General features: G+C 44.9%; 2 protein-coding genes and 3 non-coding genes across 7 annotated transcripts in view; 4 read left to right on the top strand and 1 right to left on the bottom strand.

Moving 5' to 3' along the window:
* The window catches only part of LOC136505099 (protein STICHEL-like), a 6956-nt gene extending 2191 nt beyond the window's left edge, over positions 1 to 4765 (top strand). For all 3 annotated transcript variants that reach the window (XM_066500199.1, XM_066500198.1, XM_066500200.1), the window contains exons 2-7: positions 1 to 597; positions 1168 to 1390; positions 1837 to 2400; positions 2750 to 3440; positions 3755 to 3830; positions 3908 to 4765. The exon at positions 1 to 597 is cut by the window's left edge and continues 1383 nt beyond it. In XM_066500199.1, the coding sequence (XP_066356296.1) occupies positions 1 to 597; positions 1168 to 1390; positions 1837 to 2400; positions 2750 to 3440; positions 3755 to 3830; positions 3908 to 3940 (2184 nt within the window). In that variant the 3' untranslated portion in view covers positions 3941 to 4765. The remainder of the gene's footprint in view (positions 598 to 1167; positions 1391 to 1836; positions 2401 to 2749; positions 3441 to 3754; positions 3831 to 3907) is intronic.
* Positions 4766 to 44167: 39402 nt separating this feature from the next.
* On the bottom strand, positions 44168 to 45137 carry LOC136503312 (uncharacterized). The gene is given in 2 exon segments (XM_066498436.1): positions 44168 to 44759; positions 44761 to 45137. Coding segments are annotated over 2 exon segments (969 nt in total).
* A 6290-nt stretch (positions 45138 to 51427) lies between these two features.
* On the top strand, positions 51428 to 51534 carry LOC136506255 (small nucleolar RNA R71). The gene has a single exon (XR_010771479.1). It is a non-coding gene; the product is annotated as a small nucleolar RNA R71 (small nucleolar RNA).
* A 3998-nt stretch (positions 51535 to 55532) lies between these two features.
* LOC136506363 (small nucleolar RNA R71) lies at positions 55533 to 55639 on the top strand. The gene has a single exon (XR_010771572.1). It is a non-coding gene; the product is annotated as a small nucleolar RNA R71 (small nucleolar RNA).
* A 6947-nt stretch (positions 55640 to 62586) lies between these two features.
* On the top strand, positions 62587 to 62695 carry LOC136506370 (small nucleolar RNA R71). Its single transcript, XR_010771579.1, has one exon. It is a non-coding gene; the product is annotated as a small nucleolar RNA R71 (small nucleolar RNA).
* Positions 62696 to 72089: the final 9394 nt, after the last annotated feature.

Raw genomic sequence — 72089 nt, 5'->3', positions numbered from 1 at the left:
TATCTTTTTCAAGGTCCTCGTGGAACCGGAAAAACATCTACTGCAAGGATATTTTCAGCAGCTCTAAATTGCCTTACTACTGGAGATAACAAACCCTGTGGGGTATGTAATCAGTGCACTGACTTCTTCAGTGGAAAAGGTACCAATCTAAAAGAAGTTGATGCAAGTAACAGAAAGAGTATAAGCATAATTAAGCACTTACTGGAAAATTTGCTGCTATCTGCACCTTTGTCCCGGTATAAGGTGTTTGTTGTTGATGAATGCCACATGATACCTTCCAAATTGTGGTCAGCATTTATGAAGTTTCTTGATGAACCATTTCCTCGTGTTGTGTTCATATTTATTACAATTGACCCTGACAACCTACCTCGAGCAGTTGTATCACGTTGCCAGAAGTATGTGTTCTCTAAGATAAAAGATATTGACACTGTGTGCCGCTTGAGGAAAATTTGTGTCAAGGAAAATCTTGATGTTGAGCTGGCAGCTTTGGATTTGATAGCTCTGAATTCAGATGGCTCGCTACGAGATGCAGAAACAATGTTAGATCAACTGAGTTTGTTAGGGAAAAAGATAACTCCTTCACTTGTCAACGATCTGGTAAATTTCTTGCTATGATCAATTAATTCTTTTAATGACAAATATTGCTTTGCATTGAAAGTTGTTGTCCGATCTGTATTGCATTTTTTCCTTCAATCTCTGACTTAGTTGACTTTTTATGTATTTTATATCCATGGATTCTGGTTTCCCCAGTGAATTCAGCACGGTTTGGTGTTCTTTTTTTTTTTTCCAAAAATCATGTACGTGCACATAAAGTGAAGTAAGCCTGTAAAAATTCAGTGTCAAAGTTATCCTAGATGTTATAAGAAAGAAAAATAGATAAGTACTCAATCTGAGGTTAATATTGTCACTGACCATGTATTTGCGCCTTTGTCATCTTAACCTTGTCTCTCAATGAAAACATGTGCTTCTGAAATTGTACACGATAAAACTAAGACGTGATGCTAAGTCGTCCTTTGGGGGAGTTGAAATGCTGTTCAGTTTCTGCATGACTGCACAAGTAACGGGCACGCGACACGCTAAATTTCTTTGTTTCTTTATTTTAGAATGACTTTTGAGCGAGATATCAGTTATTATATCCAGATAATGACTGCAAATTTCATTTTAAAGGTTGGTGTTGTCTCGGAAGAGGAATTGCTTGATCTTCTGGAGATAGCTATGTCAGGAGACACGGCTGAGACAGTGAAAAGATCCAGAGAGCTGATGGATTCTGGCACTGATCCAATGGCATTAATGTCTCAGTTAGCTGGGCTCATCATGGACATCATTGCTGGCACCTACAAATTGGCTGATGTTGCTTGTTGTAATAGCTCAGCAGTTGGTGGTCGAAGTTGTGAGTACACTCAACCATACCTTATTGTTCTGTTGGTGTTTTAAGCTCATTCATTCTTTCTTTCTTCCTCTCCATCTTTATCTTTTCTCATCATAAATATCATTGCTTCCATGCTTTATTTCGTATCACAAAAATTACTGTCGTATTAGGCTATGAGCAGTCATACTAGGTGATTGATGGAAGTAATTTCAAAACATTTTGTTTAGACTAACAAAATTTACTCTTGGTTCATTCATCAGTATCACAAAATCACATAAGTGTGTTTTAGTATTTTTCATGTAGTCATGCAGCATGCCTGTGAAGCAGGCAAAGTCACTGACAAATTGCACATTTGAAGGCAGCCTTTGCCTTGTTTTTTAAGCAATGAGCCAATGAGGCTGATTTGAACCTTGCCCTTCATTAGTCTACATGATCTATCTGCTAACGACTTTGTTTATGCTCTGTAGTAACGGAAGCAGAGTTAGAAAGATTACAACAAGCATTGAAGATTCTTTTTGATGCTGAAAAGCAGATAAGGCTTTCAAGTGAGCGTCCCGCATGGTTTACTGCTGCTCTACTACAACTTGGATGTGGTCATAGTTCAGATATGAACCAACAAAAAAGCAGTACTCAAGAACACCATAAAGTAGCCAATGATGCTATGTCTGAGATAGCAAGAGAATCATCCAGCAGAATTGTTTCTCATTCATTATCTGCCTTTGGCATTTCTAAGAGAACACTTGACGCCAAAACAATTAGTGTGCACTCGAGTCCTCAGGTCCTTGCCTCACATTCATCTCGGTTGAGACTCAATGACAACTTGGTTTATGGAGAGTGTAGATCTGTTGACAGAATTCCACTCAATTCTAATCAACTGTATGACAGCTGTTCCCAGCAAAGGGCTCTGGTAAATGGAATCTCAGATAACCTTGCCCAGGTTTGGATAAGATGCATTGAGAACTGCCACTCGAAGACATTACAGCAGCTACTTCTTGACCATGGGAAACTAGTATCAATCAGGCAATTTGAGGGTAAGCATGTCTTGTGTTTTTCTTGCTATCAACATGGTATATCTTTAAGTGGATTACTTATCATTTATCACTTGTTGTCACTAAGATGCTAATACTTCTTTCACTGAAAGCAAAATACGTGGTCCTCATTGATTAGTCCTTTTTGTTTGTTTTTTAATACACTTAAGATTTCACCTTCAGACGTGATTCAAGTCTGACAGAAGTATGTCAGTGGTATCCACATAGGTTGAAGTAAATGCATGTCTCAAAGTTGAAATTGAATTAAATTCTCCATTTGGCCCAGTATTTTAAATGAATGGCTACCTATTCTGTGTTATTGAGTTATAATCTTCATTTTCATATTTGTCAGGCCATGCGATTGCTTTCATTGCATTTGAGGACTGTGGTATAAAATCTAGAGCTCAAAGATTTTTGAGTAGCATTACCAATTCAATTGAGACAGTACTGAAATGCAATGTGGAAGTCAAAATTGGTCCACTAGCAGAATTGATGGACGGAGAAATAACATTAGAGGCTGGTCCTAATGTAAGAAGATACGAGTCTGATGTCTTGAGTTGCTCATCAAACAGTGACCGACTAAAGGGAACTTTGGATTCAAGGAGAAGCTTTGATCATCCTGATGAAGTAAAGAAAGATCTGGAGACATACAAAAATACTGCATCTGCTGATGAAAGGTTGCGTTCGGAAGTTCCCATCCAGACTTCAAAAGAATCAACAAATGATGATCAACGACTAGAAAGCGCATGGCTCCAGGTTTCTGAAAAGCACACACCAGGTCTGATGAATCAGGAAAGACACGATCAACATCAGGTTCTGTCTCAATTTGTTGGCAACCAATACCAAAGGAAGTCCTCAATGTCCCTAGTTGTGCCCTCAAGCCATGCAGATGAGGATCTTGCTCATGAGATAGAAGCTCTGAAGATAGTTGACAGTTATGGTTCTCAGAAGCACCAGAGTGGAAGAAGTGAAAATGGCTTTGCCATTTCACCAAGCAGAATGCACAAAAAGGATGACATGGTTGATTGTGACAAAGAGAGCGTGTAAGTCCTAATCCTAACCTATGTGCTTTGATTACATGCTCTCATTTGAGCCTTTATCCTGACCTTCAAATTTTAAAATACATATATAATCATTCAATACAGCTAGGACACTGATTAACATGCAAATTTGTCATTCTAGTCAAATTAATTGGAGACAACTTGATTTGTTGTTATGACATGGTGCATCTGATTGTTGAAACTGAGCCATACTAATCTTTAGAATTTATGACATGTCCTCGACACATTACATTGATTCTGTTTGCAGTTCTGTATGGCCTCTGAAATTCACCATGCTTACCATGTCTAATTCACAGATGCTCTGAGCTTGGAAAATGGGGATGCCATGGCCTTTTCCCTTGTTGGAAAACTGAAAAACCAAAGGGAGTAAAGGTAAATCTCAAATGCTCTTATCTCTTGCAGTGGCATCAAACATCAGGCATGCAACCTGACACCTGTGTGTACTGCAGACGAAGAGGCAGATGCGGGTGAAATCTTCTTAGTCTGGCAGAGCTGTTTAACATGCCGATGATGATGTAGCAAACCCTGGGAGTAAAATGTGATTGAAATGGTTCTTGTTTTGCACAATGACACGTTGTTGTTTCAGAACACAAGGACATTTGAAACTACTACCAGATTCATTTCAGTATCCTACTTCCAGCCTTGAAATTTAACTCTGATGGCCGCATATTTTAGGCCTTCATGGGGCAGGATTTTGGATTTTTGTGCAATAACCATCTATGACAGCTTCAGGGACAGAGGACAATTTCTCCAGCATTCAGCTGCACATGTAGTCTTGATTTTGTATTTATATGTGGTCCTAGCAAAGTTATTATGTGTTCCTTGTTATCATAGGAAAAAAAAGAAATAGAATATATCTTGTCCTGACATTTGGATTATAATGTTTTTACTTTGTAGACAATGTCAAACGAGGAACATCACATGAATGAAACTGATGGATATAGATTTAAGTTACCGAATCTGTCTGCTCTTCTGTACAAATGAATAAACGATCTTGTGTTCGTGTTACCTGACATGCTTCATTTTTGTGGGTGTTTTGCTCCAAGTTTCTTTCTTTTTATTCAGTTCTGACAAATCTGACCCTATCCGATGATATGCTTAGCGCTTAGTGTTCAACAACCTAGAGGTACCGCCGTGCGCGCGCACGGGCCAGTGCCTTATGTCCTCTTGTGGCTGCAGACTACGGACTACTTCACGCCCCCATCCATGAATATCACGCAGGCGGGCAAGTGTCTTATCTCCTCTGGTGCGGACTGCTTCACAGCCCCACGGTCGTCTTCCTCGGTTCTTCCGTCTTTCTCCACCTCCTCGCCTCTCTCTCCCCTCAAATCCATGGCGACCAAAGATCCAAGGCCTCCTCCTGGTGGCCCCCAGCCATCCTCTGACGACAAGTCAAGTGGATCCGACGACCCGTGAGGTTCCGAAGGAGACGTTTGGATGGGATAGGGAGTGAGACAGGGATAAGAGATATTCAGCGTGTTCGCTTTTTGTTTCTCTACCTCTCTCACAACAAATCAGCACCAGCCAGGCTTATCAGCCTAGAAATCAACCAGCGAACAGGCTGATTGTATTCTAACCCTCTATTCTTTATATTTCATTTAATCCAAGCTTTTTCATTCATTTCTCTTTTTCTATCCCACCCCTATATCTCAGTGTCCAAACAACACATTAGGGATTCGACATGTGGGCCCCACGTGTCTAGCCCTTTCCATCTAGGCAAAAAAAAAAATTATCAAGAACCAAACCAAAAAATATTGAAGCCGAATTTTTTGGTATCCTGTTCAGTTCATAATTCTCAGGATCTTTATCTGGATAAACCGAATTTTCCGAACTATATAAAGTATGCTTAGTGTGAGTATTGTTATATTATTGATTATACTATTCTACACTATTATATTATGTGTTTGTGGTACTCTATTCTTATAGTCTTATGGACTTTTAAATGTATCTATTTGGCACTATTATTCTCTATAAATTCATTAGATCATATCAAAATTGGCTTTTGAATCTGCTATTACATAACTCTGTGATCAGTTCGGTATTTTGCAGTAAATACCAAAACCGAACCAAAAATATCGAAATCGAATTTTCTTAGTACTGATTTTTTAGATGAACCGATGGGTATTTCCGTGGGAACCGAAGCATGAAACCGATACCGAATGCCCAGACCTACACGTGTCATAGTTTCATCCTATTTGTCAGTAATCTCAAACCAAACACTGGACATGGATGCATCTCAGGCTGGACGAAAAACTCGAAGCTCGTTAGTTCGCTCGGCTCGTGGCTGGCTCGACTCGGCTCGGCTCGTTACGATAACGAGCCGAGCCGAGCCAAGATTTTAGCTCGTTAGCTATAACGAGCCAACTCGAGCCAGCTCGTGAGCCGCTCGCGAGCTAAACGAGCCAAGCTTCCAGGAAAAAAAGTATCAAAACTTGTATTAGTTTTTGTATTACTTCATGTCTTGCACTTTACAATTGACTGGTAACTGGTCTAGACCCTATAAATTAACTGGTAACTGGTCTAGATGTATTTTTTTTATATTATTATTATTCTCAAACTTTAGATAAATGCAAATATTATATTTTGTGTATTTTTTATACCTGGCTCGCGAGCTTAACGAGCCGGCTCGAGCTTTTAACGAGCCGAGCCGAGCTGGCTTTCTGGCTCGTTAGGATAACGAGCCGAGCCGAGCTAGCTCGTTATCTTAACGAGCCAGAACGAGCCGAGCCCAAACGAGCCGAGCCGGCTCGTTATCTAGGGCTAGATGCATCTATGAATTGCATTTTACGAAAAGGACAAGTTTGACTTCATGTGCCATATTTACTTAACATGCGCTTTAATATAGAGATGCCTCTACAGATACTTCCCAAACGAGCTGTCCCTATAAATTTATTTGTAGGAATGGTCGGTGTTATCAGCTGTCCCTACAAATAACTCTATTTGTAAGGGCGGAATCCGATTTGTAGGGGCGGCTCTATATTAAGCCGTCCCTACAAATAGACGTCAAATAGTAAAAATTTAGTGCTAAAATTTGATTTTTTAAGGGACCTCGGATGGAGAAATGATCAAAATAAAAGTTGTAGATGTTGAAAAATTATAGAACTTTGCTGTTTACAACTTTTTCATTTAAAATTATTTATTGTTTAAAAATGCTGTTAGAAATTTAATTTCTAAATTGTTGAAGAACTCTTATTTCTCCTTTTAATCTCTAGCTAAAACTTGTAACTAGTCTTTGTCCCTCATACTAACTTCAAATTTTATGATTTTTTTTCTAAAATGTTCTAAAATTATGCTCTATCAATGTATTGTGTTCTTACAACTATTATTTTGATCATCTTTTCATGTGACTGTGTTTTATTTTTTTGAAATTTGAATTTCAAAAAATGATAACTTCAAACGTCGTTTTGAAATATCAAATGATTTCAGTTGAAAAAAATCATGAACATAAAAGTTATAGAACTGATTAAGATCTACAACTTTTATTTTGATCATTTCTTCACCCAATAAAGTGGTAGCAACATTGTTCACAAATTTTATATATCACTCTTATAGTTATAGAATTGATTAAGATCTACAACTTTTTATTTGAAATCATCTTGTCAAGGAAAACTACGGTTGAATTTCTCGAGTTTAAAATTTGAATTTTTTAACGACCACAGATGGACAAACAACAAAAAGAAAGTTATAGACCTCGAAAATTTATGCAACTTTGTAGTTGACAACTTTTTGATTTGAAATGATCTTGTCAAGAAAACTACGTTTGAATTTCTAAATTTTGAAATTCAAAAATTTTAAACGACCTCGGATGGACAAATAGCAAAAACAAAAGTTATAGATCTTAAAAAGGTATACAACTTTGTAGTTGACAATTTTTTGATTTGAATTCGTTTAGAGTCTCAAACACTCAATTTAAATTTAGTTGAGGATAATATGAGGAGAAAAAATCCAATACAGACACAAGTGAGTGTGAGGTGTAGTGGTTAGAGGAGTATCGCGCGAGGCGGCGAGGGAAGGTCGCGGGTTTAAATCCCACCGGCTGCGAAGTGCGCGCGAAAAATGCCGCGACTTACGACGGAGTGGGCGGGTGGATGACTGGTGAGGCCTCCTTGGATTTAAAAAGTTTTTTTTGCTATTTTGTTTGGTATTTTTTAGGTCCGGATTGGTTATTTCTGGAAAATGAGCCGCCCCACAAATCACAAATGGCCAACCTCCCCTACAAATCATCGATTTATAGCAACGGTCCATAAGGACTACTGACAAAACCGTCTCTACAAATGCTTATGAGCCGCTCATACAAATCCAGGCTGTAGTAGCGTAAGATAAGAAGAAAGAGATGGACATGCATGTAAAATTTGAAAAACATTTGGTCAAAGGCGGCTAGATTTAGAGCTATCTCCTGAAGATAAGGCCATTAATTTGTAGCAGCGGTTGAAATAATATACCAGCCGTCTCTACAATCGTATTTGTAGAGACAACTCGTGTCGGAAACTATCTTTTGAGATGGTTATAGATTAAGTCATGTCTATTGATACAAAGAAGACGTCTCTGCAAATGGTTTTTTAAGCAGTGGATTATAATCCTCTAGAATATCAAATGAATATTTGTCTCGGTCAGGATATTAACGGAGCTAAAAACATTTAGTGGGTAAGCTAAACAATAGTGTTTAATGGCGCTAAAATGTTTTTAGCTGCAACAGTAGGATATTAGCAATATCGTTGCGGTAGATCCTGGAAAAAGTACAGTGAAGCTAACGGGGACTATTTAGAACCATGGATCATATACAATATATTTATCTATGTGCTGCTAAGGCTTACTACTTTTTCTATAAGTAGCTTACTACAAGTGGCACGTGCACCATAATTTTCAAAACCTAGTAGCTACTAAGTAGAGAGTCGCACGCAAAACGGTACATGCATGCTGTGGTGGCAGAACATATCCACATTACGTTTCGTGCTCGACTCGGACCAAGTCTTGATTATTCATTTCGCAACTTGTACATATTTTGGCTGAGCCGACAGACTCTCATCTTCAATTATACCCATTTTATTGTACAATTTGACACATTGTTATATATGCAAAATAAACATTTGCAACTATATATTTATTCACCAGAAAAATAGTTTATATATTATTCCTTCATACACATAACCTTTTTAAAAAACCATTAAGATACGTAGTGTTTGGAACCAATAACCACCGAACGTTAAAAACTTCTGGACGCATAAGAGCGTCATTTCATCCCCTGTTCGAAAGACAGGAGTTTGGTTCCGCCTCGCCCGACGCCTTTTGAGGTGGCTCTGCCTCGCCCGAGGGCTCAGGGTTAATCTCCGTCTCGCCCGACGCCCTTTGGGGCGGGCTCGGTCCTGCCCGAGGGCCGAGGGATAAACCCCGTCTCGCCCGACGCCTTTGAGGTGGCTCTGCCTCGCCCGAGGGCTCAGGGCTAATCTCCGTCTCGCCCGACGCCTTTAGGGCGGGCTCGGTCTCGTCCGAGGGCTGAGGGATAGATTCCGCCTCGCCCGACCCCGGAGGGGCAGGGTCGGTCTCGCCCAGGAGATAGGGATTGGTCTCCGTTTTGCCCAACGGCAAGGAACGAGCCTCACCCTGCTCCATATCTAAAGACTGGATTCATCTTACCTGACAACTTCTCCCCGTTCCCTTAAGAAGATAGGTACAGGGCAAGACAAGACGTTCGGGTCAACCATGGCTCCAAGGACCATACCCTGCGCCCCGGCAGGAAAAGTACCGCCAGAGGATGACGGGACAGGTGCTTTAGACCCTTCCGGGCGCCGCAGAGCCCGAAAGGTTGTACAGGTGCGTGCTCCTCGCCCTGTAGTGTTGTAGGCGCCGCCTTCAGCCCTGGGACACGGAACCCGACGAAGATATACGACAACCGCTACGCTCCAGAAAAGGATTTGCTACCTCCACGAACGACGGATATTCCGTCACCACGCTATGGGCCTGAGGGAGCGGCGCCCGCTTCCCGACCCCTCAGGTCCGCCAAGTCAGAAGGCCTTGACCACGGCGTTACGTCGGGCCCCGACCCCTCGTCCCTCCGACGAAGACTCACAGGAACCAGGAGGCGTGCGGAGCAAGGCTGGGAGAGGCTAATAAGTCAAAACCACTGTACTACAGCCCATGCCCTGCGCAAGGCAGCGTTCTGTAATCAACCTGACACTCTACAGAGACATCGACAGTATTGTAGACACTTATCTTCCTTCGCACTCATCAGGATGAAGAATGAGGCCGGGTAGACGTAAGCCACAAGATTAGGTAAAGCCCTCATCCTTGTAAAGCCACCCCTTCATCTATAAAAGGGGAGGCGCTTCTCCCATCAAAGGGGGACTCAAGGACCGAACAATACAAGAACACACACATACACACAGTCAAGCTGCTACGAAGCTCTTGACCTCCTTTCAACCCTTCCATCAGAGACTTGGGACCAGTCCCTCTCTCGATCGTTTGTACCCCTTACTACAAACCGTTCACGGTGCTAATAACACGAGCAGCAACAAACTGGACGTAGGGACATTCGGCCCGAACCAGTATAAATCTTGTGTCCTTTAGCGCACCATCCGAGCCTAACGCGCATTACTATAAATTTACTTGCCAGTGCTCGTACGAAACACCGACAGTTGGCGCGCCAGGTAGGGGTCTTTGCGCGTTCCAGAAAAGGCCTTGGATGGCCACCCACGCAATCAGCTGGGCCCCGGGTGCACACATGTGTTTCGGCGACCTAGATTTCATCGTCACACTAGAAGGAGAGCTGGCGCTGACCCACACGGCCGCCCAGTCTCTTCCTTCCGTCAACCTCAGCTGTCTCAGGCTTGAGGACCCGCCGGGCGACTCCCTTGGACCCCAGTCATCCAGGGAGCCCCCGCGCAACATCACCCTGCTTTCGGAAGACCCCGTACGAAGCGTCTCGACAGCGTTTCCATTCGGTCTCCACAACGCTGCGGCAACCGTGGGCCACCTTCTGGCACTGCGCATGGTTCAGCCACCCACGGGCAGCGAGTTCGTGGGGGTAATCGAACACGATCCGGAGACACTCTACGGACTCCTCGCGGAGGAACCAGAGTCGTCCTCTAGCTCTGACTCCAGTAAGGGGAGCCATCATCCTTCCCGGGAATGCTTCATGACGCAAACCCCCGAGGGGCACGTCCAAAGCGTCTCCGGAGAGGAGACAACCCCAACGGACAACCCCGACGCCAGGATCGGGACGGAGGCGGCGGTTCCATCCTACATAAGGATGGAACAGCTAAGAGCACGAAAGCTGGAGATCGATGAGGCCGGGCAAGGGCTCGTCCGGGAGTACGCGGACATCAATCGCGAGATTGAACGCCGCAAAGACGGGGGGCGCGCGCGCGCCACAGCTCGCACCGTACACCAGAGGATCCTCACCGACGATGGGACCCTTCCTCACTTTGCCCGAGCCAGCCAGAACATCGCCGCAGCAACCGCCTTGCTCCATGGCCTTCCGGAGGCAACGACAGCTGAAGATCGCCAGGCCCACAGGGAGATTCGCACGTTGCTTGAGCGTGCGGCGGCGCAGCAGGCGGAAAGTTCGTTGTCCCGACAACGCGAACCAGACACCAGCCAGTGAACGCCCTCAGTGCGTCCCATAAAAGACGCGTCCATCCACCAAACGCCGCCAGGCGGCAGGCAGCCCTCTGCCGTCCCAGTGCACCAACGCCTCGGCCATGGCCGCGACGTGCGCAGCATCATCGATGCTCAGAGACGCACCCACGGCGACGATTGAGAAGCAGCACGCCACGACTACCATCCCCGACGTGGCGAACGTTACGACAGCAAAGAGGACAGAAGCCCGAGCCCCGGTCTGCCAGGTCCTCAGGCCTTCGGTCGGCACATCCTCAACGCCGCGTTCCCCCTAAGGTATCGACCGCCTACCAACATCCCTAAATATTCTGGCGAAACAAATCCCAGGCTTTGGCTCGAAGACTATCGGCTTGCATGTCAGGCCGGTGGTGCGAGTGATGATAATTTCATTATTCGCAATCTCCCGCTGTTCTTGGCCGATTCGGCGCGAGCATGGCTAGAGCACCTACCGTCCAATGCTATTCAGAGTTGGGCGGATCTGACGGAGATCTTCGTGGGCAACTTCTAGGGCACGTACAAACGCCCTAGAAACCCATGGGACCTCAAGAACTGCCACCAGAAGGCCGATGAAACCCTTCGCTGGTACATTCGGCGCTTCTCTCGGCAGTGCAACGAGCTCCCTAACGTCGCCAACGCCGACGTGATAGGAGCCTTTCTATCCGGAACAACCTGCCAATCCCTGGTCCACAAGCTAGGACGTAGGGGCCCACAGACTACCAAGGAACTCCTAGACATCGCCACCAGTCACGCCTCTGGTGAGGAGGCGGTCGGAGCCATCTTTGATCGCTCTGACGAAAACATGAGGCGGGACGAGGACGTTGGCGAAGGCGCCTCCAACCGTCCCGCCAAAAGGAAAAATAAGAAGCAACGGCGCGACAACTCGCTCGTGGCCGCTGCCGACCGCAAGGGTGGCTGGAAGCCCACGGAGGGCACTCCAAACCACTTCGAGAAAATGCTCGAGGGGCCATGCCCAAATCACGCCTTCCCGGTCAAGCATCTATACAAGGATTGCGGCCTCATGCGCAAATACTTGGCCGGGGACCTTAACAAAGGGGAGCAGGGGAAGGAACCTGTTCCCGCCACAGACGACGCAGAGGAGAAGGACGACGCCTTCCCAACGCCGACCGGCGCCCTCATGATCTTTGGAGGAGCAACGGTCTATGACTCCAAGCGTCGCTAGAAGCTCGCGCGCTGCGAGGTCTATACAGCCAGACCGGCCACCCCAGCCTTCCTTCGGTGGTCGGAATCCGCCATAACCTTCGACCGGACCGACCATCCGGATGCTGTCCCACATCCGGGAAGGTACCTGCTTGTCGTCGATCCAATCGTCGGACCAAAGCGGCTCACAAAAGTACTGATGGACGGTGGCAGCGGCCTCAACATCATGTACGCCAAAACTCTCGACGAGATGGGCGTCGATCGAATGAACCTCCGCCCCATCCAAGCGCCTTTCCATGGCGTCGTGCCTGGTAGGAAGCCGTACCGCTAGGGCAGATCGACATGCCCGTCACTTTCGGGGATCGGTCCAATTACCGGACAGAGACCCTCACCTTCGACGTAGTGGGGTTCCCGGGGACATTCCATGCCATTCTGGGACAACCATGCTACGCGAAGTTCATGGCCATCCCCAATTATACGTACCTTAAGCTGAAGATGCCGGGCCCCCGCGGGGTCATCACCATCGGCACCTCCTTCCAGCGCGCTTATGAGTGCGAGGTTGAATGCTGCGGACACGCATCCGCAGTCATCGCCTCCGAAGAGCTAGCCACCCTTAGGGAGAAGGTCGTCGAAGAGGCACCCGACGCGAAGAAATCAACCGAGTCGTTTGAATCGGCAGAAGGCTCCAGGGAGGTCCTCTTGGACCCCAGCAGCTCCGAGGGCAAAAAAGTCCGTATCGGGACCGCGCTCTCCTCCGAATAGGAAAGCGCGCTCGTCGACTTCCTCCGTGACAACAAAGACATCTTTGCGTGGAAACCCTCGGATATGCCGGGCATCCCGAGGAAGGTCGCCGAGCATACTCTCCAGATCCTCCCAGGCTCCAAGCCGGTAAAGCAACGCCTATGCCGCTTCGATGAGGAGAAACGCAGGGCCATTGGTGAGGAGATAGCCAAACTGCTGACCACAGGATTCATTAAAGAAGTATACCACCCAGAGTGGTTAGCGAATCCCGTTCTTGTGCGAAAAAAGAGCGGGAAATGGAGAATGCGTGTCGATTATACCGGCCTCAACAAAGTGTGTCCAAAGGATCCGTTTCCTCTGCCACGAATAGACCAAATAGTCGATTCCACCTCAAGGTGCGAAACCCTCTGCTTCCTTGACGCATATTCCGGTTACCACCAAATCGCGATGAAAGAGTCCGACCAGCTCGCGACATCTTTTATCACCCCCTTCGGATCGTTTTGCTACATTTCGATGCCTTTCGGTCTGAAGAATGCTGGAGCAACGTACCAGCACTGTATGCTCAATTGCTTCGGAGACCTCATCGGACGAACCGTTGAGGCCTATGTCGATGACATCGTAGTCAAATCCAAACGAGCTGACCACCTTGTTGCCGACCTTGAGCAAACCTTTTTGAAACTCCGGGCAAACGGCATCAAACTCAATCCCGAAAAATGTGTTTTCGGGGTCCCAAGGGGCATGCTGCTCGGCTTCATCGTCTCCGAGCGTGGCATCGAAGCCAACCCGGAGAAATATCGGCCATCACAAGGATGGGCCCGATCCAAAACATAAAGGGGGTTCAGCGGATCACAGGGTGCCTTGCCGCCCTCAGCCGATTCATTTCACGCCTTGGCGAACGAGGACTCCCCCTTTATCGACTCCTAAAGAAATCTGACCGCTTCGAATGGACAGCTGAGGCCCAGGAGGCGCTTGACATGGTTAAGTGATTTTTAACTAAACCTCCGGTTCTAGTTCCTCCATGCAACAGAGAATCCCTCCTACTGTATATTTCGGCTACCACCCAAGTGGTCAGCTCTGCCTTAGTGGTAGAACGAGAGGAAGAGGGGCACGCCTTCAAAGTGCAGCGCCCTGTATATTTCATCAGCAAGGTGTTATCCGACTCCAAAACCCGCTACTCCCAAATCCAGAAACTCCTCTACACCGTCCTCATCACCAAAAGGAAGCTACGCCACTACTTCGAGTCACATCCCGTGATAGTAGTGACGTCGTTCCCCCTTGGCGAGGTCGTCCGTAGCCATGATGCTACAGGAAGAACCGCTAAGTGGGCACTCGAGCTGATGGATCACGGCATTTCTTATACCCCCCGAACGGCGATCAAATCTCAGGTACTGGCCGACTTCATCGTGGAGTGGACCAAGGTTCAGATGCCACCAGCGGTCATCGATCAAGAGTACTGGATAATGTACTTTGACGGATCGCTGATGATGTCAGGGGCGACTCCTAGCTGGTCGTCAACCAGGTCATGAAAGAGTCATGCTGCCACGACACCAAGATGGAGGCATACTGTCAAGAGGTCCGACGGCTGGAGGACAAGTTCGACGGCCTCGAACTCAATCACATCCCAAGGCGTCTCAACAAAGCAGCCGACACGCTTGCGAAGATAGCGTCTAGTCAAGAGCCAGTCCCGACAGGCGTCTTTGCCAGTGATCAACACAAACCCTCGGTACGCTACATGGGGTCGGAACAAGCCAACGATGGCCCATCGAGTCCGACCCCAGGGGCTGAACCTCCAACTGCTCCACCCGACCCCGAGGTCATGGAGCTTGAAGAAGACCCAACAGCGGAGTCCGGCCCTCCCGATGACTGGAGAACGCCTTACCTCGACTACCTCCTCCACGACATACTACCGGCAGACAAGACGGAAGCCCGACGGCTCGCACGACGCGCCAAGTCCTTCGTTCTTGTAGAGGGCGAACTCTACAAACGGAGCCACATCGGGATTCTGCAACTCTGTATCCCTGGCGAACAGGGAAAACTACTACTGGGCGACATCCCCGGTGGAGTCTGCGGTCATCATGCCGCACCAAGAACTTTGGTTGGGAATGCATTCCGACAAGGTTTCTACTGGCCCACCACAGTAGCCGATGCCAAGCAAATTGTACGCACCTGCGAAGGGTGCCAGTACTACGCTCGGCAGACACACCTGAAAGCATCTAGGCCCCTAAGTGGATTTCGGTGATTAATGTCAATACAAGATTACTATGACTAACGTGTGTTTTGCAGAGGCAATTAAGTTAGGTCATGGTAATGGAGATCAATTGGGCAATTGAGGCTGTCATGCCCCTACGATGGGAATCATTTCGGTTTTCAAAGGATGGACGACAAGGTTAAGGATAACTAGTTCTAAGTGTCAATTGAAGTTGGAGAGACACTTAGAGTAGTTTAGGACTTTGTTTTTTCCTTTGGCCGTACTATGAAGGGGGGTATGAACGGGTAGCTTGACCTAGTTGAGTCTAGTGAGTTAGGTGTGGTGCACACTTGTTAAAACTAGCTCTAGGTAGCTCCTATGAATGCCTAAGATCCTTTGGAGCAAACTTCATTCACATATGATCGAGAGTTGGAAGTGAATGAAGGGTCAAATACTGACCGGACGCTGGCTCCGGTGCGACCGGACGCTGGCCGCAGGGTCCGGTCAGTTCATTTGACTGAGAAGAACAAGTCTGGAGTGACCGGATGCTGGAAGGTCGTGTGACCGGACGCTGAAGGCCAGCGTCCGGTCGACTCCAGTAAGGGTCCAGACTTGAGAAAGTGCGACCGGACGCGTCCGGTCAGTGGTGACCGGACCCTATGTATCCTGCGTCCGGTCATTTACAGTAAGCATCCAAGAGCGACCGGACGCGTCCGGTCAGTACTGATCGGACCTTGACAGCGTCCGGTCATCACGTGAAAACTGTTGCGCAGGTTGAACTGACCGGAGCGTCCGGTCAAAATGATCGGAGCGTCCGGTCACCCCGCAGAAGCTCATAACAGTTCGTTTTTTAGGCTGCCTTATAAATAGACGCTCCACTCGTGAGTGGAGGAACTTTTGCTCATTCCAACAGCTGAGAAACACGTTTGTGAGTGCCAAGAAGAGCAAGGTCCTAGTGAGGTGTTTGTGATTTGAGAATCCAAGAGAGTAGCCTCGCTAGCAAATCAAGAGTAGCAAAGTGTGCATCCATCTTCTCATTAGGCTTCGCGTGGTCAAGTGAGAGTTCGTGCTTGTTACTCTTGGTGATCGCCATCACCTAGATGGCTTGGTGGTGATTGGGAGCTTGGTGTTCACCCGGCGGAGCTTGTGGGTGACCCAACTCAAGTTGTGAGCGGTTTTGGGTGATTCGCCGCGACGGAGTGTCGAAGAATCAACCCGTAGAGAGCACTTGATCCTTGCGCGGATCAAGGGGGAGCTACACCCTTGCGCGGGTGCTCCAACGAGGACTAGTGGAGAGTGGCGACTCTCCGATACCTCGGCAAAACATCGCCACGTTCCTCTCTCCATTTACTTTGAGCATTTACTTTAAGTATTTACTTTGAGCAATTCAATACTCGTCTTTACATTCATAGAATTGCTATGCTAGAGTAAGTTTGGAACATAGGTTGCAAGTCTTTTGTGCGTTGATTTGATAGAAACACTTTTTCTAGGCACAAGGGGTTAACTGGGCTATCTGTAGGATTTGATTATTGCAAGAAAATTTAGAATTAGCCCAATTCACCCCCCCTTTGGGCATCTTGATCCTTTCAATTGGTATCAGAGTCTCGTGCTCACATTTTTAAGCCTAACCGCTTAGAGCAAGATGTCTCACGGGGATGGACCTCCTCCTACCTTTGAGGGGGATGATTTTCCATATTGGAAAATTCGCATGGAGGCTTACCTAGGAGCTCTAGATGTTGGAATTCTTAGAGCCGCCTCTCAAGGGTTCCCAACACCTAAGAATGCCGCACAACTTCAAGGCGATGAAGTAAACTATGAAAAATGGAATGCAAAGGCTCGCAACACCATCTTTAGAGGCCTTTGCAAAGATGTGTTCAATCGTGTAAGGAACCACAAAGACGCCCATGCATTATGGTCGGACGTTTGTGCGCTCCATGAGGGAACCAAGAGTGAGCGTGAGGAACGCTATCATCTTGTGATTAAAAAGCTAAATTCTTTTGAGATGCTTCCCAAAGAAAGTGCTAATGAAATGTATTCTCGTTTGAATGTTCTTGTAGAGGAAGTCAATGGGCTTGGACTTACTCAAATGTCACCATCCGACGTTGTGAGAAAGATCTTGAGTGTCCTCCCCATTGACAAATATGGGCACATTGTGACCGTGCTACATCAAGGTGATCTTTCCGCCGCTACACCGACACAAATCTTGGGAAAGATCAATGCTCATGAGATGTACATGCACATCACGCCACAAGATGGCTCATCCTCTACAAAGAAGAAAGAGAAGGACTTAGCATTCAAAGCTAGCCAAGATAAGGGCAAGGCAAGACTTGAGTATGAGAGCTCAAGTGATGAAGATGATGAAGAAAGTCTTGCTCTCATGGTGAAAAAGACCGCCAAGATGCTAAAGAAGCTAAACAAGAGTGGCATCAAGTTTGACGGCAAGAAGAAGAAGTTCTTCACTAGCTCAAGAAGAAAGCCAATCTCTGAGATGGATTGCTACAATTGTGGCGAACTTGGCCACCTAGCTCATCAATGCACAAAGCCCAAGAAAGACAAGTTCAAGAACAAGGGCAATAAAGATGATTCAAGTGATGAAGATGAAAAGAAAAAGAACAAGCCATACAAGAAGAGAGATGGCAAAAAGAGAGACTTCTACAAGAAGAAGAAGAGTGGCAAGGCCTATATTGTTGGTGATTGGCTCACGGACATTGATTCATCAAGTGGATCATCCGATGACGAGAGTGACAATGAGAAGGTGGCCGCCATTGCTATTGATCTTGCATCCTCACCGCCACCATCGCCATCATCCTCTACACACCTATGCCTTATGGCCAAGGGTGAACGCAAGGTAACTAAGAGTGATGATAGTAGTGATGATGAGCAAGCTAGTGATGATGATAGTGATAGCGATGATGATTCACCCACATATGATGATCTTGTCAAAATATTAAGAAAATACACTAAGATCATTAGAAAGAGTAGAGCTACAATTGAAAAACTTGATGCTAAAAATGATTCACTCTTAGCCAAGTGTGATACATTAGAAAAGGCTAATGATGAGCTCAAAGAAACAAATGATTCTATATCATCCAAACTCAAGGAGCTCAAATCTTCTAAGAAAGAGCTTAAAGATAAACATGATAAACTTGAGTGGGTGCACAATGAGCTTATCATTAGTCACAACAAGCTAAAAGATGAATATACAACTCTAAAGATCAATTATGATACCCTTGTTATTGCCCAAGAATTCTTACCAAATGAGCCACATGTTGCTACTAACCATGTTGTTAAGATTGATATAGCTACCTCATGTGATGATCTAATTGATAAGAGCATTGAGCATGGATCTAGTAGCAAAGGCAAGCAAGTGGTTGAGTGCAATAACTATGATGAGTATGTCAAGCTCAAGAGTAACCATGAGAAGCTCATGAAAGATCTTGAAGAGATGAAAAGTCACAACACCATTGTGCTAGAAACTCTTGATCATGACAAAGAGTTGATCCTTGAGAATGAGAAGCTCAAAGAAGAAAACAAGAAACTCAAGGAAGAGAAGAACAATGATATTCTCAAGGAAGAGAACAAGAAGCTCAAGATGGAGAAAGAGCATCTCAAGGTGGGATTGAGCAAGTTTGCTAGAGGCAAGCATCTCCAAAGTGAGCTACTCAAGAATACCGTCATGAAGATGGATAGAAGTGGCATTGGATATATGGCAAGTGTAGAGAAGAAGAAGGCTCAAGCTCAACACCAACAATCAAAGCCAAAGCTAAAGCCAAAGAGATGTTTTGAGTGTGGACAAGAAGGCCACTTTGCTCATGAGTGTCAAACTCCACCACCACAACCCTTGCCCAAGCATGCTAGACCCTTTGCTTTCAATGCTCACTACATGCTTAGAAAAGATTCTAGTGGAAAGATGAAAGTCATGTTCTTAGGACCCCCCAACAAGAGTAGGCCTAAGAAGATTTGGGTGGCTAAGTCACTTGTTGAGAAGGTGAAGGGCCCTCAACAAGTTTGGATCCCTAAAGCTTGAATCTCTTGTGTGTAGGTGAACTACAAGACCGGTGGAAGTCATTGGGTTATTGATAGTGGTTGCACTCAACATATGACCAGTGATCCTCGTATGTTCACCTCACTAGATGAAGAGGTAGATGGACAAGAGAAAATAACTTTTGGAGATAATTCAAAAGGCAAGGTTAAAGGATTGGGCAAAGTGGCAATATCAAATGATCATTCCATCTCCAATGTGCTCTATGTCGCTTCATTAAGCTTCAACTTGCTATCCGTTGGGCAATTGTGTGATCTTGGCTTCCAATGCTTATTCACCAAGAAGGAGGTTGTTGTATCCAAGGTAGATGACAATCAAGTGATATTCAATGGATTTAGATACAACAACCTATATCTAGTTGACTTCACCTCCGAAGATGCAAACTTGAAGACTTGCCTATTCACCAAAACAACACTTGGGTGGCTATGGCATAGAAGACTTGCTCATGTTGGGATGAGCTCACTCAAGAAGCTTATGAAGAATGATTTGGTGAGAGGGTTGAAGGATGTGAAGTTTGAGAAGGACAAGCTTTGTAGTGCATGTCAAGCCGGCAAGCAAGTTGCAAACACTTATCCAACCAAAGCTTTCATATCAACCACAAGAGTGCTAGAACTCCTACACATGGATTTATTTGGACCAACAACATACAAGAGTTTGGGAGGAAATCTCTATTGTCTTGTGATTGTGGATGACTATTCAAGGTATACATGGGTGTTCTTCCTTCATGACAAATCCAAAGTTGCATCTTGTTTCAAGAAGTTTGCCAAGAGAGCTCAAAATGAATTTGAAGTGAAGCTCAAGAAGATAAGAAGTGACAATAGCAAAGAATTTGACAACACAAACATAGAAGCTTATTGTGATGACGTTGGAATCAAACATGAAGTCTCCGCAACCTATACTCCTCAACAAAATGGTGTAGTTGAGAGGAAGAACCAGACTTTGATCACTCTTGCAAGGACAATGCTAGATGAGTACAACACCCCCGAAGCTCTATGGGCGGAAGCAATCAACACCGCATGTTATGCATCCAACCGCCTATTTCTTCAAAAGTTCCTTGTCAAGACACCGTATGAGTTGCTCAATGGGAAGAAGCCGGACGTCTCCTTCTTTAGGGTGTTTGGTTGCAAGTGCTACATCTACAAGAAGCGGCAACACCTAGGGAAGTTTCAAAGATGTTGTGATATAGGTTTTCTTGTTGGTTACTCATTGAAGTCCAAAGCATATAGAGTATTTAATCATGCCACTGGCTTGGTTGAAGAAACATATGATATGGAATTTGATGAATCTAACGGCTCCCAAGGAGCACATGAGAATCTTGATGATGTAGGTGATGAACCATTGAGGGAGGCTATGAAGAATATTCCGGTGGGAGACATCAAGCCAAAAGATGATGAAGATGATGTACAAGTCATTAACCAACCTTCTTCATCAAATGTACCACAAGATGGTGAAAAAGATGGGAGAGTTGAAAATGAAGATACACATATCTCCCATGAGCAAATGGTGGTACAAGCACAAGATGTTGATGCTCCACAACCTCCTCCTCAAGTGGTCAATAGAAGAAATACACCTCTCCTACAAGATCATCCACAAGATCTCATCATAGGGAGTCCAACAAAGGGTGTGATGACTCGATCTCAAAAGCTTACTTCATTTATTGCTCATCACTCTTTTGTCTCTTGCTATGAGCCTACCAAGGTAGAAGAAGCTCTTAAAGATCCGGATTGGATCAATGCCATGCATGAAGAGTTGAACAACTTCACTCGCAATGAAGTTTAGACTCTTGAAGAGCGACCAAAAGGTGCAAGAGTCATTGGAACGAAGTGGGTGTTCCGCAACAAGCAAGATGATTAAGGTGTTGTTGTGAGGAACAAGGCAAGACTAGTTGCAAAGGGGTTCTCTCAAGTTGAAGGTTTGGATTTTGGAGAGACCTTTGCACCGGTTGCAAGATTAGAAGCCATCCGTATCCTTCTTGCATATGCATCACATCATGAAATGAAACTATATCAAATGGATGTGAAAAGTGCTTTTTTAAATGGCTTTATAAATGAACTAGTCTATGTTGATCAACCTCCCGGGTTTGAAGACCCTAGACATCCTAATCATGTTTATAGGTTGTCCAAGGCACTATATGGGCTTAAGCAAGCCCCAAGAGCTTGGTATGAGCGCCTTCGGGACTTCCTCATTGAGAAGGGCTTCACCATTGGGAAGGTCGACACCACACTATTCACCAAGAAGCTTGATGGGCATATCTTCATTTGTCAAGTATATGTTGATGATATCATCTTTGGATCATCAAATGAAGACTCATGCAAAGAATTTGGTGAATTGATGTCAAAGGAGTTCGAGATGTCAATGATTGGTGAGCTTACATTCTTTCTTGGTTTTCAAGTCAAGCAAATGAAAGAAGGCATCTTCATCTCTCAAGAGAAATACACAAAAGATCTTCTCAAGAGATTCAAGATGGATGAATGTAAGCCAATCAAGACACCAATGCCTACAAATGGACATCTCGACCTAGATGAGGGAGGTAACCCGGTTGATCAAACTCTCTACCATTCTATGATTGGTAGCTTGTTATATTTAACCGCATCTAGGCCCGACATCATGTTTAGTGTGTGTATGTGTGCTAGATTTCAAGCTAGTCCTAAGGAAACTCATTTAATTGCCGTAAAAAGAATCCTTAGGTATCTTAAGCACACACCAAGCATTGGTCTTTGGTATCCCAAAGGAGCTTTATTTGAATTAATTGGCTATTCCGATTCGGATTACGCCGGATGCAAAGTTGATAGAAAGAGCACATCCAGAGGGTGCCATTTGCTTGGTAGATCACTTGTGTCTTGGTCCTCCAAGAAACAAAATAGTGTGGCTTTGTCCACCGCCGAAGCGGAATACATTGCCACGGGTGCTTGTTGTGCACAAATATTATACATGAAACAAACTTTGCTAGACTATGGAGTAGTTCTAGAGAAAGTACCTCTTTTGTGCGACAATGAAAGTGCGGTAAAACTTGCAAATAACCCGGTTCAACACTCTCGCACTAAGCATATAGATATCCGCCATCACTTTCTAAGAGATCATGTGGCTAAAAACGATATATCACTAGAAGGTGTAAGATCCAAAGATCAATTAGCGGATATCTTCACTAAACTGCTAGATGAGGCTACATTTTGTAGATTGTGGAATGAGCTCAATGTACTTGATTTTAGTAACTTCACTAAAAATTGAGCTTGTGTTGTCCCTTGCATTCATTGTAATATACAACATGTTTAATTTGTGGCAATGCACATAGGGCTTGTCTAACATGGTTAAGATAACCGCCGAAAAGCATGTGAAGAAGCTTAACCTTGGATCAAACTTGACAGGCAACTAGATTTACTTACAAGTATTGCATATGCATGAATGTTGTTTTGTCGCTTTGTTCCATTTGCCCTCTTGTTGCCTATTTTCTTAAAAAGAATTATAGCCTAAGGCAAAATATTTTGAAAGATATGAGGGTTTGAGAGAGGTCACTCACATCAGTCCCAATTGGTGTTTATTTGGATCTTATTCAAGTTGGGACTTGATTGGGAACAGGCAGCGCGAAGGAAGGTTGAAGGTTTGCTGGAAAAGGTGCATCGGACGCTGCACCGGACGCTGCTGTCCAGCGTCCGGTCAGTTCATAGGAGGTGAACTGCTACCGAAGGAGTGACCGGACGCTGCGTCTGTGCGTCCGGTCAGGAAGGGTTCTGCGTCCGGTCGATCGAAGAGTGCACAAGTTGTACTGACCGGACCCTGCCTGCGTCCGATCATGGACCACCGGACGCGTTCGGTCCTGATTCCAGAGGATTTGGACCTCTCTGGAATCGACCGGACGCTGGGTGGTAGCGTCCGGTCGCTACCACCGGAGCGTCCGGTCAGTGGATCTCGCGCATTTTCAGGACTCTTTTCGGTTTCCTTTTCTGTCGCGTTTGGGGGATTATTTAACCGCAGCCGTACCCTATTCGTCCTCAACTCGTTTCTGCCCTAGCCCGAGCCGCCGCCTCCACTGCTCGCCGCCGCAGCACCACCACAGCCTTGCCCATGCCTCCCTTGCCAGTGCTCGCCCGGCCCCGTCGTCAGTCGCGCGCCACCTCGACCCTGCTCCGGCCACCTCGCGCCCGCGTTGCCGTGCCCCTGCCTCGCCATGCCACTACAGCATCGCGCCGGCCACCTCGCGCGCCACCGCGCCAACGCCGCCGTAGCTCGCTGGAGTCGCCCTGTCCATGCCTCTGCTCTGCCTCTTGCTGTGTGCCCTAGCCTCATCTCCTCTCGGTAAGGCTAGCCCCTTGTTTCAATTTCAAATTGCGTAGATCAATTTGCAATACAATGCACTGATTTTACAAATACTAGGGCCACCAGTTCATCATTGCTCCGTGTAACCCTAGCTGGCTCCGTGGTTCCCCCACGTGACATCTCATCTTTTCATGGATCGCTGATCGTCAGGTAGAAAGCCATTCGATTCAATTTCGCATCTACATTGCTTTCTCTATTAGGGTTTCGCATCTATTAGCAATATGGTATTTATTTGTATATCCATCTATTCTATCATGCAGCGAGTCGGTTCTGTTGTGGTTCTTGGCAGTCAACTCGGAGCCAAGCTCGCGAGTAAGGATCGAGGCCAAGCCTCGAGAGGTTCAGTTTGTCTATTGATCCTCATCAGCGTCAGTTCACCATCTTGTCAGTTCAGATGGCTCGCACCAAGAATGTTGGTGGTGACCCAGGTGATGATGATCGGAGGCCCCCGCCTCGCCAGCCAGCCGAGTCGAAGGGCAAGTCAACCAAGCAGGTGACATCCAAGAAGCAGAAGTACCCCGACGCAGAGACAGCGAGAGCAGCAGCTGTTGCAGAGGCCACAGAGCGTGCCGAGAGAGGTGGTGCCCGCAGCGGAGTTGTCATTGCAGATCAGCCGGTTTCACCAGCACTGAGAGCTACGATTGAGGATGTTGAGCGTCGTCACGGTAGTCCAGCTGGGACTGCCACGTTTGTAGGACAACGGGTTGCCATTGAGGAGGGTCCGTCAGCACAGCAGTAGCCCCCACCAGCAGAGCCTCAGCAGACCCAGGAGGCCAAGGAGACAGAGCCGGCACCCCAGCTTCGCCGCTCTGGATAGACCCGTGTACTAGTCTCGCCGAGGCCGCCGACACAGCGGAGGGGATCACGACCTCCACCTAGACCACAGGGTCCACCTCTAGTGGTACACCTCGACTTGAGGGCCGCTACCGCTAGGCAGGTTCAGCAGCTGTGATTTGTTGAGTTTGAGGTTTGGTTTCCTCCGAGGAGGGATGAGAGAGCAGCTGAGGGTTTCTACACGCCACTGCAGGAGGATTTCTATAATGCTTATCTCAACAGTGGGGCAGTGTTCAGATCTCAGAGAGTCTGTCAGATAGAGTCTATTGTGGCAGCAGCCAGAGAGAGCATTCGGCCATACTTATCATATTTGCCAGGACTGACAGATTTGATTGGACGGACGGGGATATATGTACCATCTTGGGTTCGTCAGTTTTATGCTTCACTCTTCATCGATCCACATCACAGGTTTATTCACTTTACTTTCAGAGGCAAAGACTACAGAGTGACGAGTGGCAGGGTCAGAGAGATACTGAGGCTACAGGAGTAGCCCATCAAGATGCATGAGGTTTGTTATGGATAGCAGGGACCTCCCAGGCGTCCTCATGGAGGGCTGGTGCCCCCTATAGATTTAGTGCGCCATTGCTTCAAGGAGCCCTTTAGTGAGGGGTCAAGCAAGAACCCCAGTGACTTGACTCCTACAGCGAGAGTGCTAGAGGCCATCATCAGGAGGACACTTCTTCCCAGGTTGGGATACAGGGAGGGCCTGACTCGCTTATAGCTCTGGCTTCTCAATGCCATCATGCAGCAGACAGTATTTGATATCTGGGATCTCCTGCTTTCAGAGATGGAGGACACAATAGCTGAGGGATTCAAGGGTCGCAGGCAGCTTCCCTATGCTCACTGGATCACGTTCCTCATCCGCAAAGTTGTGCTTGATAAGCCCCCTGGTATGATGGATGAGTATACAGGTGCCACCACAGAGTTCCCAGCTTACAACCTATCTCGGAGGATTAGACACGCCACTCCTCAGGCACCCAGACAGCCTAGCCATCGTCCTGATGTGCCAGAGTCCGCAGCTCAGCAAGATGAGATCATCAGAGGGATTGCAGCCACTGAGGAGGAGGAGCTAGAGGCACAGCAGGAGGTGAGCGAGTACAGTGATAGCTCTAACGACGACTACCAGCCTATACCTCAGATGCCTCCACGCAGACACGATGCAAAGGCCGGTAGCTCTAGTTCTGCTCCACCTGCTCCGCAGACAGACCCCGCTCTCATTGCTATTCTTGAGCGGATGCAGCAGGATCAGACACGATAGGCACAGGAGACAGCTGCCAACTTCACACTGTTTTAGGCTCGTCAGGACGAGTTCCAGCGGCAGCAGCAGCTCCTTCAGCACTAGCAGTTACTTATGCAGCAGCAGCTCATGGGATTCATGTAGCATGTAGTGACAGCCATTGGGGTCCCACTGCCATAGCCTTCGGCCTAGCTTGCACAGCCTCCTACCACTTCGATGACTCCAGCAGTACAGCCCAGTGGGCTCCAGAGTCAGGGACAACCTCCAGCTCAGTTTGCTTCACCTCCTATATAGGTGTCCTAGTGGTTAGCCTCACCCATGGTAGCCCCGCAGTTCACTCCATTTCAGACGGGCTTCACACCAGAGCAGTCTTCCTTGCTATTCGTGCCTGAGATGTCAGTCTCTAGGAGTCTTGGAGCATCCTTCAGCGAGTTGACCGGCATGCCTACTCCACCTCATATGCATACCGCTGGTCCGTCTACAGCAGCTCCAGTCGCAGTGACTACTCAGAGGCTCCCCTCGTCTGTCGCCTCGTCCGATCCTACGACAGACATACTTGCAGCTTCACAGGCAGCACTAGCCCCAGCTCAGACCCAGACCACTTCAGCGACACTTCCTGCTTCAGAGGGTCAGTTAGTTTAGAGCTCAGGGTCAGATGATGATGGCGCCTAGTTTCATCTTGCTCCACGTACTTCAGCGCCCGACTCGTCCGCTGCAGCCCCGCCGACCGACCCTTAGGGTTTGGTGTTTGACGCCAAAGGGGGAGAGGGCTTGAGTATGTAGACTCAGGGGGAGCGAGTTTTAGGGGGAGCTAGTTATCTAGTATTAGTTTATTATATACATTTGGAGTTTTTATTGGTGTGATACACTATTACTTATGCATTCGCGTGTTTACTTTCATGCATACTATTATATATATGTGATAGTGCTATCTACGTGATTGTGATATATGACATGTGTGATTTCTACTTTGCATTATCTATATGTCATATCACTTGTGTTATGCTCATTTGCTTTTACTTCCGCGTTTATACTTTGAAGCAAATGAGCTTTGTTACTTGTACTCATGCTTAATTCATATCCTTTGAGTACACTGTGTTGGCTTGGGTCATATAAGCTTGCCTAACTCTTTTGTTCTTAACAACAAAAGCTTATATGAACCAAGCCCGTCAAAAACCTCACTCCATAACATACTCGAGGTGGTATTGTCATCAATCACCAAAAAGGGGGAGATTGAAAGCATCTAGGCCCCTAAGTGGATTTCGGTGATTAATGTCAATACAAGATTACTATGACTAACGTGTGTTTTGCAGAGGCAATTAAGTTATGTCATGGTAATGGAGATCGATTGGGCAATTGAGGTTGTCATGCCCCTATGATGGGAATCGTTTCGGTTTTCAAAGGATGGACGACAAGGTTAAGGATAACTAGTTCTAAGTGTCAATTGAAGTTGGAGAGACACTTAGAGTAGTTTAGGACTTTGTTTTTTCCTTTGGCCGTACTATGAAGGGGGGTATGAATGGGTAGCTTGACCTAGTTGAGTCTAGTGAGTTAGGTGTGGTGCATACTTGTTAAAACTAGCTCTAGGTAGCTCCTATGAATGCCTAAGATCCTTTGGAGCAAACTTCATTCACATATGATCGAGAGTTGGAAGTGAATGAAGGGTCAAATACCGACCGGACGCTGGCTCCGGTGCGACCGGACGCTGGCCGCAGGGTCCGGTCAGTTCATTTGACTGAGAAGAACAAGTCTGGAGTGACCGGATGCTGGAAGGTCGTGTGACCGGACGCTGAAGGCCAGCGTCCGGTCGACTCCAGTAAGGGTCCAGACTTGAGAAAGTGTGACCGGACGCGTCCGGTCAGTGGTGACCGGATCCTATGTATCCTGCGTTCGGTCATTTACAGTAAGCATCCAAGAGCGACCAGACACGTCTGGTCAGTACTGATCGGACCCTGACAGCGTCCGGTCATCATGTGAAAACTGTTGCGCTGGTTGAACTGACCGGAGCGTCCGGTCAAAACGATCGGAGCGTCCGGTCACCCCGCAGAAGCTCATAACGGTTCGTTTTTCAGGCTGCCTTATAAATAGACGCTCCACTCGTGAGTGGAGGGACTTTTGCTCATTCCAACAGCTGAGAAACACATTTGTGAGTGCCAAGAAGAGCAAGGTCCTAGTGAGGTGTTTGTGATTTGAGAATCCAAGAGAGTAGCCTCGCTAGCAAATCAAGAGTAGCAAAGTGTGCATCCATCTTCTCATTAGGCTTTGCGTGGTCAAGTGAGAGTTCGTGCTTGTTACTCTTGGTGATCGCCATCACCTAGACGGCTTGGTGGTGATTGGGAGCTTGGTGTTCACCCGGCGGAGCTTGTGGGTGACCCAACTCAAGTTGTGAGCGGTTTTGGGTGATTCGCCGTGACGGAGTGTCGAAGAATCAACCCGTAGAGAGCACTTGATCCTTGCGCGGATCAAGGGGGAGCTACACCCTTGCGCGGGTGCTCCAACGAGGACTAGTGGAGAGTGGCGACTCTCTGATACCTCGTCAAAACATCGCCGCGTTCCTCTCTCCATTTACTTTGAGCATTTACTTTAAGTATTTACTTTGAGCAATTCAATACTCATCTTTACATTCATAGAATTGCTATGCTAGAGTAAGTTTGGAACATAGGTTGCAAGTCTTTTGTGCGTTGATTTGATAGAAACACTTTTTCTAGGCACAAGGGGTTAATTGGGCTATCTGTAGGATTTGATTATTGCAAGAAAATTTAGAATTAGCCCAATTCACCCCCCCTCTTGGGCATCTTGATCCTTTCAACACCTCCCAGCCCAGGCTCTCCAGATGATCCCCATCACGTGGCCCTTCGTGGTCTGGCGGCTCGACCTGGTTGGGCCACTCAAAAAGGCGCCTGGGGGCTTCACCCACCTGCTTGTCACCATAGACAAGTTTACAAAATGGATTGAAGCTCGACCAATATCCACGATCAAATCTGAGCAAGCGGTGCTGTTCTTCCTCGACATCACCCATCGCTTTGGAGTACCGAACTCCATCATCACAGACAACGGCACGCAGTTCACCGGTAGGAAATTCATTCGATTATGTGATGAACAACACATCCGAATCGATTGGGCAGCCGTCGCACACCCCCGGATGAACGGGCAGGTCGAGCACGCAAACGGCATGCTCCTTCAAGGCCTCAAACCCAGAATTTTCAACCGGTTGAACAAGATCGGCGCACGCTGGCTCGCTGAGCTCCCGGCCGTGCTCTAGAGCCTAAGGACAATGCCCAGCTGGGCCACCGGCTATACACCCTTCTTCATGGTCTACGGTTCCGAGGCCGTTCTTCCAATGGACCTTGACTATGGAGCGCCAAGAATCAGAGCATACGATGAACAGGGAGCCGAGGCATCCCACCAAGATGCCATGGACCAGCTAGAAGAAGCCCGCGACGTCACCCTCCTCTGTTCGGCAAAGTACCAGCAAGTGTTGCGACGGTACCACAGCCGACGGGTGCGGGGTCGAGCCTTCAACGTCGGAGACCTCGTCCTCCGTCTTGTGTAGAGCAACAAGGACTGCCACAAACTCTCCCCGCCCTAGGAAGGACCCTACGTCGTCGCGGAAATACTTCGCCCAGGCGCCTACCGGTTGAAAACCATCGATGGCGAGGTCTTCACCAACGCCTGGAACATTGAGCAGCTACATCGTTTCTATCCTTAAAATAAGCATACACTTTTCCTCATCAGATTTTGTTATAACAAAACCCCGATCCTTAGTGACTTCCGACCCCTGCAAGTCGCGAGGGGTCAGACCTCACTCGGGGGCTGGCATGTGATCATAACACGTGACATATGAAAATACAAGTATTGCGTTTACTATAAATTTACTGTGTTATATTTATAAACATTCTCTAAGTTTTCCATTCCTCTCATAAACGAGTCCTAAGGGCTAAGATTTTGGGAACCAATTCTGAATACGACTGGTAGGACTGCGGGACACCCACGCCCCAGCGGCTACAACCTCTTTGCTCACCAGCTCAATCAGAATTAGTTCGCCCACGTTCCTAGTTTATTATGACTTAGACCGTGAGAGGGGTCGAAAAGCACTAAAATCTTTTCTACAAAAGGAGAAAGATAAAAAATATCTTGCCATAAGCAAAAGGCGTAAATTTGTTCACTTTTTGCACAAATTCGTCACTTACAAAGCGATTTCATTACAAAAAGGAACAATATACTTGTAAATTCAGAGGACTATTTACTCGGGGGCTTCCCCACAAAATTATTCAATTACAGTCTCTGCTTAGCTCTGCTACAAGCACTACTACAGTCGCCGCGCCACGCTCTCCATCGGCGACGCCCGGGGCGTGTACACGGGCCAGCTCGTCTACTGCGGTCGCCGTGCCACGCTCTCCATCGGCGACGCCCGGAGCATGTACACGGGCCAGCTCGTCTACTGCGGTCGCTGCGCCACGCTCTTCATCGGCGACATCCCGATATCCTGCCGCTTCGCAGGATCCTCGAAGGTGCCGCCATCAGCAACGCCTCCGCCGGGGCGTCCGGGGACTACGCCATCGTCGCCAGCCACAACCCTAACAACGGCGTAAGGGTAGGAAACGCCTCTCACCAAAGGAGGAGCACAGCGGATGACAGCGCAGTCGACGACGTACGACGCCCGCCGACGCCTTTTCTCCTTTGGCGGCAGCGACTCCTCAGCAAGGGCGGCACGCACCATCTCGTCTACGCCGGATAACCTCCGACTCGACATCACGCTCTAGATTCACGAGCAAATCTGTGAGTTTTCTCTCTCTCTGGCATTACTCTTCCTCACTCAGGAACCACCGCGACGCACGGACGCATTCGGTGGAAAGGAAGAAGAAGAAGAGATAGCGGCTCGGAGGTAGAAGAGGAGGTGGGTTGAGAACTCCACTCCCCCTCCCTATTTAAAGAGGAGGCGCTGTAGCTAAGGAAAGGCGAAAGGTTGGACGAAAAACTCTCTCTCTTCCCCTTTTTAAATACGGAATCAATACTGATTAATACCTGAGGGGACGCGCCGGAACTGACGGGACGCGCCTTGGTCAACGAGGCGTCCCCCTTGGTCAAACTAAACGTTGCCTGGGTATGGCCCGCCACTGACCCGCTCCGGACACGGCAATTAAGGCGCCCACATAGGCAGACATCCTTTCGTCTCCCCATGCAGGACCACGGGACGATCCGACGACAGGACCTTTTGGATCTCCTGGGCCGGCCGTTCGGCCCAGAAGAGACGACGAACGAACGTCCAAAGAAAGATAAGCATCTTAGCCTTCTTACTTTACGCGTTAAAATTCATTCTCGAGCTTCTGACCCCGTCAAACGGTGGGGACACGAACATCACTCGGGGGCTGCCGAGGATGTCTACCAGTCTAGATATCCTCCTCACCCGATCCCTCCGTACGCTTGAAACTAAGGACACAGAATACGGGCATAAAACTTTGAGTAAAACTGGACGAACTAGCAGACCCTACGCCTCGGTAGCTACGGTGTTTCAGTTCGCCAAAAAAATCATACTCAACGCCCCCCCGCGTCTCCAGTTTCGACGTCTGCCTTCTCATGAAGGGTTCGGAGGGGTCCGCCTACAGAATCTCCCCCAAAGGAGAAGCTGTCAGGTTGCCCAAATTAATTAAACGGCTCGGACCGCCACCGAGATACGAAAAACAAAGAATAACGATTCTTATGCAGGTTACTCCAACCTCATCGCAAACATCAGGGTTCGAACCCCGCATGAACACATCTGATAGGAGCTTCTCGTCACTCATACCGCCAAGGTAACATTGCCGACCCCGCCTTCATTTCAATTATATTATACATATACAAAACATCCCGACGCTTCGTGTCGCATCACGAAACGGCCGTTGCCTCATTCGATATAGGCGGCCACAGGCCGAGGTTCGAAGGTCGGCCCACGAAGGGCTTGAGGCCGCCTCATGCCGAACAGAGCCAGGGAGAAATAACTGAGACAAGCCCCAGCGGCTCTGCCCAACCCCGCTCAGAAGCGGACAGGGACGTCTCAACCTTTTCTCGTTCGATTCTAACCCCGAGACAAACCCACAGAATCTCCATCGAGGAGAGGCCATCGGGCCCCCTGAGCCTATCGAACGGCTCGGGCATCTGCCGGGAGGCGGGTTAAGAAGTTGTGGAATGCCACCAGAGGGCTCTGCCGACCCCATCTGCAAATGATGGACCTGGATTCCACACAAACGTACCCATTAGTGAGCTCGTTGAGTGCGATACTCAAGCCATCAAGGCAAGTGTCGTTTACTCAGCCCCTCCGATTGCGAAAATCGAGGACGGGGTAACACGCAAATTACGGTCGACCCCTATCAGACCCTGACAAGGCCCGGGGGCTCGAGCCAATCAATACAGGGACACAGGTTCGAAGGCCCCACCTTGTCGAGCCCATAGAGTTGTTTGGGGATTTCTGTTGGAAGACAGGGTAGGGAATATTGCAATGACATCCAAGCACTTCGTCGACCCTGTCACCAAAACCATAGTTCCGATCTCCAGTAACCCCCGACCCCAGCAAATGCAGGGGGTCGGACCTTACTCGGGGGCTAGTTAAGGTGCGGCTACCTCCTTTCTTTCTTTCGAAACAATCTCCTCGCATCAAGACCAGCGGCAAGATTCGGGAGAACAGATTGGTAAAATCGTAAAAAATCAAACAAATCGAAATTTCGACACAAAATCACGAAACCGCGTCTAGACTCGAAAAGTACCGACACTTGTCCACATATTACATATAAGTTGTTCTCAAAATTGTTCGACTAACTACTCCCACGAAAAGAGAACCATCTCTTTCAGATTATCCGCCAGGTTTTTCGCAAGAGGAGCAACCATCTTCTCCATTTCCTCCAGCTCATCGTCCTCGTAGGTGGATGGGAAGCCTTCGCTCATCACCTTTAGGTTGATTTCCTTCTCGTAATGAGTGTGGGTGATGGTGAAGGCCTGGGTGATCCCGGCGTGAAAAGCACTCTCCTCAAGTTGGCCCACCCGAGCCATGATACCAGCGGCACGAGCCGCGAGCGGGCTGGTCTCCACCGGCTCCACCACATTCAGGGCATTAAGGACCACCCCGACCGCAGCTTGCAGAAGATCATGCTCTTCGCTCTCAACCTGAAGGGTCCTTCGTGCATGGGCAGCCTCTTTCTCCAGCCTGACGAAGACGTTTTCGGCGTTCAACCTTCGGCTCACCGCGTCACCGAGCTCCGCCCGGAGAGAGCGGACCACCTCGACGTCCTCGTCCACCTTCTGCTGGAGGGCCGTGGCCCTACTCTCGGCCTTCCGCCGGAGGTCCCGCTCCATCTCCAGCTCCTTCAGGACTTCGCCGGCCTTCTCATTAGCCGCGGCGTTCCTCTGCAGCAGCTCGTCTCGCTCCTTTTGGAGCCTGGCAATCTCCTCCCCATCCAGCTTGGACCTCGCCGACAAATCCTCGAACATCCCATGGGCCTCCTCCACGTCTTGACGCGCCTAGGCCTCCCACTCCTGGGCAGTAGCAAGCTGTGCGGCCATGTTTGCTCACAGCCCGGCCTCCTCGGAGAGGCGATCCCACTCCGCCTTCTGCTCGCGGAGGAAGCGGGATTTATTCCGGCTATGAGCAACAAGAACCTGAAGAAGACTGGAATCAGAAATGCGAAAACACAAAAACATGCAAAAAAAATCAAGCGAATACCTGGGTGGTAGGAACGACAATTTCTCGCAGGGCTCCTCTGGCCTGGTCCAGGGCCTCCAGCATGGTCAAAATTCCGATGTCAAGACCCTCCCGCTCCATGCTCTCGGAATGATCATCGAGCGAGAACAGAGCTGACGTCGGGTCCCGGGCGGCCATCCACTGAAGCGGCGGCTCCCCCCACGTGGGGGAGCGGCTCCCTCCTGACCCTGTGCGGCACCACCGCCGCACTCGAGGACCCTCCGGCTAGACCCTCCTCCGTCTGGGCCGCTCTGAGCGCCACGGGCGGATCCACCTGGGCCCCTGGTGGTGCGGATTGCGCTACGCCCTCGAGCGCCACCACGACCGCGCTCGGCTGATCCTGGCTTGGCGCGGTCACGACCACCTCCACCGGTGGTATGCGGCCCTCGGCCAGCTGTTCCACGTCTGCCATGGAAGAGGCCGCCCGCTCAGTAACCTCCGCGGGCGTGGGCGCCACCACGGACGCCGTCGGGTCGGCCAACGCGACCCCAACGTCGGCACCACTCCCGCCCGAAACAGGGGTAACGCCAGGCGAGGCCATCTGTCCCACTTGAATGGCGAGACTTTTCTTGGGCGCCAGCCCCAAGGGGTGTCCCGTCCGCAAGAACCTGCACAAAGGTATTAATCATTAGATCAAAATAGAAATGGAAAAAGGATGAAAATAGGGAAATCAGCAGCTCACGTTGACGACCTCGGCCGGTGGAAGCGTTTTGGGGACGGATCCCCAGATCCCTGCCTCGACTCATCCGAGCGGGACCGCTTCGAGCCTACCCCCTGCTCTAGGGCAGGGAGGCTTACCTCGTGGGGCATGGCGCCAGAGCCGCTCCCCTCCATCGCCTCATGGGGCGCGGCACCAGAGCCGCTCCCCTCCCCTATCGCTTTGGGGTCGGTAGCGGCAGGCATGCTTTCCTCCATCCACCAGTCCTCGGCCGGCACGCCGTGCGAAGCGGCGGACTCACCGGCCTCCATCGACCTCATCGATTCACTTCCCTCCGCGTGGAAAGGGAAGGGTCCCTGCACGGATGGGTGGCCACTCGTCAGCGTGTCCTCGTCCTCCAGGACGTCCCAATCCACACCGACGGCTACCTCGTCGTCATCATCATCGTCGTCATCTTCATCCTCACTGCTCACATCCTCTCCCCGATCCCGTGCCTCCTGCTTCATTCGCTTCGCCTTCTTCATCTGCTCTCTTGCTTTCTTGTCCTGCTCGGCCACGAGTCGATTCACCGCCACCACAGCCTTGTCCTTGGGCAGCGGAACCGGACTGTCCTTGAAGACTAGCCCCCTCGGCTGGTTCCAATGCCACGAAGACAAGTATCAAAAAATAGGGATTCAGAAAAAAGAAAAAAGAGCATGAAAGAAGAAGGCTTACGAATTCAAAGAACCCAGGCTCCGGCCGCATCGGGAGGTGTCCGGGCACCGGATACACAATGTCGAGGATCCTGCCTGCGGAATCCTTCGTCGGCTCCGTCGCCTCCTTAATGCGCTGCGCCACTTCTGAGTAAGGGAGCGCCTCGTCAACGAGCACCGTCCCCTCGAACGACATCCCGGGCATCATCCGATGCAGGGGAAGCACGCGCGCCATTAGTGGTGCCACCCTCCTCGCATGATAGGCGCCGATAATCCCCGTCCCCTTTACACCCCGATCCTTTAGGGCTTGGAGGGCAGAGAGAAGGTCGGAGAGGTGTTTCTTGTCTTTAGACTGGACGCCCCAGCTCCACGACTCTAGAGCGTCTACAATAAGGCGTCCAGTGTACCTCGGGAGGGTGGCACTCACATCATCCCTAACATAAAACCACTGCGAGTGCCATCCCTTGTTGGATGTCGCCAGACGCATATATGGGTAACCCTCGACCGGGTATGGCGCAGATGAATGCTGGCACATCCCATCGGCGCGTTCACATCTTTCCCCCCAATCTTCCTCTTCGACAAACTAATGTTAAAGAAATATCACCACAGATCAAAATGGGGATCGATCCCCAGGAAACCCTCACACAGGGCAACAAACGCTGCCATGTGTTGAATCCCATTGGGAGTTAGATGCTGCAGCTCCACCTCGTAATAATCCAGCAGCCCCCGAAGAAATCTATGCGCGGGTACTGCAAATCCCCGCTCATGGAAGATGGCGAAAGAAACGACATACCCTTCGGGCGGCACCGGCTCACCCTCATCGCCAGGAAGCAGCCACTCCTGGACGGCGGATAGCGGGCGGAGAAGGCCGCGGCGGACGAGGCCCTCCAAACGCCGTGGGGTGATGCTAGATCTGCCCCACAACTCCATCAAAGCAATTGGGGAGAAAGGTGGGCGCGAGCTCGACGGCGACTACGGGACAGGCGCGAGCTTGGCGGCGGCCGCAACACGGATGCAATTCGGCTGATGGTGGTGGCGCGGGCGCAGGAGGCTAGGGCGATTGGCGGCGGATGTTTCAAGACGCAGAGACAAGGGAGCAAAATACGGAACCATGGGGGCGAACCCTGTGGTTTTATAGGGGCGACGGACGCAAGAAGGGCAACCGTCCGCCTCGATCTCCGGGCTTGCCACGCGCCTCGCCACATCACGTTACAGGACACACACGCGCAGTCCCTGTCCTCTCACCCCAAAAATCACGGCGGATGGTTCGCCTTCCCCAGGTGACTCCGGACTCTCTACCCACCTAGGAAACGCAAGCCACGAAGACCTTTTTTCTCCCTTTGGCCCACCTAAGGCCCAAAAGCTTGGCAACTGGCCCAACTAAGGACGGGTCCGTGAACAAGTCCAAAATCAAGGGCGCAAGCATTACTGAGGTCTCGATCCATGGTCGAGCCCTGGCTAGGTCAGCCCTGAATGAAATCCCCGCGAACGGGATACCACGACTCCCTCAGAAAAACATCCAGTTGACGAAAAACTAAGTCTTTCAGCCTTACCCGCGAAGGGACCGATACAACCCCCCAGGCGATTCTACTCGAATCACCCGGGGGCTCGGGGGCTACACCCATCGGGTGCGCTCGCGCGCACCCTTCGGCAAAGTAACTTCGACGAAATAAAAAAGACACCCTCCAGGCGGTTCTACTCGAATCACCTAGAGGCTCGGGGGCTACTATCGGGGACCTAATACCGGGGTACCCCAGAAGGTGGAACCAATAACCACCGAACGTTAAAAACTTCTGGACGCATAAGAGCGCCATTTCATCCCCTATTCGAAAGACAGGAGTTTGGTTCCGCCTCGCCCGACGCCTTTTGAGGTGGCTCTGCCTCGCCCGAGGGCTCAGGGTTAATCTCCGTCTCGCCCGACGCCCTTTGGGGCGGGCTCGGTCCCGCCCGAGGGCCGAGGGATAAACCCCGTCTCGCCCGACGCCTTTGAGGTGGCTCTGCCTCGCCCGAGGGCTCAGGGCTAATCTCCGTCTCGCCCGACGCCTTTAGGGCGGGCTCGGTCTCGTCCGAGGGCTGAGGGATAGATTCCGCCTCGCCCGACCCCAGAGGGGCAGGGTCGGTCTCGCCCAGGAGATAGGGATTGGTCTCCGTTTTGCCCAACGGCAAGGAACGAGCCTCACCCTGCTCCATATCTAAAGACTGGATTCATCTTACCTGACAACTTCTCCCCGTTCCCTTAAGAAGATAGGTACAGGGCAAGACAAGACGTTCGGGTCAACCATGGCTCCAAGGACCATACCCTGTGCCCCGGCAGGAAAAGTACCGCCAGAGGATGACAGGACAGGTGCTTTAGACCCTTCTGGGCGCCGCAGAGCCTGAAAGGTTGTACAGGTGCGTGCTCCTCGCCCTGTAGTGTTGTAGGCACCGCCTTCAGCCCTGGGACACGGAACCCGATGAAGATATACGACAACCGCTACGCTCCAGAAAAGGATTTGCTACCTCCACGAACGACGGATATTCCGTCACCACGCTATGGGCCTGAGGAAGCGGCGCCCGCTTCCCGACCCCTCAGGTCCGCCAAGTCAGAAGGCCTTGACCACGGTGTTACGTCGGGCCCCGACCCCTCGTCCCTCCGACGAAGACTCATAGGAACTAGGAGGCGTGCGGAGCAAGGCTGGGAGAGGCTAATAAGTCAAAACCACTGTACTACAGCCCATGCCCTGCGCAGGGCAGCATTCTGTAATCAACCTAACACTCTACAGAGACATCGACAGTATTGTAGACACTTATCTTCCTTTGCACTCATCAGGATGAAGAATGAGGCCGGGTAGACGTAAGCCACAAGATTAGGTAAAGCCCTCATCCTTGTAAAGCCACCCCTTCATCTATAAAAGGGGAGGCGCTTCTCCCATCAAAGGGGGACTCAAGGACCGAACAATACAAGAACACACACATACACACAGTCAAGCTGCTACGAAGCTCTTGACCTCCTTTCAACCCTTCCATCAGAGACTTGGGACCAGTCCCTCTCTCGATCGTTTGTACCCCTTACTACAAACCGTTCACGGTGCTAATAACACGAGCAGCAACAAACTGGACGTAGGGACATTCGGCCCGAACCAGTATAAATCTTGTGTCCTTTAGCGCACCATCCGAGCCTAACGCGCATTACTATAAATTTACTTGCCGGTGCTCGTACGAAACACCGACACAAGGGCACCGTCACCCAGACCGCTCGACGGCGGCGCGCTCAGCCTCGGGCGAGCGAGCTCATCGGCGATGGGACCGGCGGCGGCGCCACTCTGCTGTGCCTCTCGCCTCTCCGCCGCGGCGCTGAGGAAGGAAGAGAGAAAGCAAAGTGACGAATGGACTTAGGGTTTCTACGGGAGTGGCCGTGGCGGGGTTTTTACTCGGGCGAGAAGCGAACGACAGTCGGATACATATCTACAGCCGACAACACTCAGGCTAGATTCAACCCAGGTGGGCGAGTGATTTCCCGATCCAGGCCTAGGTTGCGGCCTGGGCGCGGGGACGACGCGGCGCGCTCGACTTGTTGGGCCGGCTTTCGCCGCTGAGCCGCGACAACGCACAGCGCGCGAGTGTTTTCGACCCAAATGCACAGTGACGATTTTTGTTTTGTTTTATTATTTTCAAAAGCAAATTTTTGAATATTTTGTGTCTAGTTTGATTCTCTGTCAAAATTTGAACCAACAGGATAATTTTTTCGGAGAGTAGATGAGTAAAGTAAAATGCTTCTAAAAAGTAGATAAAAATTTTTCTCATGTTTCCGCTGCAAAGTTTAATGTTTATTATCTTCTAATTAAATTCGAACCAACGAGAGAATTTAATTGGAAGAGCAGTTATATTTAGTAAATTATGATTATATTGATCCTCTAATTAAATTGGAACCAACAGGAAAATTTAATTAGAAGAGTAGTCCATTTTTTGTTTAAGTAAGATTATGGTATTGTCATTTTCTGACCATCGTTGATGATGAAAATATTATAATGAATTTAAGTTTGAAGTTTAAATCTCTGATAAATTTTACACCAACGTGGTCAATTTTTTAGAGAGTAGATAAGGACCAAGAAATGCTCCTGAACTAAAAAAAATGTATTTCATTATCAAGTTTCTGCTGCAATGATGTTGATTATCTTCCAATTAAATTTGAACCAACAGAAAAATTTAATTTTGAAGAGTAGTTATATGGATTTCAAGTTAATTTATGAGTTTTATCCATTAATTCTATTTTCTACCCAACGGTGACGTAGAATTGATGCAGAAGCATATTGTATGTTTTATTTTAACCGACGAGATCACTCGACTGCATGCCAACGAATTGCAATGCTGGGGTATGTGAATGGAAAGGCTTGAGTCAAGCCAGTTCAGGATATTTTTTTGTTAGTTTACTAATTTTCTGATTAAATTGGAACCAACGAGAAGATTTAATTGGAAAATGAAGTATAAGAGAATATTTTAGTCGTCATGACTAAGTTTTCGTATCGATGTATCCCGCATGGGGAGAAGTTTTGGTATAGTACTTATGCTAGTCAATCCTGCATGGCGGGAGAAGTTTTGTGATGATTCACATATTTTGTATCCCGCATAGCGAGAGAAGTTTGGGTAGCTCTTATGCTGTCCTAGTATTGACCTTGGCACAATAGAAACACATCGTCATGGTCAATACTAACCAAAAGGATAAGAAAAGATGCAAGCGTGACTTGCAAATGTACAACTAATGAGAGACCTCGTTGAGTTCTTGAAGTGAAATAAGGAAAATGATACTCCTAAACGGATCAAAAAATAACTTTGTTTACATGACATAATCATATGAATGAATTAAGTTATAAGTGTCTCCTCGTTCATAGGTTTTCTGAATAGCTCTCGAAATTATGGCAGTAAAGTTCATGCCATATTTCGAGGGGGAGAATATTAAGATCAATTAAGAAAAAAACACTCTTCATTAAGAGTGAGATAAAGATCAATTCAGAAAGATACTCTTCATTAAGAATGAGATTAAGATTAATTAAAATGAAATCGTTGGAGGAGTACAACGTCACAACAATAATACCCCGAAGCAGAGAAATAGATAAATTTCTAGACCTTTTAAAGTTCCGATAGAAAGATAGCGTGGTCAGCCTCAAAGATGTTAAGGTGGTGCTTAAAGCGCCATATGAAGTTTTTTAACAGATTAAACCCAAAATAAGATATTTGAAGATACACCATCTTTAGAAAAAATGGGAAGATCTGGGGAAGCATGGTATGTAGAGGTATGTAGAGACCTAAGACTTGAAGAGAAGAGGAACTGCGTGCCCACTCCACTGACTCAGGAGCAACAAGTTTCTTAATACCTATTGATGTTGTATGACTAATACAACACCTGTTGTTGGCTCTTCGAAGAAGATGAATAATGTAAACAAGGATCTTGTTATACAGGAGCCTGCAGAATCTATTGCCTCTTGGCAATGAAGAGCAATAATAGCCCTATATGAAAGTGCCAGTAGCTGAGGCCCCAGAAGGTCTCAAAGAATTAGTAAACCAGTTTTTCTGATGACTATGAAGTCTATGTTAGTAAAGAAATTCAAATGTAGGGTGATCCCACCTCACTTGAAGAAGCCATGAGAAGCGTTTACTCGTTTAAATGGCAAGAAGCTATAAAAGTTGATATGAATTTGATGAATACCAACAATGTTTGGGACTTAGAAGTAATTCCTAATGGAGCCAAAATAGTAGGCTGTTAATGGGTCTACAAGATAAAATATGACTCTAAAGGGACTGTAAAAACGATATAAAGCACGACTTGTAGCAATATGCTTTACGCAAAGAGAAGAAAAGATTACAATGAGAGTTTTCTCTCTAGTCTCATGCAAGGATTCTTTTAGAATCATAATGGTGTTCATGGCGCATTACGATTTAGAAATACATCAGATGGATGTAAAGACGACATTCCTCAATGGGGATTTATATGAAAACATTTACATGGCATAACCCAAAAGGTTTTTGTCATGGAAGAAAAGAACATAAGGGATGCCGCCTGTAGAAATTCATTTATGGGTTAAAAGTAAGTCTCTAGACAATAGTATTTGAAGTCGATGAAATGATAAGAAAGTTTGGGTTTTACAGAAAATAAGAAGAACAATAGCGTTTATGCGAGGATCAAGAATGGAAAATTCATTTTCCATATCCTGACATTCTATTCATTAGTAGTGATGTTAATCTATCATTGGAGAAGAAGAAGTTTTGTCCTCAAGTTTTAATGTGAATGATCTTGGTGAAGCATCATTGGTTCTAGGAATCGAAATTCACCGAGATAGAAGAAAATGGGGTATTAGGACTATCGCAAAGGCATACTTAGAAAAGATTCTAAAGAAGTAAAGTATGCATGCGAGTAAACCTACGCCTGCTCCTATAGTCAAGGGTAATAGATTTGGGAGCTTTAAGTGTTCCAGAAATCGATATGAGATCGATCAAATGAATATGGTTCCATATGCTTCAGCTGTTGGAAGCTTGATGTGTGTACAAGTACAAGCAAGAACTTACCCTAACGTAGTTGTATCCAGGATATTTTGGCAGAAGTCCAGTTCAGATATAGATCACTGGAATGGAGTTGAGAATGTCTTGCAATTTTGCAAAGTATTATAGGCCTCATGCTGAGTAAGAAAGAATAAGTACTCTCAAATAGTTGTGGGTATAATTGTTAAGTCATGGCGAGATGTGTAGTGAAATCCACAGTAGTTGCTAACACTCGCAGTTAGAGTATTATTGTGGAAAAACTCCAAAGAAATAGTTATGGTGTCATCAGTGATGCATACCATAGTATAGCTTGACATGAGGCTTAAGGAACAGGCAAAAAGAGGTTAAGGGAATTTGTACCCGGATTTAATAATGGTAGACAACAACAATAACCATTTAAAGTAAATTAACTTCTAAGACAATAGGTCAAGTGTGCTGCCAAACACATTGACACTAAGTTATATGTTGTAAAGAAAAAAATTCAGAATCATTTTGAAAGCATTGAGCACATAAGTACCAAATAAGTACTTGCGGATCCGCTTACCAAAGGCTTACCACCCAGTGCGTTCAGAGAACACACAGTCGACATGGGCTTACGAGAAAGCCGATGATTTCTGGATACTAAGGGCCTAGTTGTGTATCTGTTTGAAAATAGAGAGGTACATCGTAGCTGTTAAATCTAATGACAACTGACCGTGACGATGAGACACGCTCTATGCAATGATCTGTGATAGAATGGAAAAAAAGAAAGCTAAGTGTAAGTCATAAGGTGAGATCAAGGGGAAGAATGTTAGGTTGATCTCCACCAATTGACCCAACGGCCAATTGGACCCTTGATCCGCGTCCTGATCGGGAGCACTCAGCCTTTCTACTAACTGATGGGCCTCCGTCGCGCAGCACCATAAAAGGACGGTGGGGCTGGGGCACACAACAAGAGGTTCACTGTAGCCGCCAGCGTCCCACCGTGATGTCCTAACCCCAATCCGATCTAGAAGGGGAAGTTGTAAGCGATGGGAAGCGCCATCGCCTTCGCCGCCGCCAGTAGCACCGTGCCCGTATTACTGCTACCTACGACGATCTAGCGGGCGTGTCTCTGCTTCCCCTACTACTACGACTCCAGTGGCCATGTCGCGGTGGCGCCGTGACGGTGACTGCGCATGGTGAAGTACATCACCAAATCTCCCATTAAGCTAGGTTTTACCCACTGATCTACGCCTAGAAGTGCTTTCAGTACTATCATCCGCGTCTAGGACCAAGGGCAGTGGGGGCCGGGGGCCGAGCTGGCAAGTGCGAGGCCAAGGGCGGCCTGAGCTCGCAGGTGCCGGTGGTGGTGGGGCCGAGCTCGGAGTTCTGTGAGCGGGTGTATGGAGAAGAAAAGGAGAGAAAAAATATTGACATATTGTCATAGTCCCATCCTATTTTTGAATGTCATCAAACCAAACACTGGATAGGGATGGTTCTATTTCTCTAGACAAAACCAGAAATGAAACCATCCCCTCCGTCATGAAAAAAATCAGATACGGGCCATCCTGACGCGAACCCCATACGGACCTGCGGCTGATCCAGGACACGTGGACTACGGTATGTACGTGGAGGAACAAAGACTTCGCATGGAGAGGCTATGGTTCGTGAAATCCGCATGGTCAATCAGGGTATATTTTCATCCACACATGGTGAATCAGCCCCAGGGCTGCACGATGTTTGTGTACAGACAGTCCTCAATTTTTTCCCATCCGACAAACACAGATACAAGATCATTCTACTCCATCTTGTCTTCCAAGTTCCAACCAAACACTACCTGATATTTGTGCCACAGACGCTCCACTAGCAAAATGATATAGAACATCTCTAGTATAGCTTATAGTCTATTTATGATTAAATTAAACTGAAACTAGAAACTAAGCGGTATTTTTTTTTGCAGTTTTCTTTATAATGATTCTCCTACAACATCTAACTTCGAAAACAGAAACTTGATCAAACCAGTTTATTTAACCGCGCTTTCTAAGGACTGTTCCAAACAATTAGCGTCATACTCCCTCTATCCTGTAATACAGTGATTCTAACATTCAAAATTTATCCTTAAATATAAAGGATTCTAGAAGACAAAAATCAGTTTTGTTTTAAATACTTTCTATTTATCAACCGATCACCATTAATAACGTGGATGGTATCGTCTGATTATAAAATAAAATGAGGCCACATACGTCTTTTATGTTCTCTCTTATTTTGTCTTAAAATTTATAGAATGTACAGAGAGAGTAGCCTATTTGTATTCTTGGGTCCAAAGTTTAGTTGAATAAAGTTAAGAACTAAAATTTTAGATCATTTTAGCTCACTTGTGTGCTCTAAAGTTTTACGAGATGATCTAAACTTTAGATATCACTTTAGACCCCCTGATTGGATCCTTAAGAGATTAAATAGTCTGGCTAAACTTTAGATCATGAGATCCAAATAGAGCTTTGCACTAAAAACATTGTCAGTGAACCTCTGGAGTAAATAAATCTAGAAAAATGCAAACACCGGGGTTAATTCAAGGAGTTAACCCGGAACAAACATGTTCCACCGCAATAAGCAACCTAACTAACGTGATCACAAGTTAATCAAAGAATGGCCAAGGTAAAATAAGACGAACAACACAACACAAGACAAAATTTCTTTTGTGCTGCTCCAAGCAACTCCGCAGCTTAATTTTCAGGGTTTTCATTCTTATAGTCTTATTTGACGTACAAAAGCAACAAACATGTGTGGAGATATCCATATTCAAGGCGTGCGTGTGACCTCAGAAACATGCATGCACACAGGTCACTAAGTACACGACACACGGCACGGACAATCGACCAACAACTGTTTGGTCGTGTGCACTCCAAATCAAAACTACAAACATGCATGACGTAAGTAACAAATGACGATGACCCACACGGCACAAGCCACAATTAATGGAAGGTTAATTATGTGACAATTAAAACACGCCATGCATAGAGTACGTAGCTATGCTCCACGGGCAGCATCAAGCAAGACGCGACCAAGTCACGCCGACGCAGGCGTCGACGAAGTCCTCGTCGATGAAGTCCGTGGACAAGACCTGCAGCTTGTCGCCATGGCCCTTGGCAAACACCTGGGAGATGAAGAGCCGCGCGAACCTGTGGATCCGCCGCGTCACCGGCTCAACAGCCGAGGACACGTACACGTTGTCGCCCTTAGGCGTTGCCGTGTTCTCCACCCGGTACCACTTCCTCCCGGACACCGGAGGCTGCCGGCTCAGCGAGCTGAGGTTGCTGTCGAACTTGGTCTTGGGCATGTCCGTGTCGATCCAGTCGTCCCTGAGGTACCCTGCGCTCCACAGGAGGCCGCCGGGGTTGGGAGCCGGCGACTGGCTCGGTTTCCACACGCAGATGACCCGCCTGGGGAGCAGCTCGGCGATGGTCTTGTTGAACACTTGGTCGTCCTGCCAGATCAGGTGGTCGCCGAGCCTGTCGACGAGGAACTGATCGAACCCCGCCGGGTCTTGCTTGCCAAACTCGGTGCGCATCTCGAGGATGATGATCTCCGAGTTTGTCTCGGCCAGGAACCTCTTGACGTCGTCCAGCACGACGTCGACGAGTGACGATCCCGTGGCAGACGCGGCGGTCCTCCTGGACGCGCACGTCGAGGACCCGGCACCCCGTGGCGAGCTGCTCGTAGACGGACAGCGTCTGGCACTGCGCGAAGGGCCGGGTGATGAGGTCGATGCCGATGCCGTTGGTAGCCGAGTCGTGTGTGCCCGGCCACACCACCTGGTGCACACGCACGTTGTTGGGTCCAAGGCCTTCCATCCACGTCTTGCGGTTCTCCGGCCGGTGTCCCGACCCTGGGAACGAGTCGCCTGACGACGAGAGCAGCGCCGCCTCCTCTCTGCCGACTTCCTGCAAGCGTGTCACGGCGCCGAGGGGACTGACGGCATTGACAGCCTCGTCGACCTTGGTCAAGATCGAACCCATAGCACTGGCCTACTGTTACAATTGCTGTTGGAAGAATCTGTTAAAACCTCCTATTTATATAGGCTCTGGGCATCTCAAACACACACATATAATAATAATGCATTATTGTCACAGGCTCACAGGTCAACAGGACCTTGTCATTGTAAAATCATCACAAACGCGGGCATATCCGCTCAACTCACAGGGTTACGTAACACCACACCAACTCCTTGTTCTCCCGTTCGCTGTTCTTTTTCTATATGTTTCTATTTTATATACTAGTCCATGAAACCGTGCTCTCGAAGCTAAAATTTTAGGAGATATATATAAGTATTATTTACTGTTTAATACTTATGACGAATAAAGAATTATTTATATGAAATTGTATGTTTTTTTCTTTGTTTATTTTTTAACATAATGAACATAGATATTCTTAGTCTATATCCGGTTATCATAAACTTATTAATAATTTTTTTTGCAAGGGGCTGACCTATACATTTTTTCATTCATATTGATATTTTTCTTTGCATGGCACCTTTTGTATTGTTTTCTGTAATTAGTTTGAAACCGTATCATTAACTACGAAGTCACGAAGCTGAATTTTAATTTTGTAAATTTTATTCTTATTGATTGCTACATATTCTTTATATGCTCAAGTTAATTTCAAACTCTTGTGCTTATTATATCTTTTATTAACTCTCTTATTTTACTTCTTAAACAAGAATTTTATGTCGTAGACACTAATACAAAATGTTTTTTTTGGAGGCGAGCAAAATGGATTAACCGAGGCGGGCATCACAACCGCCTCGGTTCAAAGGGGTCACAGTAAATCGATCTTTTCCGAGGCGATTCAAATGCCCGCCTCGGTAAATCAAATAAAAAACCCCTTGGCCGAGCCCGCTGAGCCCATCGACGGGCCCGCCAAGTCCAATGCCACTGCTGCCAGATCTGCATGTGCGCCGCTGCCGCTCACCAAGACCACCGTCCACCAGATCTGGCGTGGAGGGAGAAGGGAACCGCCGACGCCGGAGCTGGGGCCCGCCGGAGCCGTCGTGTAGGAACAGGTCGGGCTAGTTTTTGGCGTTGCTCTCACCCGCACCGGAGTAGGTCACACTCGAGCCATTGATGCACCCTCAACCGCGCTGGGAAGTGCCTCATGCTCAGCCCCGCCAGAGGAGGAGCTCGACTTGGAGGCCACCGACGCCAGACTCTAGCACGATGCTTAGGGAGGAAGGGAGAGAGTGCTCAGGGAGGGAGGGAGAAAGTGCCAACGCGGTGTGTGAGGGAGGGAGAGGGTGCTCAGGGAGGGGAGGAGGGAGGGAGAGAGTGTGCTCAACCGCCATCACCGTGTGTGAGGGAGAGAGTGCTAAAGAGAGAGGTGAGAACCACACAAACCCTAAGTGTCGTATTTATATTTGAGGTGCGCTATCGGGCCGAACTGGGCCAAGCCTTTGTTTGGCTGCGACCTTGGCCTCTTAAGAGGAGGCCTGCCTCCGAAAATGCATCCATTTTTAGAGGCGTCGTAAATCTATTTTAGGAGGCACTTATTTTTCTGTCTCAGTAAATCAATTTTATGAGGCAGTTAATTGTGATCACCTCGGTAAAAAAAAGCCCGTCTCCAAAAATCCCCTAGCATTTTACGAGATGGTTGGATTTTATGACTGCCTCGGTTAATAAAAGGACACCACCTCGCAAAATAGTTTTTGTAGCAGTGAGAGTACATTCAAATACTGCAATACCATAAGCAATCATACTCATCATTTGAAACATGCACCATATCACTTAACATAAGTGATAAAACTTGAAGTCAAATCTCGGACGGGGTTAGCAGTGTTAATTTTGATAGAATTTTAATACTTAATAAGCCTTATAATGGTTGACTTTTTACTTCAAAGTAATGTTAAAGGGATAAGAAAATGTAGCCATCTGGCCTCACATACTTCTCAAGATAATTGAACTTTCCTATAAAGGAATTATATGTACAGTTATAGCTATGTTATCAATATATATAGACGTGTCAAATATTTAAGTTAAAATGTATAAATATATCTAAAGTAACAACCTATATAAATTATATGTCATAGTTACTATTATGGTTTTAAACAACTTGTTAGTATCATTAGTATATGAGTTTTTAACAAAATAATATGTGATGAAACATAACATATATATTTATCGTTCATGCATGCTAGCACGACGTGTATGCTTACTTTAATCAAATCTTAATATATTAGTATTGATAGAAGTGAGTAGTGTAGAAACATATATATGCATATATGGTTATTTAATTTTTTTTAATTAATAGAAGATGTTGACAATTTGGATGTAGATGTGAGGGGATATTTAATTTTTCTAATAATGAGATGAAAATTGGTATACGTAAATTATCTATCATAATAGGAGAGGAGGACATGGGCAATTAGATGCAAATTTAGGTCTACTTTAGATCATATTTCTTAATGGCATAGGTGGGTAGTTTAAACATAGACTTTATGTTGTTTTACACAAGAGTTCAGGTGGATAATTGTTTAGAAAATAGAATAGATTTAATAGCTATTATTGTCAATGGTGTTTAGGTTATACGGAATTAATGGTCAGATGTTTCTGATTTTTGGGAGATTTTCTAGGATCTCCATTGGGGATCTCTACTAGTTAGAATTCATAGTATTTATCTTTTCTTGCATGATATGTATTTAGTTGAAACCTAAACCTAAGATATATAAACTCTTGACATTCCTTTGTGTGGCTTCATGAATTTGTAGTTTAGCTTCAACTTTTAATGGAGTGGTTGCAAATTTTTTCACATGTTACAAACTCTAGTGTTTTTTTATCTTTTATTCAAATTTTATTTTATTATTACAAAGAGTTTTGGTCCTAGTAGTATTACATTCCACATTTTAAGTTGAAACTCAGCTTGCACCTCAGCACGGTACGTGTTGAATTTGTTATATCACATGATTATATGCTTGTAGTATTGTTTTATATATCATACAGTGCTTAAAGTAAATTAATAATATTTATATGCCATAATGTTTCATTCAAAATGTAGAAACTTATTTAAAATAACTACTTATGTAATTTATTACCATGAAGTATTAATATAAATTAATGTGAATTGTTAGTGTTATTGCTATGTGGTTTTGTTAAATGAACATTTTGTTCATGCTTCATAAGATATTAAAATAAATATTTGTCCTAATGATACATGCTTACTTGGTATATGTTGGTATTTTTTATGTCTATTGGATAATTCCGCAAGCGCACAGAATATACCGTTGTAGCACTTCACCCGGGGTATTCCATGGTATCGTTATTTATTTTTATCCCAAGGGAAAGCGGTAGCTAGGAATGATAATAAAAGAGAGATCCTTATATACCACAACTTAGTATCAACTAGTATAAGGGGGTAAATGGAATATGGTAGGAAGGGATGATGATGAAACAAGCCAAGATAAAGATAAATAAGATAATTAGTAAGTATAACTAGGTGAGAGGACAACGAGAGAGTATATGACTCCTATGTTTCTAACTCTACTCTTGTAACTTAACCAAATCACACAATTGAGACACAGATTGATACCTCACAATAGTATGATAGGCGATAGGCGAGACAATAGGAGATGAAACCCCTACCCGAAGCGGCTACCTTGTTACTGGTGCCCTACCTTTTAAGAACTTGTCTACAACACGTGGTGGACTACAAAGGCTAGACAAGGTTGTCACCACCTTCTAGTTACCACAAACAATCTGTGCAACAAGCGGTAACCAAAGGTAAGATCGTGTATAAGCACCATGCTTACACCTTCTCTCACTACTCTAGCTGTAATTACGAGGCCAACTAGAGCACCCTGTGACAGGCGATGATTGCAATATAGGTGTGTTTCCAGGATCACAATCTAGTGTATAACAACTCTATTACCAGATAAGCTACAACAATACTATAACTAGTATAATATTGCACAAAGTAAAGACTAAGTAAAGTAGAGAAATAGTAATATATTAAATAAGGTAAAGTCTTACAAAGTTTGCTTGGTGACGCCTTCGAGGTAAGTTATTTGTTTTATTTATTATATTTTTAGGTTTATACCTTTGTTTATTCCATCCATGTCTATACTAAGTGGCTTTGGTTCAAACTGGACATCATGTTTAATTTGATCAAGGTAAGCTAATCAACCTAGGCACCATGCTTAATTTGAAAAGACTATAAAGGTATGATCGTACACTAACCATACTTCAAAACAAAACTTACTTGTTTAGAGTATGGAGGGAAAAATAAGGTTTATTCAAGTGAAGATTTATGAAAAGGTGAGCTACTTATTATTTATATATTTTTAGAATGATTAATGCAAAACTATTTATTATCTAGGAATTCTAAGTTTTTATAGAAGATAATACGATAACTACTGATTTACCTTCGGCAATGGCTCACCGTTTAAAGTCCAATGAGCAGGACTCTTCTCCTTTTACTTCTTGCTTGATGAAGGGATATCTGTTCCAGGAGAAGCGGATGTAGGTGCCAATACTTTTACTCACCACAACATATTGACTTTCTTTGGTGGTGTGGTGGTGGACTTTGGAGCTTCCTCCTTTTGTTTCCACCTAGTTTTCTTCCTTGGTGGTGTGGGAACAACCTTTGGAGTTTCTTTTTTTTGTTTTGGGTTGTTATTTTTTCTGCTCCGGCCTCTTTTTGTTTTCTTTGTTTTTCTTGACGAGGCTATCTACCAGTTGAGGTTGTATCAAACCTCCTTTATGCCTTGTGGATTTGGCCCGTACTTGATTCTTATCATGGAGCATTGCTCCTACCTAGCCGAAAGTCGAACTTTTCTTATTTGCCATTGATATTGAAGCGGATCTCTTCGGCTCCAACATCAATTTGTGCACCTGCGGTGCTTAAGAAGGGTCACCCAAGGATGAGGAGCGACTCTTAGGTTGTCTCCATGTCGAGTACTATGAAGTCGACAGGGATGAAGTATCCCTGGATTTTCACTGAGATATCTTCAGCAACCCCTGCCGGATAGCGGACCATTGAGTCAGCCAACTGGAGCATCATCGGCATTGGTGCTAAGTGCGTAAAGTTCAGTTTGTTAAAGACGACCTTAGGCATTACACTAACGCTAGCCCCTAGGTCTCACAAGGCATTATCAAACCGCTAGGCCCCAATTGAGCATGTGATTGTGGGGCACCCATGGTCTTTCTTTTTCTCAAATAGATGGTTGAGTATAGTTGTGCTACACTCTTCTATCAGCTTTACGACCTCCGTGGATGGCAATGGTTGCTTGTTGTTGATGTTGTCCTTGATATATTTTACGTAAGAAGGTACATGTAAGACGTCCATTAATAGGAAGCTTATGTGTATCTTCTCTATTATCTCCACAAAACGAGCAAATTGCTCATCCACGGCTTGCTTCCTATTTCGTGTAGGCAATGGCAAGTAGCATCTGTCGACAAAGTCTTGCAGTGCGTCTTGACCTTTTTGTGATTTTGTTAATGAAGAAGATCCTTCCACCTGTTGCCCTTGTGCTTTTCCTGTTTTATTGTTAGGGTTTGGTGGATCACGAATGGACTTACCACCCCTCGTGGTCACCGCGTTAACTTTTTTTGAAGGAATTCTTGGGTTGCCCTAGGATTTTCTCTTCATTATTAACAGGGATAGCAGCAGCAATCTGAGCTAGCTATGTTTCTATCATTTTATTAAAGCTCAACTAATTTTTGACAAAGAAAGATAGACCTTCTATTTTGGTATTTATGTTTTCAAGCATTTTGTCATTAAACATTAACTTTTTAGTGATGTTTTCATTTATTTTGGCTTGGCCTAAGACCAAGTCTTTCAAGGAAGGTTGATTCGATTTGAAATTGGAGTTGAAATTCGAATTACCTCCTTGCAGGTAGGATTGATTGTTCCACCCGTTATTATTTTGTCAGAACCCATTGTTAATGTATGTGATGTCTTGATAGGTTTTGGGGTAGTCGTTCCCCGAATGTCTGACTTCTCCATAGACCTCACATGTCATATGTGAGTCCATGGCCTGGATGGTGGCCTTCATGGCTTCCTTCTCTTTGGCATGCTCATCCAGTCTTTTCAATAGTAAATCCATTTTTGTGGCAAACCTATCTGCCTCCTTCATGGTATGCATGCCTTTTTGTTGTTTTCTTTCTTCCCCTAGCTTTGATTGGACACCATTTTATCAATGAGAGCCGTGGCTCCATCGATGCTGAGGGAAAGAAAGGCTCCTCCAGCAGTGGCATCAATGTGCCCCCTTGACATGGGTGTTAACCCCTCATAGAAGTTCTAGAGCATGAGCCAATTCTCTATCCCGTGGTGCGGGCATGCTTTGATGTAATCCTACAGCCTCTCCCACGCCTCGGGGATAGATTCCATGGGATTCTACTAGAAGTTCAAAAATTTCCCTCTCAGGGCATTGGTTTTGCCCATAGGGAAAATTTTTACAAGGAACGCTGCGGAACATTTGTCCCACGTGTTGACGGCTTCCTTGTCCTTGTATAACCACTGCTTCGCCTTCCCCATGAGGGAGAAGGGAAATAGACAGAGCCTGATGCTTGCTGGTGCGATGTCTTTTATGACAATGGTGTCGCACAGCTCAAGGAACTGCTGAAGGTGCACACTAGCGTCCTCGCTAGGCAAACCACAGAATTAGTTTGCCTGCACCATCATTTTGAGGCCAGTCTGGAGCTCAAAGTTTCTGGTGCCCGTGTTGACAGTGGGCCCAACGGGCACATTGGTAACAGTGGGGGTGGAGTAGTCGCGGAGTGACTTGGCCATGAGTGAAGTAGCGGACGGTGCTGGGGTGACTAGTTCACTTGCCGGTGGTGTAGTAGAAGAAGAAGCGGCACGAGACCAGCTTTTCCTTAGGAGTGCCTCTAGATTATTGGTGTAGTTTTCCAACAGGTTGTAACCGGTCATACACTACCCTGTTTTCACCCACAATAGGAGAAAACAACCAGAGTCAGCCTACATAAACTATGGCTACCACTCATGCTTATGATCATGATCATGTCCTACTAGATTCTTTTAACCTATGCCTTCCCCGACAATGGCTTCAGAAATGCTTCTTGGCATTTCTTAGTGCAATTACCAAGTTTAGAGATGGAATCCATTCTGGCAACGGCACTAGAAATTTCTATTGGTATTTCTTAGCACCATCACTAAGATTTGGATAAATCTTAGCAACGCCGCCAAGGAACACCAACACGATAGTTCTTAACGATTACAGAAACAATATCCGTAAGCGCACGGATCTATCGTTGTATCATTTCACCCAGAAGTATTCATGGTATCATTATTTATATTTTCCCAAAGGAAGGCATGGTGCAAAGAGCCTAGAATGGATATGAACAAGATTACATGCTTGCATAGTGAACCAAAGTTTATAACAGGGGTAAACATGGTATTTTGAGGATAGTGGACACACACTTGGGCCAACCTCAAGGATAAAAGAGAAACAAAGAATAAAATAATATTCCTAAGTGGAGCAGGCTTGTTCTAATATAGCCATGCAAAGAACAGTTGATGATCATACAAATTACATGGTTAGAGCTAGACCTAAGTGTAAGATGGACGGGGAGATCTCCGAGCATTGGTCTGCTAGGAAGCACAAGAGACTTTAAGACTCCTACACAATACCCAAATGTGGGGATTACAAGGGATGGATAGGGCTGTCATCACCTGCCTCCTACCCCTCAACTGTGGAGTACCATCATATCCAAAGGTTCTCGTGCACCCGGGCACCAAGCCATGTACAAAGAAACTACCCATATCCCCCCCGGACTCCAACCCTATGGATCGACAAGCATAGGACATGGGCAAACCCAAAGGAATGATGAACCGCCACTTCAACTTAGCTCTACTACTAATCATACAAGTCATATGAATGATTAAGCATAAAGTTCTACATGTTAAGCTCATAATATAGAGACTATAAGCTAGTTCATATGTCAAGATTATAACATGTAGACTATACTCTAGTTCAATAGCACAACTATATTGATAATATGAGAGCAAGACTTTTGAAGATTTCTTCATAATATTCATACCAAGATTTCTCTCTTCCATGGAGCCAAGCTCTCCTTCATAGATTTGCCATGCTCACAAATACTACTAAAGTATAAAAGAGATACAATGTGTGGTGTGAGGTGTAGAGCCCAAATGAGGTGTGTGTGTTTAGGATAGCTCCACCCCCTACTTATACATGAGTGAGGTTGGTTTTGGGAGTAGAAAAATAGGAAACTATCCTATACCGCCTCAACATGCTGCCATGCAACCACCAGAGCGAGGTGGGGCTAGGCTGGACTGGGGGATCCTAGGCTGGCCTGCTTACCACTGCCTTGCTCTGGCAGGCTCTTGGCTAGGCTTGGATGGCTTCCACATCAGTGCTTGGACCAAGTTTGGCGTGTAGGTGGGCTTTCTCCTTTTATTCCTTTGCGTATTTCTATTTTACGTCTTCCGAATTGCCCCTTTTGTCTTGTTTTCCACTTGTATTCGAATATATGTCCTACAAAACATGATTCTTCCAATACAAGTGGAACTATGTCAATAATAAATGCATAATAAGGACCGCCAACAGTCACACCCAGGTCGATCGACCCACAAAAGATGCCTCCAAGATTTTTAAGATATCCTCCGTGATTAAGCTCAATGAGAAATAGTGTGCCAAGGTGCAACAGGGGCAGATGGCACCATGGTGGGGTCGGCCGACCCCCTCCTTGGTCCCTTCACTAGCTCAAATTTTGATGGGAAACTAAACTCAAGGTTTTATTTAGTGTGGGATTAAGTTTGGTCGAAATTAGACATGAAAAATTCGAAAGGAAATATGTAATTAGAAGATGCATAATGAAAATGCGAAATTTGAATTGAAAATCAAATATGAGATAACTACCGAATTACCTACTGGTGAGGGCTCCTTGTTTTAAGTCCTTGGAGTAGGACTTCTCCGTCTTGTTCATTCTTCGGTTGCTTCGGTCGGTCCTGGAGATGGAGACCGAGATGTGTGCACCTCCTTCTCCTGCCAAACCTTTTCGGGTTTAGGTTGTGGTTTTGGTTCGGCGGGTTTATCCTCCATAATTTGTTCAGCCTTTTTGCCTTGTTCATCCTTCTTGTTCCCTTGACGCTCTGTTGGGCGAGACCTCCTTTTGGGATGGACCGCCTTAACCTGCTTGTTAGCCTTATAACCATTGAAAGCACATTTTACCTTCCATCCTAGGAATTGGAAGTGGATCTGGCCTGATCCCATGTAAATGACAGCATTAGTGGTGTAGAGGAACGACCTTCCCAGGATGAGGGGAACATCTTCATTGGCTCCCATGTCCAGGATGAGGAAGTCAGCGATATTTAGCTATCATGGACTTTCACCAGGATGTCCCATGCTAGTCCCTCTGGGAACCGGATTGTTTGATCCACCATCAACAAACAAACATATGTAGGGGACAAGGGTCCCCCTAGCAAATTATCATAAGTTAACATGGACATGATGTTGATGCCTGATCCAAGGTCACAGAAGGTGTTGTGAAAGGTCTATGGTCCGATTGAGAACTCGATCATCGGATGGCCCGGATCTCCTTCTTGGTGATGAAGGGAGGATCAAGAAGATAGCCTCAATTTGATCGGAGCAGAGGCTTACCGTACCTTGTTGTGACCATGTTAATAGTTTTAATTGAATCCTTAGGTTTTCTTGGAATCTTACCTTGCTCGAAGGACGAGACAACGGCCACTAATTGAGCTAATTGTGTTTCTGACATTTTATTAAAACTCAATTGATTTTTAATGGTAGAGGAAAAGCTATCCATTTTCTCACTATTGTTTTCAAGTATATTATCATTAGCCATCATCTTTTTATTAATGCTATCATTGATTTTAGACTGGCCTAAGACAAGATCTTTCAAAGAAAGTTGGTTATTGTAAGAATTATTGAAATTATTATTGTAACCATTACCTCCATTACCTTGGTAGAAGGGCGTGAATTCCATCCTCCTTGTTGTTGGGATCGATACCCATTGTTATTGTTGTTGATGAAGTTCACGTCTTCCATTGTTTTGGGACAATTGTTGCCCGAATGATCATCTTTGCCACATACCTCGCACTAGGGGTCTGCTTCAACGGCTCATGCGGCGGCGTGGAGTTGGATGGCCTCTTGTTCCTTTTTGGAACCTTCTTCAATCGTCTTCATCAAGAGGTCCATCTTGGCAGAGAGCATGTCCACCTCATTAACAGTGTGCCTACTTCTCTTCTTTGGCTGGTGGCTTTCTTCATTCCATCCTTGATTGACCACCATCTTTTCGATGAGGTCCTTGGCATCCTTCAGTTAGTGTTGAAGGAATGCCCCTCCAGCGGTAGCATCTAGGTGACTACAGGCCACGCTTGTCAGCCCATGGTAGAAACCTTGGATTAGGAGCCAATCTTCTATCCCATGATGAGGACAAGCACAAATGTACTCTTGGAGACGCTCCCATGATTTGGGAATCATCTCATCAGACTGTTGTTGGAAGCTAGAAATCTTCCCACAAAGGGCGCTGGTCTTGCCCATCGGGAACACTTCTTGAGGAATGCATTGGCGCACTTCTCCCAAGTGGTGGCTTCATCCTTATTAGCATAGAACCATTGCTTTGCCTTCCCGAGCAGAAAGAACGGGAAAAGGCGAAGGCAGATGGCGTCTGCTATCACACCCTTGATAGTGAAGGTGCCACACACCTCCAAGAAGTGTTGAAGGTGGGCATTGGTATCCCCATGAGGCTTCCCACAAAATGGGTTGGCTTTCACCATGTTGATAAGCGTAGGCTTAAGCTCAAAAGTGGCATCCCCCAAGTAGAATTTGGGTCCCATGGCCACATCAGCGACTGACGGGGCCGAGAAGTCAACGATCAACTTTTGAACCATAGCTTCCTAAGGTGGTGGTGTGGAGCCTCCTTCCTGGAATGGATTTAGGTTCAAGATGAACCTTTGAGGAGGAAGTTTATGGCGTCTAGTATTCCTCAACAATTGCTCAGGATCTTCAACGAAATTTCATGGCAATTGGAAACCGCTCATACACTGTCTTGCTTCACAATAACGAGAAACAAACACAGGGGTAAGCCCCTACACTAATTGATAACTAATTTTATGGTAAATTCTAGATTCTAATTTATTAAAATTCCTAGGCTGATGCTTTCCCCGGCAACGACACCAGAAATGCTTGTTGGTATTTCTTATGCCTATTGGATAATTCCGCAAGCGCACAGAATATACCGCTGTAGCACTTCACCTGGGAGTATTCCAAGGTATTGTTATTTATTTTTTATCCCAAGGGAAAGCGGTAGCTAGGAATGATAATAAAAGAGAGATCCTTATATACCACAACTTAGTATCAACTAGTATAGAGGTGTAAGCGGAATAAGGTAGGAAGGGATGATAATGAAACAAGCCAAGATAAAGATAAATAAAATAACTAGCAAGTATAGCTAGGTGGGAGGACAACGAGAGAGTATAGCACTCCTATGTTTCTAACTCTACTACTATAACTTAACCAAATCACACAATTGAGACACACAGATTGATACCTCACAACAAGTATGCTAGGCGATAGGTGAGATAATAGGAGATAAAACCCCTACCCGAAGCGGCTACTATTGGTATTTATTAACTTGTCACTTGTTTAAGTAGTCACCTAATGTAATTGACATTTCTTAGCGTCACTTTTACTAAGTTGTCATCCCTAGCGATTGGGCCAGAAATGCTTATTGGTACTACCTAGTGCCACTTTTAGAATGACACTAAGAATTACTTTAGTATTTCATGTGACTAGATAGAATATATATAATTGAAAGGAATCTGCAAGCACACAGATAATATACCATTATATCACTTCACCCGGGAGTATTCTAGGTATCGTTTATATTTTTACCACAAGGAAGGACGGGCAGTGGGAATATATTGATATCTTATACACATGATGGAGAAATAAACCATAACCAAACTTCTACTCACAACAGGGGTAAGTCAAGAGACAAATGTATATGAATGGCAACTAATAACTAATCATTGATCACTCAGAGTACTCCTTTCTATGGCATTAGCATGGCTAAGTAGAATATTAGAGGAATAATTCCTAAGACATTCTTAATTACAAGTCAAAGCATGTGTTGATTAGTGCAATTACACTTAGTAATCATGGTTAAGATCAACTTCATATCTACACATAAGGGATATTACTATAGAAGATTAAGAACAGAGCTTGTTTTCCTTTGTAACTAGATCCTACTTGTCCTATATACAGGGAGTGGACTACAAAGGACTCAACGGGAGTGTCACATCCGCGATCTACCAGATGGCCTAGAATATAGGGTATATCCGTAGGTAAACAACATATAAGCACCATGCTTACACAATGTCCACCACTCACCCCTAGATCCAAACAATGAGCGCTATACACACATATGCATGAACTTGACGATAATTTGACTATACTAAGCATATAATCAAAGTAGATGATGAACATAATAACTAGGAACATGATTAATATGAAGAACAATGACATAACAATTGTAGCAAACATATAAAAGTAATGAGAGATACAAAAGAGAGGGGTACAAATGCTATACCAAGCCACGCTCTTGACACGATCAGGAATCCAAGCAAAGCTTGCCTCCCTCTAGACCTAGCCTAGCTAGCTATGACCTAGAATATGGTGGAGCTCTAAGGATGATTAGGGTTTCTGTCTTCTCAAATAACTTGATTAGGGTTTGATGCATCAGGGGGTGGCAGGGGCTGGTATATATAGGCTGGAGCGTCAATCCTGAGCCCTCGGATCAAACTAACTTGAATGTATGGTGTAGATGCAACCTAGAAGGCGGTGGAGAACCAACATTCGAAGGAGGGGCTGACAGGTGGGGCCCACAGGCCAGCTGGCCTATAGGTAGGGCCGGCCGGCCCCACCTGGCGGCCTCTTGCCCTCTGCCATGGTGTGGTGTCTTCTGGTATCCTCTAGAACCTTCTAGAGTTGTTTATGCCGCAATTAAGCGCAATTAATTCTGACATCTCGGTCCACCTTGACGGTTTTCTGGATAAACCCTGCAGAAAATACAGATTCACCAAACTCATGGAATTTGTTAGTTTAAACCCCTAAACCTTTGTTGGTGATTACTTTTATGCCCTTATACATGTTATATTGATGGTTTATAATGTTTGTTAACTACCGTCAACAAACTCCCCTAGGCTTAACCTTTGCTCGTCCCTGAGCAATGCTAAACTCAGCAAAAGGATCAGGAGTTGCTTCAATGTTTTTACTCCTCAAAAGTACACATGCGTTCAAACAAGAATTGTCCTCCGGATTTGAATAAACTGATTCAACTTTCAAACTTACCCATATTACCTTCAACCATGGGGCTTCTTAGCCTTCACTTGGGTCTTGAGCAATTGAAAGATAGAACGATCAAGTCAAGCACTATGTCTCAAGTTCTTTGCTCAACCATTATTCCAGAGTTTTTATAGATTTTTTAAAATAAAACTCAGAGATTTCATTGTATGACAATCTCAAGTCTCTCAATGTATGTGGTATTTATGGATCCTCACCAAAGCAATAATGATATTATGCCTTTCTCTTCCTACAACTAAGGCTTATGTGGAGTTATAGGAGTGGAAATAGCTTGAAAGAGCATACTTGCAATACATATATCGTAAAATTAAACCTCGGATCCAAAGAGAGTTAAGTCATACAATCAAATCAAGATGTGCATGTGTGTGGATATATGGTGGCTAACCCTATTTTACTATGCTCCTTGAAAACATATCTCTCTTTTGAAACTTAGCAACAACTTTACAAGAAAACATGGGCTATCATATTCATCTTTCTCTTCTTTTTTTCAGATGGGCATCTGAGTACCCTTTGTTTTAAATATCTCAGACACTTGTCCATTTTTTTCAACTTTCTCTTTTTTATGAATAACTTTTGCATATCCTAATGCTTCTTTTCTACAACAAAACTTTAGAGAGATAGCAACAAGAACTTGGAGCATTTATTTGGTGGATGGAAAACCTATCAAGCATGTTTTTGTGTTCACCTCTAGTGTAGGAGTAAAATATTTTTGGGTGGATCTAAATAGAATGGCATGCTTTTGCGCCTACCCCCAGTGTTGGAGTAGTGCATATGTGGGTGGTGTGTACATGATCTGGATTTTAAGAGCATGACAAACCTCTCATAAGGGTCAACAAAGTTTGACTAAACTCAATACAAAACAAGCAGCATATAAGTGGAAGTTTTACTAGTCTAAATAACTTATATGGCTCTGGTAGGAATTCAAGCTTTGTCATACAAGAACTCATCATAAAGCATTTTTATGTTTTTTCAAAAGATAAATCTTTAGAACTTTAGTATCACTTGGAATAAGATAAACAATAGCTCAGACCTTCTCATATCATACCCGTCAATTACCTAGACTTAGATCAAGCATATGCTACCCACGAGTTTCAAGTTCAGAGTAAATTTTTATATCAAACCAGTCTTATCAAAAAGTCATAAGAATTCAAGGCTGAAAACTAGGCACTTGAAAGGAATTACAACAGCGCAACTATTCATCATTTCCATTGCAAGAGATTATCCTCAGAGTCCATTTTATTTAGCTCTTAAAAATCAAATTTAAAGAAAACTAAACACACCTTTTATTTTGTTTTCTCACTTTTACGATCACACCTTATTACTAATATATATATATAACTGGCTAAGATATATTTTTATTTTGTTTTAGTTTGTTATGTATCTTTTTTAGTAACTATATAGCAAACTTAGAAATAAAAGGGAAAGTAATACTTATCTTGATACATGGGGGATGCCCCTCCCCCAAGCTAGATGTTGTCATGGTTGAACATTGAAGTTGAGTGATCCTTCCCAGAGCAGATTTGCCTATGGATGTCTCCCTTGTTATGAGATGAAGATTGCTAGGTGAATTTGCTCTTGATCATGTGTGCATCATCCTGCAAAATGCCAACAAGAACACCAAAACTCGTGGAATAGATTAGGATAAAAGGGTTAGCGGTCAGCCATTCAGAGATTAGTTGTTCTAGTGGGTTTCAAAATATTTTTGATTGGCCAAATTTTAGTAGGATGTTGGTCTAGTGTTTTTTGGATTTTCTTATTTTGGTATGCAGAAAAGAAAGTATGTATACATGGTATTTTTATCTATTTTTATGCCACCACGGTGAAAGTTCTTGCAGGTTTTTACACTCCAAGGAATCATTCACATGGGGCTTATGATTTTATGATGCAATAATACAATTTTTACTTTATTTTTCTAAATTCTAAATTGATGCAGAAAAGTAAATATGCTAAAGTGAAAATAACTCATGCAATGCGGAAAAGTAAATATGGATACCTACTGATGTTACCTCCCGGTGAGGGTTCGGAATTTTAAGTTCTCCGGACAGGACTACCTCCAGTCTTATTTATTCTTTAGGTGCATCAGTCGGTCTCGGAGATGGAGACCTTGATAATTGCACCTCTTGTGATGGTGACTCCGATGATGTCACTTTTCCTACCACATCTGCTTGGTCTGTGGACTTGACTTTGGCGGAGTAGGTTCATCTTTCACAACTTCTTCAGGTTCTTCATCTTCTTCCCATCTTTTATTTTGGGATTGATTCTTCTGGCGTTGGGATGATCGGCGTTTCCTCCTGGTGTGGGTCTTCTTTGGCTGCTGATAAGTGGTATAACTATTGAAATAGCAGCGTACCTTTTCTCTAGGGAATTGGAAGGGGATTTGTCCAGATCCAACGAAGATGATCGCGCTTGTGGTGTTGAGGAATGTCCTTCCAAGGATGATGGGTGTGTCATATTCTTCTTCTCCCATGTCCAGAACCATAAAGTCAGCAGGAGCATATTGATCATGCATTCTTTCTATGACATCTTTGGCTATTCCCTCTGGAAATCGGATTGATTGATCCACCATCTGCAATTGCATATATGTAGGGAACAAAGGTTCATCACCAAGTAAGTGTTCATATGTTACCTTGGACATTATATTGACACCCGATCCAATGTCGCAGAAGGTCTTGTGGAATATTCTTTGTCCAATGGTACACTCGATCATGGGTACGCCTAGATCATCCTTTTTGGTAAGATTTGGTGAAGCGAGGAGGTTGTTGTACTCTGAACGAAGTGTGTTGATCATGTTGACTGACTCTTCTGGTGACTGCCTGGCTTTGTTCTTCCTTCTTCTATTGTTTTTCTTCTTGCTCACTATTATCTCTTCGGACAGGTACGACGTCTGTGGATGTCCAGGAGATTGCAAGATACGATTCTTGAAACAAAACTTCTTTTTATCCTTGATTGCGATGCAGATCTTGGCACTGTCCACGTAGATGATGGCTTTTGTGGTGCTTAGGAAAGGTTGGCCCAAGATAATGGGTGCCCTTACATCTTCACCTGTTTCCAAAACCACAAAGTCTATGGGAACATATGATTGTCCCACTCAAACAATGTCATCTTCAAGAACTCCCTTTGGGTAGCAGAGGGACTGATCTGCAAGCTACAAACGCATATTTGCGTACAACAAAGTATCTCCACTAATTTTATCATAGATTACCTTTGGCATAATGTTGACACTTGCTCCAATGTCATAATAGCTTCTTGGAAAATGTGAGGTCCAATGGAGATGGGAATGATAGGTCTCCCTAGGATCACTCTTCTTTTTAGGCAAGGAATAACCTATCAACCTTTCCGTCGATGATTGTATACAGTAGTATGCTGCATTGTGAATATCAACAAGATTTGTAGTTTCTAGATCTTCCGGTTGCCCCATAATCTTACCTTTGTTGGTCAGAGGAACAACAGCCGCCAGCTGAGCTATTTGTGATTCTATCATTTTATTAAAGCTATGCTGGTTCTTAATGGCAGAGGAGAAGCTATCTATTCTATTATTCATGTTTTCTAACATCTTATCATTGGAAGCTAGTTTTCTAGATAAGCCATCCATAATTTTAGCTTGGCCAGAAATTAATTCTCTCAAGGGTGGTTGATTATTGAAATTATTATAATTATTACCTTGATAGTTTGGCCTTTGTTGCTGATTCCATCCTTGGTTCTGTTGAGGATGAAAGTAGTTGTTGTTGACAAAGTTAAAATCCTCATGTATTTCAAGGCAATTGCTCCCTGAATGCCTAGTGTTTCCACACTCTTCACATGTCATGCGGGAATCATGAATGTGCATGACTTCTTGCTTCTCATTAGCTCGATCTTCGAGCTTCTTCATGAGCAGGTCCATCTTGGCAGACGCCATGTCTACCTCCTTGAGTTGATGCATTCCTCCACCTCTCTTGTGAGTCTAAAGATGTTCTTCATTCCAACCTTGGTTGGAGGCCATCTTCTCTATGAGAGATGTTGCACCTAGGACTGTGACTGATAGGAAAGCACCTCCAGCAGCAGCATCCATGTTCTCATGGGTACTGTTGGCCAACCCGTGGTAGAAAGTTTGTATGAGTAGCCAATTCTCCATCCCATGATGAAGACATTCTCATATATAATCTTGAAAGCGTTCCCATGCCTCAGGGACATATTCATCATGCTACTATTGAAAGCTTGAAATTCTCCCACGTAGAGCATTGGGCTTGCATGTGGGAAATAACTTCTCTAGGAAGGCAGTGGAGCAGTTATCCCATGTAGTATTTCTATCTTTGTTGGCGTAGAACCATTGCTTCACCTTCCCCAAGAGTGAGAATAGGAAGAGGCAAAGTAGTATGGCATCTTTGGATACTCCCTTGATGGTGAAAGTGCTATAGATCTCTAGGAAGTGTTGGCGTTGAGCACTTGCATCTTCATGTGCCTTTCCACAAACCTGGTTGGCTTGCACCATGTTGATGAGAGCTGGCTTGATCTCAAAACTATTGTCTCCCATATTGACTGTTGGTCTAGTATGGATGTTGGCTATAGTTGGAGCAGAGAACTCACAGAGAGTCTTTTCAGCCATGGCTTCAAAAACTGGTGTTAAGCTTTGCCTGGTCTGGTTGTGTTTGAATTCTAAAGCTGAGAATTTCTTGAGTTTGGCTCTAGTTCTCCTGATTAATGCTTCTGGATCTTTAATGTAGTTTGTTGGAAGGTCAAAACCGGTCATACATTACCCCGCATAAGATATAAAAGTAGATAGAACAAGGGTAAGCCTGTTTGAGAAGAGGTCAATGGTTATCTCGATCACATCAATAAGTATAAGTTTATCAATATTTCCTTACTGCCTAGCTACCTTCCCTAGGCAACGGCACTAGAAATGCTTGTTGGTATTTATTAACTTGTCACTTGTTTAAGTAGTCACCTATTGTAATTGATATTTCTTAGCATCACTTTTACTAAGTTGTCATCCCTTGTGATGCTGCCCGAAATGCTTATTGGTACTACCTAGTGCCACTTCTAGAATGACACTAAGAATTACTTTAGTATTTCATGTGACTAGATAGAATATATATAATTGAAAGGAATCTACAAGCGCATAGATAATATACCTATTGTAGCACTTCACCTAGAAGTATTCCAAATATCATTATTTATATTTTTACCACAGGGAAGGATGGGTAGTGGGAATATATTGATATCTTATACAAGTGGTGAGAGAAATAAACCATAACCAAACTTCTACTCACAACAGGGGTAAGTCAAGAGATAAATGTATATGAATGACAAGTAATAACTAATCATTGATCACTCAGAGTAGCTCCTTTCTATGGCATTAGCATGGCTAAGTAGAATATTAGAGGAATAATTCCTAAGTCATTCTTAATTACAAGTCAAAGCATACTGTTAATTAGTGCAATTACACTTAGTAATCATGGTTAAGATCAACTTCATATCTACACATAAGGGATATTAATAAGGAAGATTTAGAATAGAGCTTGTCTTCCTTCGTAACTAGATCCTACTTGTCCTATATTCGGGGAGTGGACTACAAAGGACTCAACGGGAGTGTCACATCTGTCGATCTACCACATGGCCCGGAATATAGAGTGTATCCACTAGGTAAACAACGTATAAGCACCATGCTTACACAATCTCGACCACTCACCCCTAGATCCAAAGAATGAGCTGCTATACGAACTTATGCATGAACATGACGATAATCTAACTATACTAAGCATATAATCAAAGTAGACTGATGAATATGATAGCTAGGAACATGATTAATACGAAGAACAATGTCATAACAATTGTAGCAAACATATAAAAGTAATGAGAGATACAAAAGAGAGGGGGTACAAATGCTATACCAAGCCACGCTCTTGACATGATCAGGAATCCAAGCGAAGCTTGCCTCCCTCTAGACCTAGCCTAGCTAGCTATGCCCTAGAATATGGTGAAGCTCTGAGGATGATTAGGTTTTTGTCTTCGCAAATGACTTGATCAAGGTTTGATGCCTGATGGGGGTGGTAGGGGCCGATATATAGGATGGAGCATCAATCTTGAGCCCTTGGATCAAATCGACTTGAATGGATGGCGTAGATGCAACGTAGGAGGCGGTGGGGAACCAACATTCGAAGGAGGGGCTAACAGGTGGGGCCCACAGGCCAGCTGGCCCCACTTGGCGGCCTCTCGCCCTCTATCACAGTGTGGTGTCTTCTGGTGTCCTCTAGAACCTTCTAGAGTTGTTTATGCCGCAATTAAGCGCAATTAATTCTAACATCTAGGTCCACCTTGATAGTTTTCTAGATAAACCCTGCAGTAAATATAGATTCACCAAAACTTATGGAATTTGTTAGTTTAAACCCTAAACCTTTGTTGGTGATTACTTTCATGCCCTTATACATGTTATATTGATGGTTTATAATGTTGGTTAATTACCATCAACAACTACCTTGTTATTGGAGCCCTACCTTTTAAGAACTTGTCTACAACACTGGTGGACTGCAAAAGGCTAAACAAGGCTGTAACCACCTGCTAGCTACCACAAACAATCTGTGCAACAAGCGGTAACCTAAGGCAACATCGTGTATAAGCACCACTCTTACACCCTCTCTCACTACTCTAGCTATAATTACAAGGACAACTAGAGCACCCTGTGACAGGTGATGATTGCAATACAGGTGTGTTTCGAGGATCACAATCTAGTGTATAACAACTATATGACCAAATAGACCACAACAATACTATAATTAGTATAATATTGCACAAAGTAAAGACTGAGTAAAGTAGAGGAAGAGTGTCGATGGTGAAAAGTGATGTCCCACCGTCGGCACATGAAGCAAGCTGAGAGAAACCACATGGACCAGATCCCAAGCTCTCCCCATACTTAGGAGGACACCAGACCGGATGGCCATGACTTAGGGTGTGCCAGTCAATTTGACCCTATAATTGACAAGGAGACAAGATTGATCAGTAATTTAAGGTCGAATATGTCGGTGTTTGTCTAGACAGTACCAAATGTGTGGCTAAGTAGCCGATGAGATAAGGCTATCGACTAGAGAGTCGATATCTAGCATGTTCATGATGCATGTTAGGTAAAAATGAGCATTTCAGCAATTGTCAGTTACTCAATTGTGTAGATCTAAACAACCAATGATCATGAAAACATGCAAAAGGTGTAAAAAGTAGACATAGAAGCATTATTGTTCAATGAGAAACATACTAGCTTTTAACCAAGACAAAAACAAGTAAAAGCAAGTAAATAGCCAGTATATTTTCAATGTGCGGGCTATCGCCTAAAATAGTCGATTCTGATGAAAGTAAACTCATAACATGCAAGCACTCAACCATTGAACGCAGATAAGTTTATGCACCTATCAGATTCAATCTAATACCACTAACAGTGGGGTTTGAGCCGGACCGATGCAGCCATGATAAAGACAACAAGTTAAACCTTCAAAGGATATGAATCTATACGTGCTCAATAGAACTGTCAAAACATGCTACGATCGAGAAAGCGTAGGCGATCGGCTAAATAGCCAATGCGGACATAGCTTGCAGCCAGAGGCTATGTTTGACCATAAGCAAGACTTACTATTTGATGATTTCCAATCTATAGTGCTAACAGTGGGGGTCGACCAGATCGACGATAGCCATAATAGTAGTTCTAGACCAGATTTCATCAACTAGCAAGCTTTACTTAGGGTTAAACATGTCCTGTCCACATGCTATCTTCAATCAAGATTGGATCAAAATGACTAAGCTAACCGAAACCATCGTCAAAGTGAGATGTAAACAGAGAAAAGAAACAAGATGATGATTTGAAGAGATATAAATTTGATCCGTTTCAATCTTAATCGGGCAAGGGGTGATTTTGTTACAAATAGTAAGAAACTAATTATCACAAAATCGATAACTAGCAAATCCAATCTTAATAGATTTAGCCAATAACTAATCCTTATCAAAATTTGTATTAGATATGAGCTGGACCGATGCAATCGTACAAATTTTGATAAGAATTGAGGGTAACTTGTTTCAATAATTGTAAGAGATATGAGCCGAACCAATGTAACCTTACAAACAAAATATAAGTCATGATGAATACTCACAGACAAACCAGAGGTCGGACTTAACTGATGGTAGCCCTGCCTGCCAAAGAACTCGCCGAAATCTACTCTACTCCTACTCTAAGGGGTGGCATAAGCCAAAAAGTAAAGGTACTAGTTTTTGATTGATCATTGAGATCTCTATTACAATAGCCCAGGTTCAATATTTATACCCAAAGCTTTACTACGAGTCCTAGTCAAATAAGACCGATGACAAAACTTGGAAAAGAAATAAAGCTTCCTAATTTATGATAACTTGGACCTCAATCTTTCCCTTCTATGAAGTTTGACGTGTCTTCACACTTCATATCTTGTCATTCCTACCAATGGGGCCCATTCCCTTGAGATTCATGATATCACCTTATCCAGTCGAATTTGACGGCAATCTGGTGAGCCGATCTCGCAAAATATTTTGGCTTTCCTTGATGGTCTTCGAAACTCAGGGTTTCCATCAAACCAAATTTTGGTGTCAACAAAGAGTAATATATTGAACAAGGTAAAGTCTTACAAAAGAAAGGAAAAGGTACAAGTGCTATACCAGACTCTCCAGAAGATAGCTCCAGAAGGCCCGAGCAAAGCTCACTACTCAACTCTAGACTACACTACTAAGATAAAGTGGACTAACTACTCTTTACTTGAGCTTGTAGGCTTCTTCACCATGAATGGAGAGGGGGGAGTGACCGTCTATTTATAGGTAGAGGTAGAGGGGGTGCCACGTCATCAATCCATGTGCCTTCTCACCATGGCCCATGGATCCACCGACCTTGAACCGACCTTTAATCAGTGGTTTAGATCAAGGAGGATGCATGGAGGCATGCATAGATACGGTGTGTAAAACTTCAGGTCGTTTGGCACCTTAGTGAGGTCGCTCGACCTCCAATAACAAGTGGGCCCACCCTCCTTCTAGAAGCATGTCCCACATGTAATTAAGTGTGTATGGGGTGTGAATTATCTTTGTCATGTCGGGTTGCTTCACTTGTTGGCCCATTAATCCATGTGACTTAATCCTTCACCCTTGAGAGAAAACACAAGTGTGATCCAAGGGTGTGGAATGACTTTGGGATGCTTCACATGGATCATGGTGACTTCGCATGGCCTGGTGGGCCCAAGTAGAGGTCAGGCGACCTCTATATGGAGCTTCACAAACTCATCTTCTCCAATTCTATGACATCCTGCATACACATGCTCAAAGTACTAGTGGAACTTGTTATTGATAAAATATGCTCATGACATGTTATTCTCCCTTTGAAACCGAGGCTGTTGACGGTGTTTTGAGTATGTATTTTTGTGGCATTTTCACTGTCAACAGTATACACGATGAAACATAGCATTATGGTTATGTAAATTCATAGTTGTAGAAGTCTTATGTGTAATTTAGATGTAATGTTATGGGGTTATTTTAGATTATGTTTTATAATGACAAAAGTGCATAATTTACTAATTTGATGTTTATTTAGGAGATTATTTTTAATTATCTTATATAATGGCATATGTGGATAATTTATATACAAATTTAGGGGGTTATTTTGAGTTATCGCATGTAATGACATAGGCGAGTAATTGATATTCAAAATTAGGAGGTTACCTTATGTACTGTTTATATTAGTAGAGGTGACCGGGTAATTTTTTATAAATCTTATCTTGTACTCTTATAAAGCAAAACTCCACTAGCTATTTATCTCAACATGCAAGTTGTCCAACTAGGACAATGCACTATCACATACAATTAAAATCCAATAAAGCAAAACTCCACTAGCTATTTTATCTCAACATGCAAGTTGTCCAACTAGACAATGCACTATCACATACAATTAAAATCCTAATAGCACATGCAATTGTAATGTCCATGTCAACAAGACACATAAGCATTTTGTTCTCCATGTCATCATACCATGGAATCCACTAATCCGTAATTCCCACAACAACACGTGGGGTATCCTTCTAGTTACTATAGATCTAATGGCTACTATCGGCGATGATGATTCAAGTCTACCGAATTAAAGACTAGATATTTTTTATTATTATGAGAATTTTCTGTATTTATCTTTTTTCCTAGCGTGTCTAGTGGGAATTAACGTAGTGTCTTCATTGGGGCCTTTAATTAGTAATAGTAAGCTTCTCTATAAAAATAAACTAAGCAGCTAGCCAAATAGTCCCCTGCATTTCCTTGAGTCGGGTGACTACTCCTACCAAGTTGGGTAAGTTCAGCTGAGTACATTATGTACTTAGGATTTTATTCACCCTATTGCAGGTAGAAGTTGGATGCTAGAGCTAACTTTGTTTGTGGATATCTATTGGTGGGCTCAGCGACGAACTCCTTTCCACTACATCTTCAATCAAGATTGGATCAAAACGACTAAGCTAACCGAAACCATCATCAAAGCGAGATGTAAACAGAGAAAAGCAACAAGACGATGATTTGAAGAGATATAAAGTCGATCCATTTCAATCTTAATCGGGCAAGGGGTGATTTTGTTACAAATAGTAAGAAACTAATTATAACAAAATTGATAACTAGCAAATCCATTAAAAACAGCAAGGAAACCCTACCAATCTTAATAGATTTAGCCAATAACTAATCCTTATCAAAATTTGTATTAGATACGAGCTGGACCGATGCAATTGTACAAATTTTGATAAGAATTGAGGGTAACTTGTATCAGTAATTGTAAGAGATATGAGCCAAACCGAGGCAACCTTACAAACAAAATATAAGTCATGACGAATACTCACAGACAAACCGGAGGTCGGACTTAACCGATGGTAGCCCTGCTTGCTGAAGAACTCACCGAAATCTACTCTACTCCTACTCCTAAGGGGTGGCGTAAGCCAAAAAGTAAAGGTACTAGTTTTTGATTGATCGTTGAGATCTCTATTACAATAGCCCGAGTTCAATATTTATACCTGAAGCTTGACTACGAGTCCTGGTCAAATAAGACCGATGACAAAACTTGGAAAAGAAATAAAGCTTCCTAAATTGTGATAACTTGGACCTCAATCTTTCCCTTCTATGAAGTTTGACGCGTCTTCACGCTTCATATCTTGTCATTCCTACCAACGGGGCCCATTCCCTTGAGATTCATGATATCGCCTTATCCAGTCGAATTTGACGGCAATCTGGTGAGCCGATCTCGCAAAATATTTTGGTTTTCCTTGATGGTCTTCGAAACTCAGGGTTTCCATCAAACCAAATTTTGGTGTCAACAAAGAGTAATATATTGAATAAGGTAAAGTCTTACAAAAGAAAGGAAAAGGTACAAGTGCTATACCAGACTCTCCAGAAGATAGCTCCAGAAGGCTCGAGCAAAGCTCACTACTCAACTCTAACTCCCACTCTAGACTACACTTCTAAGATAAAGTGGACTAACTACTCTTTACTTGAGCTTGTAGGCTTCTTCACCATGAATGGAGAGGGGGGAGTGACTGTCTATTTATAGGTGGAGGTAGAGGGTGTGCCACGTCATCAATCTGTGTGCCTTCTCACCATGGCCCATGGATCCACCGACCTTGAACCAACCTTTAATCAGTGGTTCAGATCAAGGAGGATGCATGGAGGCATGCATAGATGCGGTGTGTAAAATTTCAGGTCGTTTGTCACCTTAGTGAGGTCGCTCGACCTCCAATGACAGGTGGGCCCACCCTCCTTCTCCACCCTTGAGAGAAAACACAAGTGTGATCCAAGGGTGTGGAATGACTTTGGGATGCTTCACATGGATCATGGTGACTTCGCATGGCCTGGTGGGCCCAAGTAGAGGTCAGGCGACCTCTATATGGAGCTTCACAAGCTCATCTTCTCCAATTCTATGACATCCCACATACACATGCTCAAAGTACTAGTGGAACTTGTTATTGATAAAATATGCTCATGACATGTTATTCTCCCTTTGAAACAAAGCCTGTTGACTGTGTTTTGAGTATGTAATTTTGTGACATTTTCACTATCAACAGTATACATGATGAAACATAGCATTATGGTTATGTAAATTCATAGTTGTAGAAGTCTTATGTGTAATTTAGATGTAATGTTATGGGGTTATTTTAGATTATGTTTTATAATGACAAAAGTGCGTAATTTACTAATTTGATGTTTATTTAGGAGATTATTTTTAATTATCTTGTATAATGGCATATGTCGATAATTTATACACAAATTTAGGGGGTTATTTTGAGTTATCACATGTAATGACATAGGCGGGTAATTGATATGCAAAATTAGGAGGTTACCTTATGTACTGTTTATATTAGTAGAGGTGACCGGGTAATTTTTTATAAATCTTATCTTATACTCTTATAAAGCAAAACCCCACTAGCTATTTATCTCAACATGCAAGTTGTCCAACTAGACAATGCACTATCACATATAATTAAAATCCAATAAAGCAAAACTCCACTAGCTATTTTATCTCAACATGCAAGTTGTCCAACTAGACAATGCACTATCACATACAATTAAAATCTAATAGCACATGCAATTGTAATGTCCATATCAACAAGACACATAAGCATTTTGTTCTCCATGTCATCATACCATGTAATCCACTAATCCGTAATTCCCACAGCAACGCGCGGGGTATCCTTCTAGTTACTATAGATCTAATGGCTACTATTGGCGATGATGATTCAAGTCCACCGAACTAAAGACTAGATAATTTTTTATTATTATGAGAATTTTCTGGATTTATCTTTTTTCCTAGCGTGTCTAGTGGGAATTAACGTAGTGTCTTCATTGGGGCCTTTAATTAGTAATAGTAAGCTTTTCTACAAAAATAAACTAAGCAGCTAGTCAACTAGTCCCCTGCATTTCCTTGAGTCGGGTGACTACTCCCACCAAGTTGGGTAAGTCCAGCTGAGTACATTATGTACTCAGGATTTTATTCACCCTATTGCAAGTAGAAGTTGATGCTAGAGCTAACTTTGTGTGTGGATATCTATTGGTGGGCTCAGCAACGAACTCCTTTCCACTACAATCTAATGTTTTTCTTTGTATACTTTAGAACTATTTTTTAATAAAGAAAAAGTTCTACACTTGCGATGTAATTGTATAATCGACTTATCTTCCAATGCATTTGTCTGAAACTTGTTTTGTAGTTTAGAACTATGTGATGTATGAAATGGAATAACAATGTTGTAAGCTTTATCCACTTGTATATGGATGCTGATAAATAGTGGATTATTTTGAGTTCTTCCTTCGAGTGTGCTCGACTAACTACCGGGTTTGACTTGGTGTCTTGAGCACTTAATGTCAAATGGCTGACTAGTGTGCTTGAGATTAAGTTAATCAATGTGATTCTGCCACACTTTCTCTCAGACCGCTCCCCACCATCTTCACTATCATGTTTCGCCCTATACACTGTGGGTCGGTCACACGTTCCCTTGGTACAAGCTAGGTGGCCGCTCCACACAATAGCGGGTCTCACAAGACTACAAAGCCCCTAGTGTACAACTCTTGGTGCGCACAAGCACAAATAGTTGGAGGTACGCAATCCTCACTAAACATTAGAATTAAG

The sequence above is a fragment of the Miscanthus floridulus genome, chromosome 14, assembly GCF_019320115.1.
Source record: "Miscanthus floridulus cultivar M001 chromosome 14, ASM1932011v1, whole genome shotgun sequence".
Classification (NCBI taxonomy): Eukaryota; Viridiplantae; Streptophyta; class Magnoliopsida; order Poales; family Poaceae; genus Miscanthus; species Miscanthus floridulus.
Note: the sequence above shows the minus strand (reverse complement) of the source record. Positions and strands in the feature narration are given on the sequence as shown.